Source organism: Schistocerca cancellata, chromosome 3 (assembly GCF_023864275.1).
Source record: "Schistocerca cancellata isolate TAMUIC-IGC-003103 chromosome 3, iqSchCanc2.1, whole genome shotgun sequence".
Taxonomy (NCBI): domain Eukaryota; kingdom Metazoa; phylum Arthropoda; class Insecta; order Orthoptera; family Acrididae; genus Schistocerca; species Schistocerca cancellata.
In genome coordinates, this window is record NC_064628.1 from 74,102,321 (window position 1) to 74,174,409 (window position 72,089).

Sequence of the window (72,089 nt, forward strand, 5' to 3'; positions counted from 1 at the left end):
GAATCAACAGAAATCTGGACATGTAATGGAGACGGATTGAATATATAATTTCCTTCATAAATAAGGTTTGTGACCCCTTTTATTCTGGAGTGAATGAACGAATGAGTTCTTTGTCTGAATCATTGATGATCGCGTTGGCCCTGTAATTAGTGGGGAAGTTTCAGCTGTGTCGAAGAGAGCCTGCAATCGCCGAGTCTTTGTCAAATCGTCCAAAAAGGCTTCGTACACATCTGGAATTCGAAATCTTTCGTAAAAGGAACGAATTGTTCAAACGATTGATTTTCCCAACTGAATGCAGCGCTTAACAATAATAGTAAATGTAAAGATCTCTTACAGCAAGCCAGCCGCTGAATACTAAGACGAAGGGCTCCACCAGAGATTCTATTTGGCTGATTTCACGTAATGAAATATTATATCAAAAACTGTACATAGATAAAGGAGAGAGAGAGAGAGACAGCGAATGAAAATTAGAGAAAATACTAATAATCCTCCATTAGTCTAATTTTTCGCCTGTCTTATCACGGATCAGCCCAAAGACAAAACGGGAGGCCCTTACTTTACTGTATAGATTTATGAGTGAAAGTGAAGGGATCTTAAAGGCAACAGATACACGTCTATACAGACAAAACATTACACAAAGTTAGCGGCAAGCTGCATGCATTCATCATTCAGCATCTATTCTTCTTACATTAATACGTTATAAGCCCCTGCAGACATGCAGGGTCCATGGATTCGTGAGGTTGTCTCCATACCCGTACACGTCCATCGGCTCGACACAATTTGAAACGAGACTCTTCCGACCAAGCAACATGTTTTCAGTCATCAATAGTCCATTGCTGGTGTTGACGGGCCCAGGCGAGGCGTAAAGCTCTGTGTCATGATGCAGTCATCAAGGGTACACGAGTGCACCTTCGGCTCCGAAAGCCCATATCGATGCTGTTTTGTTGAATGGTCCGCACGCTGACACTTGCTGAACGCGCAGCATTGAATCTGCAGCAATTTGCGGAAGGATTGCACTTCTGTCACGTTGAATGATTCTCTTCAGTCGTCGTTGGACCCGTTCTTGCAGGGTCTTTTTCCGGCCGCCACGACGTCGGAGATTTGATGTTTTACCGGATTCCTGATATTCACGGTACACTCGTGAAACGGTCGTACGAGAAAATGCCTGCTACATCGCTACCTCAGAGATGGTGTCCCATCGCTCGTGCGTCGACTATAACATCACGGTCAAACTCACTTAAATCTTGGCAACCTGCCATTGCAGCAGCAGTAACCGATCTAACAACTCCGCCCTACACTTGTCTTATATAGACGTTGCCGACCGCAGCGCCATATTTCTCCTGTCCTCTGTATTTGAATACGCATGCCTGTAACAGTTTCTTTGGCGCTTCAGAGTAAATCCTCCCGATTTCGCTCTAAATTTGAACGCACTCTAACTGATTACTGTGAAACCCAGTCGCTACGCTCCGTGAAGTGAGGTTATTCATCGCGAAAATAATTTGAGTGTAACTCGCAAGCGGGCATTTAGCTAAAATAAACGTTTTTGCTGAAAGTAATGTACTTGCTAATGGACTCTGTCAGTAACATGGAAAATATGAATAAACACAACGAACTCATTCACTAACATACACACACACACACACACACACACACACACACACACACACACACATACACTCCTGGAAATGGAAAAAAAGAACACATTGACACCGGTGTGTCAGACCCACCATACTTGCTCCGGACACTGCGAGAGGGCTGTACAAGCAATGATCACACGCACGGCACAGCGGGCACACCAGGAAACGCGGTGTTGGCCGTCGAATGGCGCTAGCTGCGCAGCATTTGTGCATTGCCGCCGTCAGTGTCAGCCAGTTTGCCGTGGCATACGGAGCTCCATCGCAGTCTTTAACACTGGTAGCATGCCGCGACAGCGTGGACGTGAACCGTATGTGCAGTTGACGGACTTTGAGCGAGGGCGTATAGTGGGCATGCGGGAGGCCGGGTGGACGTACCGCCGAATTGCTCAACACGTGGGGCGTGAGGTCTCCACAGTACATCGATGTTGTCGCCAGTGGTCGGCGGAAGGTGCACGTGCCCGTCGACCTGGGACCGGACCGCAGCGACGCACGGATGCACGCCAAGACCGTAGGATCCTACGCAGTGCCGTAGGGGACCACACCGCCACTTCCCAGCAAATTAGGGACACTGTTGCTCCTGGGGTATCGGCGAGGACCATTCGCAACCGTCTCCATGAAGCTGGGCTACGGTCCCGCACAGCGTTAGGCCGTCTTCCGCTCACGCCCCAACATCGTGCAGCCCGCCTCCAGTGGTGTCGCGACAGGCGTGAATGGAGGGACGAATGGAGACGTGTCGTCTTCAGCGATGAGAGTCGCTTCTGCCTTGGTGCCAATGATGGTCGTATGCGTGTTTGGCGCCGTGCAGGTGAGCGTCACAATCAGGACTGCATACGACCGAGGCACACAGGGCCAACGCCCGGCTTCATGGTGTGGGGAGCGATCTCCTACACTGGCCGTACACCACTGGTGATCGTCGAGGGGACACTGAATAGTGCACGGTACATCCAAACCGTCATCGAAGCCATCGTTCTACCATTCCTAGACCGGCAAGGGAACTTGCTGTTCCAACAGGACAATGCACGTCCGCATGTATCCCGTGCCACCCAACGTGCTCTAGAAGGTGTAAGTCAACTACCCTGGCCAGCAAGATCTCCGGATCTGTCCCCCATTGAGCATGTTTGGGACTGGATGAAGCGTCGTCTCACGCGGTCTGCACGTCCAGCACGAACGCTGGTCCAACTGAGGCGCCAGGTGGAAATGGCATGGCAAGCCGTTCCACAGGACTACATCCAGCATCTCTACGATCGTCTCCATGGGAGAATAGCAGCCTGCATTGCTGCGAAAGGTGGATATACACTGTACTAGTGCCGACATTGTGCGTGCTCTGTTGCCTGTGTCTATGTGCGTGTGGTTCTGTCAGTGTGATCATGTGATGTATCTGACCCCAGGAATGTGTCAATAAAGTTTCCCCTTCCTGGGACAATGAATTCACGGTGTTCTTATTTCAATTTCCAGGAGTGTAGATACACACACCAGGTACTATAAATTAAGCGCTCTGAGCAAACAATTACGGAAATGAGCTAAAGGTCCATGAGTGGGATTAAAATACATGGTGAAAGTATACCAGTGACAAAATTCGCTGATGATATTTTTGTGCACCACGAAAGAGGGGAAGAAATGCAAGACCTGTTGAATCGGATGGACAGTTTAGCAAGGACGCACTTTGAATTGAGATAGCCCGAAGAATGAGGAGAGTAACTAAGAATGGCAAGTATGAAACTAGCCATAAACTTAATATCAAAATTGGTGAGAACAAAGTGGATGAAGTTAAGGAATTCAATTTGTCCACAAATCGTTATCGCTGGTCAATGTAACTGTCTGTGTTGGTCAGTATCATATATTTTCTTTTGTAAAAATACAGCTTAACGCATTTTGACCACAGTAACCATTAGAACCTGTCAGACAAATAGAACAAAAAGAAGTAATATTCCTACAATATCACTGTAATTCGATGTACAGAAACCAACCAAAGACATACCACATTTGAAAAGTCATTTTGTTTCTATACAATGCGTTACTGTAATTATTGTAGGGATATTACTTCTCATTTGTTCTGTATATGGAAGAGATTCTGATGGTAGCTGTGACTGAACCGCGTTGAGGCGTATTTTTAAAGAAATTTAGATACAACAGCGACAATTATATTCAGTTCCACTAACTTGGAAGCAAAATAATCGTGACGAATGGAGAAAAGACGACATAAAAATCAGACTAGCACAGGAAACCGCGGCACTCCGAGCTAAGAGAAGTCTGCTAGTATCGAACATTGTGGTTACTATGAGGATGACATTTCCGAGAATTTATACGTTTGGAGCACTGCGTTGTGTAGCAATAATATGGCGTAGTCTCTGAATGAAATTACCCGAAACCTTTGACAACGTGTCTGGCGGAATGGCTTCACATGCAGATGAGATGTACTGCTTCAGCTGTTCAATTGTTTCTGGATTCTGGCGGTAAACCTGGTCTTTCAAGTGTCCCCACAGAATGAAGTCACAGGGGTTCATGTCTGGCGAATAGGGAGGCCAATCCACGCCGCCTCCTGTATGTTTCGGATAGCCCAAAGCAATCACACGATCATCGAAATATTCATTCAGGAAATTAAAGACGTCGGCCGTGCGATGTGGCCGGGCACCATCTTGCGTAAACCACGAGGTGTTCGCAGTGTCGTCTAAGGCAGTTTGTACCGCCACAAATTCACGAAGAATGTCCAGATAGCGTGATGCAGTAATCGTTTCGGATCTGAAAAATGGGCCAATGATTTCTATGGAAGAAATGGCGGCCCTGACCAGTACTTTTTGAGGATGCAGGGACGATGGGACTGCAACATGGGGCTTTTCGGTTCCCCATATGCGCCAGTTCTGTTTATTGACGAAGCCGTCCAGGTAAAAATAAGCTTCGTCAGTAAACCAAATGCTGCCCACATGCATATCGCCGTCATCAATCCTGTGCACTATATCGTTAGCGAATGTCTCCCGTGCAGCAATGGTAGCGGCGCTGAGGGGTTGCTGCGTTTGAATTTTGTATGGATAGAGGTGTAAACTCTGGCGCATGAGACGATACGTGGACGTTGGCGTCATTTGGACCGCAGCTGCAACACGGCGAACGGAAACCCGAGGCCGCTGTTGGATCACCTGCTGCACTAGCTGCGCGTTGCCCTCTGCGGTTGCCGTACGCGGTCGCCCTACCTTTCCAGCACGTTCATCCATCACGTTCCCAGTCCGTTGAAATTTTTCAAACAGATCCTTTATTGTATCGCTTTTCGGTCCTTTGGTTACATTAAACCTCCGTTGAAAACTTCGTCTTGTTGCAACAACACTGTGTTCTAGGCGGTGGAATTCCAACACCAGAAAAATCCTCTGTTCTAAGGAATAAACCATGTTGTCTACAGCACACTTGCACGTTGTGAACAGCACACGCTTACAGCAGAAAGACGATGTACAGAATGGCGCACCCACAGACTGCGTTGTCTTCTATATCTTTCACATCACTTGCAGCGCCCTCTATTGTTGAAAATTGTAACTACTGTAATTTCGAAAGTTTGTCCGCCTGAAAATGTACTGTTGTCCCAAGCATATTGCAACAAACGGTGTATTTCTATCGCTGCTCGTTTAGTTTTTATTGCCGTTTCAAATATACCGGTCATTTTTGGAACACTCTGTATTAAGACTTCAGGAAAGGCTTCCATAACACTAGAGGGAGCTGTAGAAGGTAATAACTATACGAGAAGACAGGAACTAGGATATACAGGGTGGTCCATTGATCGTGACCGGGCCAAATATCTCACGAAATAAGCATCAAACGAGAAAACTTCAAAGAACGGAACTTGTCTAGCTTGAAGGGGGAAACCAGATGGCGCTGCCATAGGTCAAACGAATATCAACTGCGTTTATTTTTAAATAGGAACCCCAATTTCTATTACATATTCGTGTAGTACGTAAAGAAATATGAATGTTTTAGTTGGACCACTTTTTTCGCTTTGTGACAGATGGCGTTGCAATAATCGCAAACGTATAAGTACGTGGTATCACGTAACAATACATCAGTGCGGACGGTATTTGCTTCGTGATACATTACTCGTGTTAAAATGGACCGTTTACCAATTGTGGAAAAGGTGGATGTCGTGTTGATGTATGGATATTGTGATCAAAATGCCCAACGGACGTGTGCTATGTATGCTGCTCGGTATCCTGGACGACATCATCCAAGTGTCCGGACCGTTCGACGGATTGTTACGTTATTTAAGGAAACCGGCATTATATGCACTATTGGACAACGGAAAATTCAGGATGGCTGCGACAAGTGGAACATCAGAGACCTTGGCGGGTTAATGTATGATGCGGCATTATGGGAGGAAGGATAATTCGCCTCCCTTTTTATCGATGGCAATCTAAATGGTGCAATGTATGCTGATTTCCTATGTAATGTTCTACCGATGTTACTACAAGATGTTTCACTACATGACATAATGGCGATGTAATTCCAATATGATGGATGTCCGGCACATAGCTCGCGTGCGGATGAAGCAGTATTGAATAGCATATTTGATGACAGGTGGAATTGTCGTCGAAGCACCATGTCATGGCCCGCACTTTCACCGGATCTGACGTCCCACGATTTCTTTCTGTGGGGAAAGTTTAAGGATATTTGCTATCGTGATCCACCGACAACGCGTGACAACATGTGTCAGCGCATTGTCAATGCGTGTGCGAACATTACGGAAGGCGAACTACTCGCTGTTGAGAGGACTGTCGGTACACGTATTGCCAAATGAACTGAGGTTGGCGGACATCATTTTGAGCATTTATTGCATTAATGCGGTATTTACAGGTAATCACGCTGTAGCATCATGCGTTATCAGAAATGATGAGTTCACAAAGGTACATGTATCACATTGGAACAACCGAAATAAAATGCTCAAACGTAGCTACGTTCTGTATTTTAATTTAAAAAACCTACCTGACACCAACTGTGCGTCTAAAATTGTGAGCCATATGTTTATGGCTATTACTGCGGCATCTATCACAAAGCGAAAAAAGTGGTCCAGTTAAAAGATTCATATTTCTTTACGTACTACACGAATATGTATAAAATTGGGGTTTCCTATTTAAAGAATCGCAGTTGACATCCGTTTGACCTATGGCAGCGCTATGTAGCGGGCCAACCATAGAGCCATCTGGTCTCCCCCTTCAGGCTAGACAAGTTTCGTTGTTTGTAGTTTTTTCGTTTGACGCTTATTTCGTGCGATATTTGGGCCGGTCATGATCAATGGACCACCCTGTATACAACAGATGATTGAAGTATTGTGGAAGTGTTCCTTTGAGATGAAGGGTTTAGCACAGGAACTGAAGTCTGCATCAGAATCTACTCTGTAGGAATCAGCATGGGTTTCGAAAAAGACGGTCATGTGAAACCCTACTCGCACTATTCGTCCATGAGACTCAGAGGGCCATAGACACGGGTTCCCAGGTAGATGCCGTGTTTCTTGACTTCCGCAAGGCGTTCGATACAGTTCCCCACAGTCGTTTAATGAACAAAGTAAGAGCATATGGACTATCAGACCAATTGTGTGATTGGATTGAGGAGTTCCTAGATAACAGGACGCAGCATGTCATTCTCAATGGAGAGAAGTCTTCCGAAGTAAGAGTGATTCCAGGTGTGCCGCAGGGGAGTGTCATAGGACCGTTGCTATTCACAATATACATAAATGACCTGGTGGATGACATCGGAAGTTCACTGAGGCTTTTTGCAGATGATGCTGTGGTGTATCGAGACGTTGTAACAATGGAAAATTGTACTGAAATGCAGGAGGATCTGCAGCGAATTGGCGCATGGTGCAGGGAATGGCAACTGAATCTCAATGTAGACAAGTGTAATGTGCTGCGAATACACAGAAAGATAGATCCTTTATCATTTAGCTACAAAATAGCAGGTCAGCAACTGGAAGCAGTTAATACCATAAATTATCTGGGAGTACGCATTAGGAGTGATTTAAAATGGAATGATCATATAATGTTGATCGTCGTCTTCACTGGAAGAGTCCTAAGGAAATGCAATCCGAAAACAAAGGAAATAGGTTACAGTACGCTTGTTCGCCCACTGCTTGAATACTGCTCAGCAGTGTGGGATCCGTACCAGATAGGGTTGATAGAAGATATAGAGAAGATCCAACGGAGAGCAGCGCGCTTCGTTACAGGATCATTTAGTAATCGCGAAAGCGTTACGGAGATGATAGATAAACTCCAGTGGAAGACTCTGCAGGAGAGACGCTCAGTAGCTCGGTACGGGCTTTTGTCAAAGTTTCGAGAACATACCTTCTCCGAAGAGTCAAGCAGTATATTTCTCCCTCCTACGTATATCTCGCGAAGAGACCATGAGGATAAAATCAGAGAGATTAGAGCCCACACAGAGGCATACCGACAATCCTTCTTTCCACGAACAATACGAGACTGGAATAGAAGGGAGAACCGATAGAGGTACTCAAGGTACCCTCCGCCACACACCGTCAGGTGGCTTGCGGAATATTGATGTAGATGTAGATGTAGACCAGACAGAGAGAAGAAGAAGGAGGACAAAGATGTGGCGCAGTGGTACAAGACAGGAATGAGGAGACACAAGAGGGCAAAGAGAGGAAAACGTAAACGGAAGACAACCAATCTTAACAGAGTTACTATGGAATTACGATAATTGCGCTGCCCAGAATAGGATGTGTGTACGTACCTGACCTCGAGAACCTCGGGTAGGTGGCACTGCAGTTGCCGTGTGTGACGGCACGTTACGGAGTCGCTTGTGACGGGGAGGGGCGAGCGGCGGATGCGCGTCTAGTGTCGCCTATTTAAGCCCTCACTTCCCTCTGGGCGGACGCGGTGGGGCAAGGGACGAAACTGACACCGGCAGCGGCAAGCAGTCCGACAGCGGCCACAGCCACGGGCAGCCATGAAGACGCTGCTGGTGAGTAGGAGTCGCCACTCAGCTCTTCCATTGTTTCTGCCGCCCACCGGCGGTGTCAGCTTTCTCGGCTCAGCTCGCCTCTCAATACAGTCGACTCTAGCTAATTCGAACCTAGATAAATCGAACATCTCGATAAATCGGAAAAGTTACGTGGTCTCTTGTAAAAATCTCAACAGTAGGAATAAATCATACTCATTTTCGTATATACGATATAAATCGAAGCAATAGTCATAACCTTCCCTCCAATTTTAAGGGGCTCCGGAAAGGCTTAAAATCATGAAAAGTTCAATTTTTACTTTTTTTGCGTTTTCTGAATCTGCAGACTATTACCTTTTAATAGATATATAATTTATTCAATTCCGAAGACTACAACTATTTTTAAATTTTTTTTTGAAATGTGTTCTACATGGGCGTGACCCACTGTGGCGCTGTTAAACTGCTGTCAAATGGTGTTATTATTAACGTCCGTGTTCATCAGGTACATTTTAGTGATGTGAGATAAAGTATGTGTTGTGGCTAACTTGTGATGGTTCAATATATATCGCTGGTGTGATTGTCGATTGTTTCATGTTTATTTACTCTGTCGTTATCTCGAAAATATTCGTAATTAATTCTGTTTCTTGAGTCTCTGTTTTGTTGAAGTATAATAATGAGTAAAAGTAAAGTTGCTGTTGCGACTTTCAATGATGGCAACATTGTAAGCTGCAAGGTATTTAGAAATATGGGAATGAAGATAGGTTCTAGCATGGTACGAGCGATGCTTGCTTTAGACAAGGAACGCCTTCTGGCTGCAGACAGGGCTGTAAATAGTCTAGAAATACAAGCAAGAGTAAACAGGAGGAGGAACAAGAGGAAGCTGGAGGAGGAGTTTGCAGAGGATGAAGATAATCCATCCTATGGACCTGGAATGCACTAAAAAGTTAATTCAATCTTTGTCGCTCGATTCCCAAAACTTTTATTTTCTCATACTAATTACATGTTTTCTAAGGATCTTCCAAACATATTTGTTTCAAACTTTCAGTAAATGTTACACAGTACCTTCTGCATAATTTAACACAGCCTTTTTCCAAAAAACTGTATATTTTTGAATATATAAATAAAAAATTGTAAAAAAATGTTGTGAATTTTCATTACAATTGAAAAAAAAATCATCTTTAATAACTGAACTAAAATTTTGTAAAATCCCTGTGTTAAGTTGTAGCCCACATTCCAATAAATAATCTGTAAAAAGTTCAACTTAGTACCTCAAATACTTTGTGAGGAAAGATGTAATTTATGAGCGTTAACATTGCAAGTATAGGGCGTTCCGGAGCCCCTTAATGGCCAGTAGTGCACGTATAGTTTACGGTTATCACGAACCTATTGCAGTGTTTGATGTTGATTTTTCACTGCCCCAGATCCTACAGCTATGTGTGTTACCTTGGATTCTTGAAACCAAAGCACACAGCTAGAACGCTCGGGTCCATTGAAGTGTGCCGCGCGGCGTGGCCGCGTGGTTTGAGGCGCCATGTCACGGATTGCGCGGCCCCTCCCGCCGAAGGTTCGAGTCCTCTCTCGGGCATGGGTGTGTGTGTTGTTCTTAGCATAAGTTAAAGTAGTGTGTAAGTCTAGGCACCGATACCTCAGCAGTTTGGTCCCTAAGGAATGACACACAGTAAAGGCATCCATCGTTAACGCAACTGCTGCTAGCGCTCCTTACGGTGTGATTCGGCACTAGCGAAGTACGCGAACTAAGCATGATGTATATTCGTACAAATTGTCACAACAATCACCTCTGTAGGTACTATAAATTAATTTACATGAATTTTCAAAGTTGTAAAGTCCATTCTGAAACACCGTGTATAATGGGCTGAGAGTGCGAAAAAAGCCAGTAAAAATAATACCAAGAAGATTCATACCGAATGTAACTTTGTGTGTGAATTAAAGGCAAATTTGAAGCATCTAACTGAAATATACGTAGATAAGTGGCTAAAACTTGTTTATTAAATATATCTTGTGCAGCAAGCAGAAGTTAACATAGGTAAAGGACACACTTGGAAAACGTATTTGAGTATAGCAAACTTCAGCAAAAGCAGCAGAAAATACGTGATTACAACTGACTCATTACACGAAAATTGACGTTGACACTTTAAACATAGATTTAACGGGTATGTGCAAGTTACGAAGCCATGCTGAAAAGTAATGCCTCCGAATCTTTTATTTTGTTCTCATTATCGGTTGAGGTACTACATGTCACGCGTATGAGTCGGTTGGACTTCCCGCTTCGCTGAAGCAAGCTGCACCCTCGGTTAGAGGGCTCCGAATTGTAGCGTGTAATATGGCGATGTGTAACGTAACTGTGACGGTACGTAAAAAACAGAGTGCAGCAATTGAGTTTCGAATTCGGAGAGTTCGTCCATGCACGGAGCACCCATCCTTCAGCATGACAATGGCACAACGCACACGAGCGCTGCAACAATCCGACGCTTTGCGTTCACTGTCATCGATCATCCTCCGTACAGTCCCGACTTGGTCCCATGCGACTGTCACCTGTTTCCAAAACATGAACAACACCCTCGAGGACTTCACTTTGACAGCGATTAAGCCGGCCGATGTGGCCGAGCGGTTCTAGGCGCTACAGTCTGGAACCGCGCGACCGCTACGGTCAACGGAATCAAACGTTCTACAGTGATAGCATCAACAAACTGGCCTCTCATTGGGAGAAATTTCTTCATCGCCAGGATAAATATCTTGAGAAATAAATGTGTAAACATGAAAAATAAGGATGTGGAACGTAAATAAAGTTTTTTATTTAAGAACTTTAAGAGGATTCACATAAAAAAAATCCCTGGCACTTCCTTCCAGCACGACTTTGTACAAAAAATAATTTCTTCGACTATTTGAAAAATATGTAACAATAATAATTTCGAGATGATGGTATTACATAATTTAATTCAGTAAGTAGTAACAGAGTAATCGTATAAGGAACATACTAAGACTAAAGAAACTTATAGTTACTGAGACAGTGGTAATTATGCGCAAAACAAAGGAAATTTAAAACGGAGTGCTGCTAGGGAAAGCTGGTTTTGAATGGAAAGTTTATCTACACACTTTAAGTAGAAAAAGCAGCAGGGAGGCAGTTTCAAGTGATTTAGCGAGACAGAAATGGTGCTGTACCTCAGTAGAAGGAGAAACTAAACAAGTGGAGGAGAACACGCAACTGAAACCTTTTCAGAAAGTACGAGTGTGGTGAATTGGAAGTCTTACATGCTACTCCAGAAAAATATACGTAAAAATAGGTTCAAATGGCTCTAAGCACTATGGGACTTAACATCTGAGGTCATCAGTCGCGTAGACGTAGAACTACTTCAACCTAACTAACCTAAAGACATCACACACATCCATGGCCGAGGCAGGATTCGAACCTGCGACCGTAGCAGCAGCGCTGTTCCCGACTGAAGCGCCTAGAACCACTCGGCCATAACGGTCGGTTATATACGTTCTTACTGTAATAACACTGCAGTATATGACTGACGAAATGCCATGCAGAAGGGAATCAATATGAAACCAGTGACTGTAACAGTACGATGATGTGCGATGGGGCCTCAGACGTGTACGTACAGTTGGCTAGAATTTCAAGTTTGTGTCATCGAGAGTTCTATTTAAAAAAAGAAGTGTAACTGATCAAATATAAATCAAGGTGTCGAACTACAAGAATCCTTTCGCGAAATAGAGTTAAAAATGTTAGTGTAGTTTTAATATCATTCGTACTCTCTTACAAAGCAACAACTACCGTTTAAATTTAAGTTTACTTTTTCCGTTTCACGAAATTTAATGTATTTTAACACTGAACACAATGTCACATAAAGTTTGCGAAAATACTAAACAATATGTCAGTTTTATTTTACAAAGAAATCAGTGAACTATTCCTGCTTGAATAACTCCCAGCGTTCTTTTCCAAGCCCTTTTTCTGTTGTGACATTAGCCGAAAATAATGTCATCCTTTAATTGCGTTCTAAGGATGCACATGAACAGATTTTGCAATGACGACTTTTTGCTGTTTTACAGTCACAGATGGAATCAACTCTCACTTTTCATCATCTTAAAAGCGATCGAGCCGGATCCGTTTCCTCCCTTCCAATGATATGATTTAATCAGTCTGATATCTCTGCTTCAGTACTGCTAACAGCCGCGTGGCGAAATCATGAAAGTTTTCTCTACATCCTTTCATTTTCGCCTCACATTCCAGTGCGTCAACAGCGTGATTCTTTTCTGCGAGAGTCGAGAACGTGTATTTCTATGGAGGCATGTTTGCACCTGTTTCATGTACGTACCGTCGTAAATTATGCATTTTTGCGTAACCAAAGAAGTGTCGCGGCGTGAAGTGGCCGAGCGGTTTGAGGCACCATGTCACTGATTGCGCGGTCCCTCCCACCTCATGTTCTAGTCCTCTGTCGGGCAAGGGTGTGTGTGTCGTTCTTAGCATAAGTTACACTACTGGCCATTAAAACTGCTACATCAAGAATAAATGCAGATGATAAACGGGTATTCATTTGACAAATATATTATACTGGAACTGACATGTGATTACATTTTCACGCAGTGTGGGTGCATAGATGCTGAGAAATCAGTACCCAGAACAACCACCTCTGGCCGTAATAACGGCCTTGATATGCCTGGGCATTGAGTCAAACAGAGCTTGGATGCCGTGTTCAGGTATAGCTGTCCATGCAGCTTCAACACGATACCACAGTTAATCAAGAGTAGTGACTGGCGTATTATGACGAGCCAGTTGCTTGCCCACCATTGACCAATTGGTGAGAGATTTGTTGACTCAGGGATCGAGACGTGGCTGCACGATCCGTTACAGCCATGCGGATAAGATGCCTGTCATCTCGACTGCTAGTGACACGAGGCCGTTGGGATCCAGCACGGCGTTCCGTATTACCCTCCCGAACCCACCGATTCCATATTCTGCTAACAGTCATTGGATCTCGACCAACGCGAGCAGCAATGTCGCGATATGATAAAGCGCAATCGCGGTAGGCTACAATCCGACCTCTATCAAAGTCGGAAACGTGATGGTACGCATTTCTCCTCCTTACACGAGGCATCACAACAACGTTTCACCAGGCAACGCCGGTCAACTGCTGTTTGTGTGTGAGGAATCGGTTGGAAACTTTCGTCATGTCAGCACGTTGTAGGTGTCACCACCGGCGCCAACCTTGTGTGAATGCTCTGAAATGCTAATCATTTGCATATCACAGCATCTTCTTCCTGTCGGTTATATTTCGCGTCTGTAGCACGTCATTTTCGTGGTGTAGCAATTTTAATGGCCAATAGTGTATTTTATGCATTGAGCAAAAAGAAAGTTTATGCTTTCTTTTTCTTCTGTGAGAACAACAATTTGTGATACCACAGATCAACGAGGATGACAAAGAACGAAATGTTTACTTCATGCAATATAGTACACCACCCCACTACTTGGTTAACGTCCTGGATTTTCTCAGTGACCATTTTCCAGGTCATTGGATTGGCCGTGATGATCCAATTGCTTAGCCCCCATGTTCCCCAGAGATGACTCCACTCTATTTTTTTATGGGGATTCTTCAAGGGTATCGTGTTTATACCTCCTGTGCTGGCTCCTCTACCTGAACTTAGAGCACGAATTTACGCCTCCACTGAGCTAGTTACACTTGCAATGCTACAGCGAGTTTAGGAAGAAATTGGCTTTCGATGGAACGTGTGCAGGATAACCAACGGAAGCCACATAGAATATCCCCAATTTAAGGTAAAAGAAACCTTAATGTGTTTCACTACAAAATAACACTAAACCCAGCTCTATATCTTGTTTCAAAAAATGTGTATATAGTTTTAATCTCTTGAGTCCCGAAGATAAAATGAGGAAAATTGTTTTCAGTGTTATTCTTATTAGTCTTACACATAATTACATCCAGAATTACATTATTTGTATTTTTATGTTTTGTACAGTCCAAAATATTTTAGGTACACATATGTGGACGTCAGGTCTTAACTGGTAAATAAATAATACATTGAAAAACAGATTAAAGTTTTTCTTGATGGAATTTTACAAAACAGTTGTTTTTAGTCACACAAAGATAAACATTGCACTTCTTGCACAAGGTTCTTGTATGGAATTTGCAATCCTCAAAACGACATTTAGAAGCATTCTTGGCTCTACGTATCTGGGAAGATGATCGATCTGGTCATATCGAGTTGGGTTCCTTGGCATGGAAACAACTTTTATTCTTTTGGGTTTATTGTCTTCATCTTCTCCTGAGTTGTCAGTAACCTCCTGTTCATCGAAGGTTATTTCTTTGGAGAGTTGTGAGGACCCTCTAACATGAGAACCATTTATCAGTAAATTGGCCACATCAGTCTGCAGTTTATTAGGGACAGTTTGTTACACTTTGGTACTTCTTCTTTTGCACAGGTTCTTTTGTACATAATCCAGCAATTAATAATAGCTAAATCAATATAATGGTTAAATAGTCTGATTGTCCATTTTCTTGTTCTGGTATTTGACCTGTAGTAGGCCATGAATCAGTCACATAGGTCAATGCCAACCATGTTACAATTGTAACTCTTCACAATATCTGGTTGTGGTACATCAATACTTCTGTTCTGCGCCTTTGACCATCGCTTACAAGTAACTTGCGGCTCACTCCCAACACAAGATGATACCAAAATTACAGCCTTGTTATCTTTCCATTTAAGTCCACACACCTTCTTGTCTTCCCTCACACACTCATCCCATTCACCTTTGTTTAGATCAAAATCAGTTTTGAATTTTGAAGCCACATCAGAAATTCTGTTTTTCATTACAGTACCTGTTTGATATATGTTGTTGCTTAAGAGAAGCTCAATTGACTTAATGCCTGTAAAAAATCTACTACTATATATCACATGCTGCCCATTGTTTGGAACTGTCGCAGTCAACAGCTTAATTACACTTGCACCTAAACCTATTTCTTTTAATTCACTATCAGGCGCTGTTCCTTTGGCAGTATATATTATGAAGTCAAGAACTAAACCATCTGAAGATGCCAAAATAAAGTTTTTCAACCCAAGAGGATTGGGTTTCGATGGCACGTAAGTTCTCATTGCACATCTGCCAGAGAATGGAATCATCTGGTCATCAATTGATAGGTGCTTAGATCGTGGCAATGCGAGACACTCATTCCTGAAAACATTAGTCACAGGCCTCACTTTACAAAGTTTGTCACTGCTATCTTGGTCATGTAAATTATTTACAAAATGTAAATGATTGCGTAACTTGAAGTATCTGTCCCAAGTCAGAGTATCACTGATGAGAGGCAGATCAAGTAGCCCACTACAGTATATCTTGGCTTGTGGTAGCTTGAGCGTACCCATTAGAATTTCAATCCCAACACAGGAAAGAATTTCGTTCATATTTGTGTTCAAATTCTTACTATTACTATGCAACTGAAACAGATTGGTCTGTTCTGCAACAACATTCCAAAAGTTCTTATCATAATATTCGAAAAAGTATTCAGCAGGGTCCCTTAACACACCATCCGTCATATCTTCGAAATTATCTTCACATGGTTCCTTGTTTTCCATTTTTGAGCACTTCCATTTTAACTTACGTTTACGTCCACTGTCTTGCGACGAACCAGACTTAGGGTCTTCTATTTCGATGTCTGCTTGTTCGTAGTGACCGTAGATTCAGGGACAGCCTCCTCATCCGATAATTGTTGATTCTCATCATCTGAAAGTGGACTGAAGTCACTCTCCTCCAGCGTCCGAAGTACGTCTTCATCGTTGATTACTGAAAATAAGGCCATAAATTAAATTTTGATGTTTAAATAATCGAGATCGTAAACATTATATAACATTTTGCCACAAAAATTGGATAAATATGAGGATTTCGTCACACAGTATCATAACAACTAAAACTTCTCAATGAATAAGGTAAGCAGGAAAACTTTGAGGCTGAGACCTGAAGTACACATACGTGTAATTCACAATAAGAGATAATTTAAAAGAAAACATATATCAATCACATTTGTGACTATTTTTACATACGTAAAGTAGAAAATAAAGTAAAGTTAGTGTATAGAATAAGGCATTATTTTGAATTACCTTCAGAGCGTGTGCCTTGTGTAGCCATTTTGCCGACCCGTATCTTCAAAACATCACAGAGGGCATTGCAAGCAGATTGTGGTGCAATCTGGTGGCATGGACTGAAACTACGAAGCTTCCACAGACGTGTAGTAGAGGTATTTAGTCGATAGAAACTGTTCATAAGCTTTACGAAATAGAATCATGAAGTCCACGCATGTGAACCCGTGGACTGAGGAGGTTAAAGTTGTAAAGGGATCTTTCCGTCTGCGACACATGGGACATTTATCATGGCGATGCACAAGGCTATACGTATCAGACGGTCCTCTCTGCGAGTCGTCTTTATAGGATTTCCGTCTCCCGAGGGCTGGTCGATGCTATCCAAGATGCAGAATATTGACCCTTGGCATTCCCGGACCTCTGTCATGCGTCAGTACCATTCTCCTTCCACGGCAGCCAGTGTGGCGCAGTCGTGTGTCGCGGAAATTAAACATCACACATCTTACCAAAAATATGTTCAAATGTGTGTGAAATCTTATGGGAATTAATTGCTAAGGTTATCAGTCCCTAAGCTTACACAGTACTTAACCTAAATTATCCTAAGGACAAACACACACACCCATGCCCGAGGGAGGATTCGAACCTCCGCCGGGACCAGCAGCACAGTCCATGACTGCAGCGCCTTTGACCGCTCGGCTAATCCCGCGCGGCTCACACACCTTACCAATCCAGTCAGTGGTGTGTAGCGGACGTTTGGGCAGTGTGCGAACATGAGCGTCTAGCATATGTGACGACGATAACTTGGCGGCTGTAATGCGCCAAGCCTGCAATATGGCGAGTGTTGATGCAGTTTGGCTGGGAACTGTCTGCATGGAACCACCATACAAAGGAGTTCTACTTCAGTTGCTTCGTGAACTTGATGGATCGCAGCAAGATCAAGACTCACATATTTGCCATCATTTCTCACAGATTCCGGGGAGTGGTAGTGAGGACTCGCCGTCACGATATGGCGTGGCAGGAAGACCCCTCACTTCACCACATCGGGACTGACAGGAAGCACTGTGGGCAAAAACTGGTCTCGGAGCTCGTTAGTTGTGGATGGCATGGAGCCACCTGCCAGGCACATGTGCTCGCTGGCTTTGTGGAAGATTTTCGCCACATCTGTCAGTACAAGCAACGTGAAATTCATGATTTGGAGCCAGTGTTGTTCCACATCATTCGCACCATTTAGGGCATCGAAGTTCAAATCCTGATGGAGGATGCGATGACTTCAAGACAGCGAAACGTGCCTGGTATGGATGGTCTCCCTGTGGAAATTTATCGGGCATTCAAGGATTTGGTGGCGCCAGAGGTGACTGCAATTTTCCATGAACTGTTGAGTACAGCACCACGGTTCCGCCATCATTTGTCGAAGGCGTTATCATCCAAGTTCACAAGTCACCACAGTGGAATCTAGTTGCCCACTACTGCCCTCTTACCTTGCTCAATACCGACTATAAGATATTTGCTCGTTTTTGGCAACGCTATGTTGTCGGATCCTCCCGAGTATACTATCCACGGAACAAAAGACTTCAGGTGGACTCGTCAGTCCCAAGACAGCCACTGGTGAATGTCGAGGTGTCATTGTTATAGAATCTAGGTAAAATCTTCATGCAGCTTTAGCGGCCGTCGATTTTGACAACGCTTTTGATCGGATGCGACATGGTTACCTCTTTGATGTCATGGAGCGGATGGACTTCCCGACACCCCATCATTGGCACCACGCGACATCTCTGTGACAGCACACACTCCTTTGACCAGGTTAATGGTCGTATCCCCGGACCGGTGCCGATCTGCTTTTCCTTGAGTCAGGGACGTCCGCTATCATTGCACCTTTACTTACTCGCCCTGGAGCCACTTACTGGGAGTCTCGTGACATACTTGTCAGGACTGACCCTGCAGCAATACACATTCTACTGTCATGCCTATGCAGACGACCTGTTGCTGCTGGTACAGTCACGGGCAGAGACCACAAGTGTACCAGATCTGATATCTATGTACGGGATGTCATAGACAGTACTTTGGGTGTTGCCAAATCTACAGTGATGCCAATTGGCCGAAGACTCACTCCAGAAGAACTGACGCCTCTACCCTTGCGTACAGAGATTGCAATACCTTGGCACTGTATTTATGTCCATCAGCTGTCACACCACAGCAGTCAACTTCCTGTGCGCCCTCAATGTCACCAACATGACCGTTCGGCAACATCGCCTCTTTGCCTTTACTTTGCAGTGTGTGGAATATCTGAATGTTTCCAAGCTGGTGCATAACAGACCAGGTCCTCTCGTGGTCGCCGGCAATTGGTCGCAGTCTGCAGACCGCGTTGGGTACTTCCTGATGCCTGGTAATTTTTTCAATGTAAAATATGAAACACTCACGCCGGCTGGAGTGGCCAAGCGGTTCTAGGCGCTACAGTCTGGAAGCGCTAGGCTTTTGTGATGTCCTTAGGTTAGTTAGGTTTAACTAGTTCTGAGTTCTAGGGGACTGATGACCTCAGAAGTTAAGTCCCATTGTGATCAGAACCATTTTTGAAACACTCACCTTCCCCCAGAAAGCGGGGGGACTTGGAGTCACCAACGTCCGGTGTCGTGCAGCGGCCTTCTATCTGAACAGCATGAACAAAGAGTGGTCTGGCTCAGGGAACTAACTCACGTGACAACTCTTGGATATTTACACGCCGGCCTCCATCTCACTACCCGTGTTAGTAGAATATGTTGCGCCTCTATTTGCGCATCTGTCTGTCCCTTTCGTGGACGTTAGCAATGTCTACACTGGCCTCCCGTTCCTCCCCTCCTCCCCACCCCCGCCAATGTCCAAAGGACTTCTACATGCAGTTACTACGTGGTGTACCTTGCAACGTTGAGATTAAGTATCTATTAAAGAGGTGGACGGCTGTGTGGCGCAACTTTCATCAGCCACGCCTCGCACCACAGCCAGAGCGACATGGTATCTCGTCGTCTGTGGAAAATTCGTTTAAATGCGATTGGTTTAAAGGACAGTCCTTCATGCTCAACCTGTCATTTCCTGGATGATGACACCAATCGTCTGACCTGCGCTAGTGTTCGTGAAGACTGGACACTAGGACGGTAAATGGTCGCCTATTTCATTCACGTCCCTCCATCCATGTTCAAACTGTACGCTTTCATTCACCTGGGGGACGTGTGTTCCCGTGCAGCCAAGACTCATGCGGTAGTTTGGGACAAAAGATGGACAGTCACCCACCTTCATGGAGTCGGGGACAAATCGTGGCTTGGTCTTTGGGCGGTCCCACAGAATGAGCATACATTGATTGAACGAGGCCCACACTACCGCTGCTATCTCGTCAGATACCTTCGTGGTGTATTGCGCTACCCCACGCTCATGTTATTTGAAGCCCCCAGCGGACGCCTCACCTGATATTCTACTGTCCTTTTTTTTTCCAGTCCCGTCTCCCCTGCCTACCACTAGTCTGTCACATAATGAAATTTTATGGCTATGGCTGGCGGTCTCTTCTTGTCTTTTCTGGTTGGTCGGTGGTCCTGGGGACGCTGTGGCCAGACCTTGTGAGGTCGACCACTACCCACTCCATGCCCCTGCCCTGCCATTGATGATGATGATGATGATGATGATTACGTTTGGTTTGTAGGGTGCTCAACTGCGCGGTTAGCAGCGCCTGTACAAATTCCCAACCTTTGCTCTGTCCAATCTCGACACTTACATGAATGATGAATGTTGATGAAATGATGAGGACAACACAAACACCCAGTCATCTCGAGGCAGGTGAAAATCCCTGACCCCACTAGGAATAGAACCCGAGACCCCCTGCTCAGGAAGCGAGAACGCGACCGCGAGGCCACGAGCTGCGAACCCCTGCCATTGAGCCAAAGGTGACGTCCACATATTCATATCCCGTCATCCCTACCTTCTGTATCCTTAACAGGAACTGTCAGTTTTCCTCAATGCATTTTCTGATGTTATGCTGATTTGGTGTATTGTTTGTTTGTAAATAAAGTTGGTATTACCTTCTCATTTTTCAAAAAAATAACTAAATAAGTAAACATAAAAGAATAAAAAGTGATCAGAGAAAGTAAATGAGAGCAGGAGACCTGGGCTGTAATCATGGTGTAGGTAGAAATTTTTGTTCGCCACTTTAGTTTGCATGTACACATCACGTTCTCTGGAAACTAATGTAGTGACCTGTTCTTGTGCAGGTGCTCCTGAGCGCAGTCATCACAGCGGCAGTGGCCAGGCCTGGCTCGCTGGAGCCTGTCCAATCGACCATTCCAGACGCTGCATCCTCAAAGGCGCCAACAGCGAAGACAAACAACAATCCCAACCAAGAGGCAAATGTTGATGGCAAAAACATGGTTCGAATCATCAGAAGTCTCCATAAGACTTTAACATGCACTTTCAAAAAGTCTAGGCTCGCCAACCCCATACTGCCTAACACTTCTCCCATCAGTGACAGTAGCAATGACTCTACCGGCACTCGGTTTGTTGACAATCCCCACATCGGTCTTCCGTTTGGAACCGTGTTGCCTCTACCTGATCCTCCAAGTCAATCTCAAGTCTCACCAACTACTAACACTGCAGTTGCTTCAACTGCTTTTAAAGTACGAATAGACAGTCCTCATGTTGGCCTTCCTGCTGACAGTCCCATTTCTGCTTCACCTGCCAGTACCACTATTGTCAGCAGTCCTATAACTAATTTCAAAACTGATACCTCTTCTGAAGGAGCCTTTGGCAGTTCCCTTTACAATATTCTTACTGAGGTTTCTTCGAAGGATGATGGTACTAACAAACGTTCGACTGGTATTTCTCCTGCCAGCTTAACTGTCAACAGCGGTGCTGTCCATTCCAGCAGCCAGCCCAAAAGTCAGTCTGTTAACGTCAGTCCAGATCTCCCAGACGCTTTTATTCCCAACAGTTTCCCCACTCATAGTACCCTTGTTTTCTTCCCTGTCAGCATCCCCACTTCAAATGCTCCTAGCACTGCTGGTTTACCTTTGAAAAACGGCTTTGCTAATTTTCCCACCAACAATGGCAATATTGATTTTCTTGTAAGTAATCCCTTCAGCGAATTCCTCGCCAAAACTGTGAATCCCAAATTCTTCTCTGAAAACTCATTTTCGATTTTGCCCTCCACTAGTAGCCAAGTAAAATTTTTTCACAGTCTCCCAGTCAACAGTGTTACAGGCAATCCTCGAAGCCATATTCCCATTAACACTGCCTCGTTTGGTTTCCCCAACAGTAGCCCCAAAACTTGTCCTCTGAAGAATATTGCTTTCCTTATGAACAACCCTCCTCACAGCGTACCTGGAAACATTCCCTCTTCTGTAGCTCCAGTAACTAGCCGCTCCAACAGTGTTCTTGTCAAAAGTGCCAGTGTACTCCTGTATAGCGATACTGTGCCACTTGGAAATGTCGTCAACACGGCTCAGGGTCCTGTCCTCGTTGGAGGACCCTCGAATTTCGCCATTTTTCCACAACAGCCGTCACTGGATGACATCAGTCAGGTATTGCACTAACCTCTCACCTACCATAGTCAAATTGTAATTGCTTTGTCTTCTGCAGAGAATACATACATAGTCTATTTTAGAAAATAGTCAAAGAAGTTAACTTGTGATCTTAATTAGTCAATCGATAACGTACTTAACATTTAAAAGACGTCTTTCTCTCTTAGAAGTCGCTGTATATGATGACGTGCTATTATTGTACTTCATCATTACGCAATTTTCAAGCGCTTTAAAAACTGATATCGTAGCTACCATATGATTTTACTTTGTTCAGCAACATTTTAATTCTGTATGCATACGAGCGACCAAGAGAAGAGAAGTTATCTGCTTGGTTAGTTGTATCATTTGCTACTTCTTCAGAAAGCGTTCTGTCCCTCACTTTAAATGACAGTCGTTGTTCTGAGCTGCTGTATGAATTGATGGAATGTAACGTATTTACTTAGATCTATTTAACAGGATTTCTTTAAAGTGGAACATAATATACCGGGTGACTCTGAAACAAAAGAACAGATTTCAGTTGTTTTTTACAGACAAACTATAAAAGACAGAAAGACACTGCGCATGTCGCTAGATAGAGAAAGGTTCAAAGTTTTGTCATAGCTGCGCTGTTGCTTGTCTATGGTAGAGTGTTTGTGCGTACATAAAACTTGGATCCTTCCTCTGTGCAGTGACATGTGCAGTGTGTTTCTATCTTTAATTGTCTGCCTGTAATAAACAACTGAAATCTGTTCTTTCTTTCTGAATCATCCCGTACTTTCGTTCCTATCAATAACAAATTGATTTATAAAGTGTGATGATGGGAAACGATTAAAAGTACCTGCATGTTAACGCAGTTTTAGTTTCTGAGCTGCTGTTGTTTCGTCCTTTGCTTTTTCATGTATTCCGTATACGTTTGTACATTCCTAACTGCTTAAGTATTGAAGACTGCCAAAATTTTAATTACACATAGACCATGGTAAACGGGAATATCGTCTTTCAAGCAATTTATTCAAGCTACAGACTCATTTCGATAAACTTGATTGCTTTGATATTTCTGAATTGGTTATTGCGGACCAGCTCTCAGTTGTGTTTACAGCAGTCAGGAATTTGCAGACACAGTCTTTCAAGAAATTATCTTAATTGGAGACTACCGATGGAAATGAACACATAAAAGTAACGTAGAGGGCAGTGGCTTCAAACATAAAGTAAGTAACGGACAGTGGGACAGACAAAGCGTTTCTGAGGATCAGCGAGAAGTGAAGTGGAAAACCACAGATATGATTGGCTATGACAAAGGGTAGTTACTTCTTAGGCCATGAATTTTTTAAGAAACTTATGATTCTTCTTATCTGTCTCTTCAGTATTATTTTTTGTAGTGATGTCGGAGGTTCTGAAGTATACACACTTTTAGTCAGGGTCATAGACAGGTAATATCTTAGATTGTTCTTAATTCAAATTGCTTTTGCATTAAAGTGTTCCTCATTAGGTCGAATTTAAGCCCCATTTTCCTCACTCTTCTAGAGTTCCCTCTTCTGTTTAGTTTGGTTTATGAAGATGTTGAGGTTCTAAATAAATAAATAAATAAAATAAATAAGAAGAAAACAAAAACTATGGTAGTAGGGAAGACAAAAGAAAATGGTAAAGTTAATATTAAACTAGAAACTGATGTTCTAGAGAAGGTTAAGAACTTCTGTTATTTGGGGAGCACAGTCACTGACGACAATAAATGTATCATAGATATAAAGAGAAGAACAGCCTTGGCAAAGCAAGCTTTCCAAAATAAAAGGAATTTACTAACAGAATCATATAAGCCTAGAAAGTAGGAAAAAGTTTGCCAAAACTTCTGTCTGGAGTGTCTTAACATACGGATGTGAAGCGTGTACTCTGGGAAAGGCAGAGAAAGAGAGACTGGAAGCAATGGAAATGTGGATATCGAGAAGAATGACGAAAACAGGCTGGGCAAATAGAAAAAGTAATGAACAGGTCTTAAGAGAAGTGAATGAGAACATAACGCTGCTAAATTGTATAGGTAGAAGAAAATCAAAAATGATAGGGCACACAATGAGACTCAATCAGTTCCTAAAGGATGTTTTTGAAGGAAACGTTTTAGGGAAAAAACCAAGAGGCAGGCCAAGGGAAACATATTTTAATAACATCGAAGAATATGTGGGGATAAAATCGTATAAAGAATTGAAGAGGATGACAATGGAGAGAGGGACGTGGCTAAATCGACAATGCATAGCCTTTAGTTTATGATGATTATGATGATGATGATGATGATGATGATGTTGATAATGATGATGATGATGATGATAATGAAGTTCTTCAGCTGACCATACATGTCTTTGCTATCATTTTTTCTGAGAATTAATATGGGATTTTCACGCAATTCCGTTGATGCACTTTGTTGACTAAACGGTACTTGCAGACCGAACTCTGAATCATCCGGGATGACAGTTTGTGCGATTGCCCAGTCACTGTCGCTGCGTGATATCAGATAATCACAGAGAGCTTAACGCATGAGAGTAATGTTCTCTTTATAGTAGATTTCTTCAGTTTCGTGTTTTAAAAACTAGTTCAAGAAATGGTTTTTCCCATTCTTTGTTGGTTTTGGCCGCAACCTAGCTGAGATGTGAAGATTTGATAGGGCTCTATTGTAACAATTATTAATTTATAGCCTGGTAACACGACATTACAATGGCAGTTCTTTCTTCATCGTAAGGTACTGTGTTACTGTCATCTTGAAATGTTCCTTCTCGTGTGTCACCTGGGAGCCAACATAGAATGGGTCTGTGTCCTGTACTTGGCCATGGCCAAATCCTATGCAGTCTTAGCACCTTGTAGGGTGTGAGAGAAATATCGGTAGGCAGAATGGCTGACTGGGCAGCAGGTACAAAGAAACAGTTCCTTGGCTGTTGTGGATTCATAAACGCAGTGGTAACTGCAACGTACTCAGTCAGCAGAATACATGCAGTCGAAGCAGGCAGTGCCCCTGAAGTGCTGACCCTGAATGGCGGTGTTTGGCCAGCTCATCATGTGACAGTGGGTGACAGCCACCAGTGCAAGGACGCCAGACTGGAGTAATGTGGTCTCAGCACATCTGGAGCCACAGAAAAAGAACCAACGATAAATACAGGGCCCGGAACGAAATTGTGACGTCACACTAGTCGCCTTGCCCGCCATACATCGCGATCGCTAGGCTCCACGCACGGCCCACTAAATTTATTACCTTTGTATTGTGTCATCGAATGCATGCTTGTAATGCACAATTAAAAATTATTAAATCCATCCGAAATAGTAACTCACTCCCAGCCAGAGACGGCCGCTTGCACTCATAAGACCTGTAGGGTCACATACTGTGACACAAGCCACATTCGCCATATACACTCCTGGAAATTGAAATAAGAACACCGTGAATTCATTGTCCCAGGAAGGGGAAACTTTATTGACACATTCCTGGGGTCAGATACATCACATGATCACACTGACAGAACCACAGGCACATAGCCACAGGCAACAGAGCATGCACAATGTCGGCACTAGTACAGTGTATATCCACCTTTCGCAGCAATGCAGGCTGCTATTCTCCCATGGAGACGATCGTAGAGATCCTGGATGTAGTCCTGTGGAACGGCTTGCCATGCCATTTCCACCTGGCGCCTCCGTTGGACCAGCGTTCGTGCTGGACGTGCAGACCGCGTGAGACGACGCTTCATCCAGTCCCAAACATGCTCAATGGGGGACAGATCCGGAGATCTTGCTGGCCAGGGTAGTTGACTTACACCTTCTAGAGCACGTTGGGTGGCACGGGATACATGCGGATGTGCATTGTCCTGTTGGAACAGCAATTTCCCTTGCCGGTCTAGGAATGGTAGAACGATGGGTTCGATGACGGTTTGGATGTACTGTGCACTATTCAGTGTCCCCTCGACGATCACCAGTGGTGTACGGCCAGTGTAGGAGATCGCTCCCCACACCATGATGCCGGGTGTTGGCCCTGTGTGCCTCGGTCGTATGCAGTCCTGATTGTGGCGCTCACCTGCACGGCGCCAAACACGCACACGACCATCACTGGCACCAAGGCAGAAGCGACTCTCATCGCTGAAGACGACAAGTCTCCATTCGTCCCTCCATTCACGCCTGTCGCGACTCCACTGGAGGCGGGCTGCACGATGTTGGGGCGTGAGCGGAAGACGGCCTAACGGTGTGCGGAACCGTAGCCCAGCTTCATGGAGACGGTTGCGAATGGTCCTCGCCGATACCCCAGGAGCAACAGTGTCCCTAATTTGCTGGGAAGTGGCGGTGCGGTCCCCTACGGCACTGCGTAGGATCCTACGGTCTTGGCGTGCATCCATGCGTCGCTGCGGTCCGGTCCCAGGTCGACGGGCACGTGCACCTTCCGCCGACCACTGGCGACAACATCGATGTACTGTGGAGACCTCACGCCCCACGTGTTGAGCAATTCGGCGGTACGCCCACCCGGCCTCCCGCATGCCCACTATACGCCCTCACTCAAAGTCCGTCAACTGCACATACGGTTCACGTCCACGCTGTCGCGGCATGCTACCGGTGTTAAAGACTGCGATGGAGCTCCGTATGCCACGGCAAACTGGCTGACACTGACGGCGGCGGTGCACAAATGCTGCGCAGCTAGCGCCATTCGATGGCCAACACCGCGGTTCCTGGTGTGTCCGCTGTGCCGTGCGTGTGATCATTGCTTGTACAGCCCTCTCGCAGTGTCCGGAGCAAGTATGGTGGGTCTGACACACCGGTGTCAATGTGTTCTTGTTTCCATTTCCAGGAGTGTATCTCGTTGGCCTCATGCAGAAAACAGGAGCGCAGTTCCAAAAGTCAAGCAGGTAGACCGACTACGCTGTTAGGCGTAAGTGTAGCGGCCATCCAGCAACTGACAGTGGGGTAGATGCAAGGGGAACACCAGTGCAGGATGCACACCAAAGACACCCTTTACAGGAATGGATTCCAGGCGGTAAGGATCGGCTTCTGGCGTGAGGTAACCACGCTCGCTGTAGTTCCAGTCCAGAGGCTTTTGCTACGCTGGCTCAGCTCTTCACTGTCTCAAGAATCAGAATTAGACAGACAGGACACGGATTGTGAAGTCCACTAGACAACAGTCCTCCTCCTTTCAGTAGATCCAGTCCATTGTATTGCAGACTATTATTAACTCTGTTAATTACTTAAACATTGAATTTTATATTTTTACATTTATGTACTCTTTTCGTCCCAGCGGATCTTACACTAATCCAGCCCAGTTTCCCATGTCTGATGGCTAGTTTCCTCAATGAGTAGTTGCTTTCTAGGGTGACCCACTCTTTCAATATTCGTTGGACAGGTAGCCTAAAAGGGTGGGAGGTTTTGTGTGATAGACAGGTATAAGCCGCACAAATCAGAATCAGAACCAAGATGATACTTGAAGTGGATGTGCTTGTTACTGTGATTTTATGCTTGAAGCTGCTGTGACACTGGTGTGGTGTATGTGTAGGAACATTTTCTGCGCACTATTATGCCCCTACAACTCTGCTACGGACTTGTTCAGAGAACTGTATAAAGTCGGCATCCATGATATTCAGAAAGCTCAGGTTTCTAACAGAATGTGACTCCAAGCGTTTGTCAGGCAACTGCACTAGCTGATATGCCAGGTTCAGAAATGTAGTCTTGATACGGTTGCTGGCACCTGAAATTTGACCGCGAAATATCACACGTACCATTTATATACCGCTGTTTTCTAGCCCTAACCATTCTGCTCCCTTAGGTGACCTCTGCTCGTATGTTCCATGGCCATCCTTCTGCTCTTGTCCCTTCTAAAATTACTTTCAGTTGACTCGTCCGTATGGCTGTGTGGATCGCCTGGGACGAGCGTATAGTGACTTTTACTTAGTGGCAGCGTTGCAGATCATAGGTAGACCAACCGGGTATCCAGTAGCTCGAGCCAGCCCTGTATTGAACTAAAATTTTGAGTTCACAGAACTGGAGGTTGTTGTTACGAAACTTGACAGCTCTACTGTTAACCCCTGCAGCATTACGGTATTATTCAACATTCCCTGTTCCTGGTGGTCTAGCTGAGTCGTGTGCCATTCCATCAGGGTTCTGGTACCTTTCGCCTCTATCTGCATCTGTATTAACGTGTCGTTGGGTCCCATTCACGTCATCATCATCTAATGTTCTGAATAACGGCCTCAACAATCTACCCCCAGCAACCATCTACCTCTGCTTCGTCGTTTTAATGTCTGTGGCACCAAATTAATGGCTTGCTGTAATTGGTCCTGGTGGCATTCACAAGAGAGACGCTGCAACAGGTACTAATTGTGTACCTCGCTTGACACTCCATTCTTGGCGGATGTCAGGTACAGTTCCAAGGAAACCTTCATACAAGTTTCGCATCTCGTTTCTTACTTCCCAAGCATTCTACGTTAATGCCAACATCTACTGGTGATTGGTGAAATCAGTGTCATCCTGCCTGGATAAAAGAACCTCTCCCTTCGTAGGTCGTTTCTGCAAGATGTTCACATCCTCGCCTGAAGAGGTGCAGCACTGCCTTGTGAAGTTCAAAACTGGCTCACTATTTTCTCCCACCAAAAGTTTCACTATCTGAAAACGCAATGGCATTGTGCGTCACGCACTACTTTGTATAGCAGTTGGCCTTTAATCTCACACATTTTTGAATTGTAAGGTACAACAACGAATTACAGTAAAGCTTTCCAATCACTGTGGTGACTATTTGATTAGTAGTTTATCAATTTTCCTATCGTTCAGAATACCTGTTCACTGCGTTGATGGCTGGTGTGGAGGAGTTCCAATGTAAGCAGCAATCGATAACAGGTACTGCACGGACGAAGCGGCAATTATTTATAAGGGCTCTCTCCAGTGTAACTATCAAAAGACGCCGCGTCTATTCACGTAGGGAGACAAGGCACCAAGCGCGAGGGCCCGTCATGTGGTAACCACTCTCGCTTAGTGCTGATGCGAAGGCTTCTGCCATACCGGCTCATCACGTTCCTTCCCCTTGCATTAGAATCATGCTGGCAGCAAGCTGGCCCGACTGCCTACAAATTGTTAGGTCAGCCCGGAAAGTCATGGCGTAACACAGATCACATGAGATGTTGCTCTGCTGACTTATTCCAAAGAGTCTATTGAAGGTGCGAGATAATTTCCAAGAAAGGTTTGGCATAACACAGCTCACATGAGGTATTACTCTGCTGACTTGTTCCAAAAAGTCTGTTGTTGGAGCGAGATAATTTCCAGGAACGTGTTGGCGTAACGCAGATCACATGATGTATTGCTCTGCTGACTTGTTCCAAAAAGTCTGTTGATGGAGCGAGATAATCTCCAGAAAACATGAGTAACGGAGAATTAAATATCCTCAGAGTAGTGAAGCGACTTAAATCACTTAATAAAAGCAAGTCTTCTGGCCCAGACTGTATACCAATTACGTGCCTTTCTGAGTATGCTGATGCATTATTCATACTTAACAATCATATACAACCGTTCGCTCGACGAAAGATCCGTACCCAAAGACTGGAAAGGTCACACCAATATTCAAGAAAGGTAGTAGGAGTAATCCACTATATTACAGGCCCATATCGTTAACTTCGATATGCAGCAGGATTATGGAACATATATTGTGTTCGAACATTATGAATTAGATCGAAGAAAAAGGTCTGGTTCAAATGGCTCTGAGCACTATGGGACTTAACATCTGAGGTCATCAGTCCCCTAGAACTTAGAACTACTTAAACCTAACTAACCTAAGGACATCACACACATCCATGCCCGAGGCAGGATTCGAACGTGCGACCGTATCGGTCGCGCGGTTCCAGACTGAAGCGCCTAGAACCGCTCGGCCATAGCGGCTGGCCGAAAAAGGTCTATTGACACACAGTCAACATGGGTTTAGAAAACATCGTTCCTGTGAAACACATCTAACTCTTTATTCTCATGAAGTGTTGAGTGCTATTGACAAGGGATTTCAGATCGATTCCATATTTCTGGATTTCCGGCAGGATTTTGACACTGTACCACACAAGCGGCTCGTAGTGAAATTGCGTGCTTATGGAATATCGTCTCAGTTATGTGACTGGATTTGTGATTTCCTGTCAGAGAGGTCACAGTTCGTTGAAAGTCATCGTGTAAAACAGAAGTGATTTCTGCCATTCCCCAAGGTAGTGTTATAGGCCTTTTGCTGTTCCTTATCTATATAAACGATTTAGGAGACAATCTGAGCAGCCGTCTTCGGTTGTTTGCAGATGACGCTGTCGTTTATCGACTAATAAAGTCATCAGAATACCAAAACAAACTGCAAAACGATTTAGAAGAAATATCGAAACGGTGCGTAAAGTGGCAGTTGATCTTAAATAACGAAAAGTGTGAGGTCATCCACATGAGAGCTAAAAAGAACGCGTTAAATTTCGGTTACACGATAAATCAGTCTAATCTAAAAGTCGTAAATTCAACTAAATACCTAGGAATTACAATTACGAACAACTTAAATTGGAAGGACCACATAGAAAATGTTGTGGGGAAGGCTAACCAAATACTGCGTTTCATTGGCAGGACACTTAGAAAATGTAACAAACCTACTAAGGAGACTGCCTAAATTACGCTTGTCCGTCCTCTTTTAGAATTCTGTTGCGCGGTGTGGCATCCTTTCCAGATAGGAGTGACGGAGTACATCCAAAAAGTTCAAGGAAAGGCAGCACTTTTGTACTATCGCGAAATGTGGTAGAGAGTGTCACAGAAATGATACAGGATTTGGGATGGACATAATTAAAAGAAAGGCGTTTTTCGTTGCGACGGAATCTTCTCACGAAATTCCAATCACCAACTTTCTCCTCCGAATGCGAAAATATTTTGTTGACACCGACTTACATAGGGATGAACGTTCACAAAGATAAAATAGGGAAATCAGAGCTCGTACGGAAAGATATAGGCGTTTGTTCTTTCCGCGCGCTATACGAGATTGGAATAATAGAGATTTGTGAAGGTGGTTCGATGAACCCTCTGCCAGGCACTTAAATGTGATTTGCAGAGTATCCATGTAGATGTAGATGTAGATGTAGATGTAGATGTAGATGTAGATGTAGATGAAAGTGTAGGCGTAACATAGATCACATGAGGTATTGCTCTGCTGACTTATTCTAACAAGTCTGTTGGTGGAGCGAGATAATTTCCATGAACTGCTGCAGCATCATGCAATGTAATGGTTGCGAAACTTACTCTGGCCATAAAGACAGAGGTAAGGTCTTCGCTTCTTCTAAATCACTAACCAGTGCCCTGTACCAATTGAACTGTTTTCAAAAAGACCCAGATCCAACGACTGAATTGCAAAACGAGCACTCCAAACTGTCACTACACCGTCTACAACTGATTTATAGCATCTCTTCGGTAAACAAAGTTTAATAAGTCTATAGTTAAAAGGGGGACACCCACAGAAATAAAGGAATTTTTTGTATAAGAGATCTTGCCAACACCCCTCATTGTTATAAAACGCCAATTTCAGCTGAGCTGATATCTCCGTCTTTTAATTAGAGATCTCTATCCACCTAAATAATTCTTGTTTAGTCAGTGACTCACATTCTCGCAAACACTGGTGATGGACTATCTGACCATTGAGAAGCCTACACTCATGGCTTCCTATACGCAAAGCCCGCCGCTGTGGCCGAGAGGTTCTAGGCGCTTCAGTCCGGAACCGCGCTGCTGCTACGGTTGCGGGTTCGAATCCTGCCTCGGGCATGGATGTGTGTGATGTCCTTAGGTTAGTTAGGTTTAAGTAGTTCTAAGTTCTAGGGGACTGATGACCTCAGATGTTAAGTCCCATAGTGCTTGGAGACATTTGAACCTATTCGCAATTTCTTTTATAATCTCGTCTCCGACCCCAGGAACCCTTCCTAGGAAATACTAACCCTGAATGTCTTTCTGGTATATAACCCTCAGGTGTTCCAGGCAAGACGGAGAAAGACAAATACTTGTTACCTAGGCAATGAAACCCGAAATCACCTGACAGTAATCTTAAGTGATGGTCTCGCACTTCTCATACGACAACGGCATAGTTACTGTTTTGCGTTTTCCAACGCCGCACTCTGTAGAGGAGCACGCTCCGTCTTGAACTTCCTGGCAGAGATTAAATCTGTAAGATGTACCAGATCGTTGTTGGTGAAAGACAGGAAGGAGGGTTCCGATACCGGTCTGCCACACAGTTTTAAAGTACCCAAGATACTTCTTAGATCGTCGGAGCAACAACATATTTGGCATTTCCTGGTCCTGTTTACGTTCCGTTGCCTTAAACAGTTTCGAATACGACTTATTGGGACATATTGCTTCTAATAACACTTCATTGTCTACTTTACATGCTCGATGTGTGGTGTCTGACACAATACGATGCTATCATTGCAGATTATAAGAATGAATAGTGGTCTGTCCAGTGTGTTGCGTTTTCCCTGTTCTCTTCGCGTACAATGTAATCGAGATGTTCTTTGAGTACTACAGTCACCAACTCGTCGACGTGCGATTAGCGTTAGTGACTATTCCGAGGCCCCTGGCTCATTTCCGGCCGGGCCGGGAATTCTCTCCGCTTGGGACTGCGTGTGTGTGTGGTGGTTACATCATCAAGTTGCGGAAGCGGGGTGAAACAAAAAAAAAAGTGCACCAGACAGTCGAACTCCCAGAAAAGGGACTCCAGGCGCAAAACGACATACGCACTTCTTTTGTGTACTGCACTACCACAAAACCCCAAACCGATTGCGTAAGATGTTACAAATGGTTTTTAGTTGCACTGATCAGTAATAGTATCAGCCACGGAAGTAGCAAGTTCTCTGTTTTGTCTACTCAGTACGCGATAGTTGACTATGACTGATTGCAAGTGTTTTCACGGAGAAAATTATTTGTCAGCCTCGTGCTCACTATGCAGTCCTTTCTGGTTCCAAGGCCTTGAAGATAATGTAGCCATTATCCAATCACAGCTCATTGTCGGACTCGCTGTGCCTGCGCTGTTGCCGTCGTGTTCTCATAATGTGCGCCGGTGACAACGCCGCTCTCTTCCTGTCACACTTGTCGACCATTAAATAATTATTTTAACCACACTGCAGCCAGATGCACCCGGATAATCGTGCGTGACAAGGCGCTGCTTCTCGGAGGCACAGTCGCGCCGGCCCCGTATTGAATCCGGCGACAGGAAAGCATACGCCCGCAAATCTGTATTTAATAAAACAGACTCTGTAAGAGCGTTGTGTCTGTCTGTATGTTGGAACACGCTGATCTCCAAAACTACTAGGCAAATTTTCGTTGGCCTTTCCTAGGTTACTTGAGCTTAGCTTGTGGCATCCTATACGTTTTAGTCATCAAAATCGCGGTGTCTGTCTGTTTGTTTGAAGAAACTAATCTCAAAAACTAGTAGACGAATTTTCATGATGTTATGAAAGGTAACTTCCGCGTATCTTGAGGCAACATGATGCCTTTATTTCATTCGACTCACGGAAAAAAATAACATCGAATTTAAAAGTTTTACCTTGTTAAAGTGAGACGATGATGACGATGAAGTCCCATACTCCGTAACAGAACGTAGGGGACGATGTGGGAGACCCACACCGCCGTACTAGGCAAGGTCCTGGTGGAGGTGGTTTGCCATTGCCTTCCTCCGTCCGTAATGGGGATGAATGATGATGCTGAAGACGACACAACAAGACCCAGTCATCTCGAGGCAGGTGGAAATCCATGCCCCGCCGGGAATCGAACCCGGGAAGCGAGAACGCAACCGCAAGACCACGAGCTGTGGACTAAAGTCTATTTACTATGTGGAAAAGCTGTTTGCTCTTTGACTTTGTGAAACTTCCCCTTTGTATGTAAAGAATGACAGTGCTGGAAAAACTCTTACGTTATTTGATACAGAAACAGCCGAGTAAAACTCAACGTACTCAGACAGTTTTCTCTTTACTTATTTCGATCATCGCTAAACTGATACACAATATTTTAGCGCAACGCAATCTGACTTTCAATAATCCCTACAAAAGAATGGCCCTGACTAACAATAACCTATACCTTTCATGAACCACTTACCTCACAAAAATCTTCGTTACTCGAACTACTGCAATACAGCGAGCGCCAATACTGCCAGCTAAATAAAAGACTCCAACTACTGAAGGCACTGACTACTTACAGGCATAGTTAGCAAATGAAAGATTTTGTCAGAGAACAATCAATGTATTTACCTTAATAGTGTCCAAAAGTCATAACATATATCAATTCATGACATCCAGTCTTAGAAATTTCCTTTTTCTGACGGATACATGTGCAGATCGTCCACTCATAGTAACCTCTCAAAACTCTGGCATCTCTATCCCCACATCCACCACAGCTGGCGGCTCACCTCCAACCGCCGAACGCTAAGCGCTGTTCACATCCAACTGCCCAACGCTACACTAGCGAATATTGCAACAATGAGTCCAACCAGCCACAGACTGCACACAGCGCATTCAGCGATTTTCATACACAGCACTACGTGGCATTACCAACATAAAAAACTAAACAGCCCACTTGCAGTTGCAACAGTATCATATCCGTGAAAATACTTTTGCTGATTGATATGTTCTACTTAATACGATTCTGCGTAATTAATACGATGTTTATGCACGACCCAGTAACATTAAGCCAGAATAACCAGAGTTCGCAGTTTGGACCTGCACGAAGAGAGTCAGTCAGGTTCTGAAAAGTTCGGACAGGGAGGTGGAGCAACGCCGATTATAATGCTGCGGCCAGCTGCGTCAGGTTTCTCGGTTGAGGAACCATGGCCCGGTCGAGGTGGTTCCACAGATTCACGATCGGGTTTTAATGCAGAGAGTTTGATAGGCAGGGAAGTACGATAAACTTACCGTGGTGCTCTTCAAACCACGCACGTATACTGCGTGCAGCGTGACACGTTGCATTGTCAGAATGTAGCGGTGGACAAAGTACTTAAGTGTAGATGTTTACATGTATCGATTCATTGAACCTTCCAGAACGACGAGATCACCCAGGGACTGCCATGAAAACATTCCCAAGGCCATAAAGCTCCTTCTTCCGACCTGGACCATACCGACAGTTGCTGCAGGCCGTACACACCAACGTCCTTCTGTCCGATGCAGCAGAAAACGTTATTAATCTGAAAAGGCACCTGTTGCCACTCAGTTGACGTCCAATATAGGTATTGGCGTGCAAAACCCAGCCTTCATCGCCAATTAAAGCAGTGAGCATGTGTGCATGAATGAGGCCCCTGGTGTAGAGGCACATAAACAGCAACATTCGCTGAACTTTCGTTGAGGAGTCACTGTTGGTAGCCTCTTAGTTCATCTGGGTTGTCAGTTGCTGAAACGTTGGACGTCTATTTGCGCGTACACATCTCCACACGCCGTTATTTACCCCTGTCGCCGTCGGCGGCATGTTTGGATTTCGCAGTTTCGCCGTGCACGGTACATTGTAACCACGGCGGCACGCGAATAGCTTACGAGCTTAACCGTCGCGGAAACGCTTTCACCTTTTTCCCGAAAGCCAACGATCATGTCCTTTTCGACTTCAGGTAAAGCGCTCTGTTTCCGCATTACGACGACGGCTGCACTGTTTTCCGCGTCCCCCGACAGGCTTTGTATACCCTTCTGGTTAGCGAATGTAACTCCATCTTCTGGTGGAGTATGGGACTACGGCTGTTCAATGTTCAATAAAAACAATACCAGTCGCCGTTATATAGGTTTATTTCTAGGCAACCAGTTTCGACTTTGCACTACGTCATCTTCTGGCCAAAACTGCTCCAATCCAGTAACCCTCGTGTTAGAAACATAGTATTACCTTTAACTGGTCTCGTAATAGCTATTACTGGCACACGTGCTCGTTGGACAACAGTCAGTAACTGGACTGGAACAGTTTAGGCCTGAAGATCACGTAGTGTAACGTCGAAACTGGCTGCCGAGAAATAAACCTATATAACGGTCATTTGTATTGTTTTTATTGAACGTTCTTGTTAGTATTGCCCACTTCCGTCTGTAAGTGGTTATTGCATGTTGTCGTCCAAGATTGTCAGTGGTCACATTAATGTTACTGCACTGTCTGCAATGCAAAAGTATTTAGTCCACACTTCCATACCAAAGTTACTAGTATTAATTGTGGAAGTAACTCATTCAGTGAAGCGTTTTCTATGAAATTAAGTATAGAGATAGCTTGAATCATGAGGAAACGCATAGGTTACATGTTAAAGAAAAAGAAAGAAAGGAATGGTGTGCATTCAATTGCGTCTTGCATTGGGGCAGTGGGGTAGGAGGGGTATTGGTGGTGCACATGACTAGCTATGCTTACCGGAACAGGCAGACACATGAGGGCAGCTGACGTTATCACAAGTACACCAGCTTTCTTACTCACCATCACTCATCATAAACTAGTGATATGAAAGTGCCGTCGTCAGTAACAGCTGGTCTAGTAGTAAGACTTGAAACACAGTAATGAGGTGGTACATTATAATAACTGCCAATGGCGAGACTGGATGCTGCCTCGTGGCTATGCAGGCATGTGACATGGTGAGGGAAGTACAAAGGCGAAACGGAACTCTACTGACTAACTTTCAGTGGTTGTTTTGTCGCGCGGGGTAGCCGCGCGGTCTCAGGCGTTTTGCCAAGGTTTGTGCGGCTGCCCCCGTCGGAAGTTCGAGTTCTCCCTCGGACACGGGTGTTGTTCTGCCCTTAGCGAAAGTTGGTCTAATTATTTTAAGTAGCGTGTAAGACCAGGGACTGATGACATTAGCAGTTTGTTCCCTTAGCAATTCACACACATTTGAACAGTGGTTGTTGAGGGCTAACTTCTGAGTATTTTGCTATAATGGAACCACAGTCTCCGGCGGCTGTTTACAAGGTTATTGTATTTCGTTTGTGTTCTTGCCTGAATTAGCTATGTGTCTGTATTGTACTGAAAATACTGCACTACAGCAAATGTCGAGTGTATAAACTGTGTATCTCTTTTGGGACCAACCTCGTTCCATCCTGTCACAATATTTGCTGTTGAAAAAAATAATGGCCACTTTACTCTTCTCTCTCGAGATTGCCTTGACTTCTCCTCGGTTCTGTCTCGGTTTGTTTATCTGTCAGCGTATTTTTCTTTTTTTAAATTTGTGGTAAGGTCTTATGGGACCAAACTTACGCACTACTTAATCTAACTTACACTAAGGACAACACACATACCGATGCCCGAGGGAGGACTCGAACCTCCGAAGGACCGTGACAAGACGCCCCAGACCGCGCGGCTACCGAGCTCGGCTGTCAGTGTTAGCTATGCGTTAAAAAAATGGTTCAAATGGCTCTGAGCACTATGGGACTTAACATCTATGGTCATCAGTCCCCGAGAACTAAGAACTACTTAAACCTAACTAACCTAAGGACAGCACACAACACCCAGCCATCACGAGGCAGAGAAAATTCCTGACCCCGCCGGGAATCGAACCCGGGAACCCGTGTGTGGGAAGCGAGAACGCTACCGCACGACCACGAGATGCGGAGAGCTATGCGTTAACAGTGGTACATAACAGTGTGGTGGTTCACTGATGAAGAATTGGTTAATGACTGCAATAGAAGAGTGACCCAACGACACTGTGCTAGTTACCAAGTTGACATCTGTCTGAGGGTTGTTATATTACTCTTTGTTTTGTATTGTATGTTTGGTGATTGCTTGTTATAGGATTTTTCACTGTTTTGAACGTTTTTTTTTTTACATAAATAAGCGTAACTGGGGTAACAAGTTACACCAAAGACGGTGTCTCTGTACAACATCTGAAAGTTTGTCAGTGGAGTTTTGGTTCACCTTGTATAAGTGGAGCAGAGAAAAATGTACAGTCATTCTAGCGACGATACGAGCATTATATGGGAAAATCCGGTGATATAAGCGACTTTGACGAAGGGCTGATTTTTATGTTGGATTACCTGAAAGCGAGAATGTCGAAAGCGGCGAAGCTATTCACATATTGCTGTGAGCCTCTACGGAAAGTCGTTTTAGAGTTGTGAAGTCACGAGTAGGCGAGTAGGTGCAAGCTTCATCACGGAACGTGGAGTTCAGAGGCTTTCCCACTCTGAAAAAGTGGTATAGTTGCTGATCTCTGTCAGATCTGAACACAGAGTACATCGTTGGTACAGGAACAAGAGTTCGGAGCACAGCGTTCAGCCGTCATTGTTGAACATGATGATCTGCAGCAGATGACCCCTAAATGTTACCACGTTTACCCAACTACGTCGTCAGTTACGATTGTAGTGAGCACGGAACCATCGAGACTGGACCGTGGATCAAGGTAAACGTGCGGTCTGGCCCGGTGAATCACGTTTCTTGTTACACCAGACCGATGGACACGTCCAGTTACGCCTTCATCCAGTCAAAGGGCTGCTTGAAACACGCACCACACCACTAACGGAGACAGGTGGGGAGAATTTTGCTATGAAGAACATTCACCAGAGTGTCAGTTACAACTACGGCAGTCATCGAAGGTACCATGATCTGCGGACTGCAAAGATACCTTCTCCGACGACGATGTATCTTCCAGCTGGATAGCTATCCGCGTCACAAGGTCAGACGAGAGCTACAGTGCTTTTAGGAGCACGATAGTTGCTAAATTCGCCTCATTTGATCTCTGCGGAACACATCTGGAACACTATTGAAGACCAGTCCGCTCCTCATAGCACCGGCACGTAATTTCCGGGAGTTGCGTGACCTCGAGTAACCACCTGGTGCCTCATGTCTGCGAAAACGTACCAAGAGCTTCATGCCAGAATGAATAGGTGCTGCATTGAGTGCCAACACGCTACTGAGCAGGTGGTCATACTTTCAGCTCATGAGTGTGAGTAAGCATTGATCAGGTACTTTAGTATCTGGCACATGTTTCTTCTTATCTGTGTTGTTGTAACGGCCACATATATCCGTACCCGAGGTCTCCAAACGGGAGGAACGCGAGGCCAGTGCAGGTGATGGAAGAAATATTCATTAGACGTATTACGGTTTTGAAGGTAAGAGACGTTGTTGTGTACAGCGTTACTGTGTACAGTTGGTGTGTAGTAAACTATACGACAATTCAGATTTGTCTCTTGAATTTTTGTTTTTATTGATTGGTATGACTAGCTCAGCTAAGAACACACACTGCGTTTCTAAGCCTTTCAAGTCGTGGGTAGATATTTATTTACGAACGAGAATTGCATCTTCGACTAGAACCCGTTACTGTCTATCTTATCTATCTATCTATCGCTTGAGCCTTGTCCCGCAGTTATGCAGGGTCAGGCATCGTTATTCGGATTTGGATGTTCAAGGGGTGGCCAGATGCCCTTCCTGCCGTCACACCGCACCCCCCGGGACGGAATTACTGTACCCCAGCTGTCTGCACCGAGTGTAATCCATGGAATAGTGCAAAAGTGACTAGAACCCGTTACTATGGAGTCTAAAATGGTTCAAATGGCTCTGAGCACTATGGGACTTAACACCTGTGGTCATCAGTCCCCTAGAACGTAGAACTACTTAAACTTAACTAACTTAAGGACAGCTCACACATCCACGCCCGAGGCAGGATTCGAACCTGCGACCGCAGCAGCAGTGCGGTTCCGGACTGAAGCGCCTAGAACCGCTCGAGCACATTGGAAAGCACTATGGAGTCTGACTGATCACTAATGCTACAATGACTGGAAGTCCATAGGACTACTACTTACGTTCGAGTATAATGACTTTTCGGGAGACTAGAAATCTACTCTGTAGGAATCAGCATGGGTTTCGAAAAAGACTGTCATGTGAAACCCAGCTCGCGCTATTCGTCCACGAGACTCAGAGGGCCATAGACACGGGTTCACAGGTAGATGCCGTGTTTCTTGACTTCCGCAAGGCGTTCGATACAGTTCCCCACAGTCGTTTAATGAACAAAGTAAGAGCATATGGACTATCAGACCAATTGTGTGGTTCGATTGAGGAGTTCCTAGATAACAGGACGCAGCATGTTATTCTCAATGGAGAGAAGTCTTCCGAAGTAAGAGTGATTTCAGGTGTGCCGCAGGGGAGTGTCATAGGACCGTTGCTGTTCACAATATACATAAATGAACTGGTGGATGACATCGGAAATTCACTGAGGCTTTTTGCAGATGATGCTGTGTTGTATCGAGAGGTTGTAACAATGGAAAATTGTACTGAAATGCAGGAAGATATGCAGCGAATTGACGCATGGTGCAGGGAATGGCAATTGAATCTCAATGTAGACAAGTGTAATGTGCTGCGAATACACAGAAAGATAGATCCTTTATCATTTAGCTACAAAATAGCAGGTCAGCAACTGGAAGCAGATAATACCATAAATTATCTGGGAGTACGCATTAGGAGTGATTTAAAATGGAATGATCATATAATGTTGATCGTCGGTAAAGCCGATGCCAGACTGAGATTCATTGGAAGAATCCTAAGGAAATGCAATTCGAAAACAAAGGAAGTAGGTTACAGTACGCTTGTTCGCCCACTGCTTGAATACTGCTCAGCATTGTGTGATCCGTACCAGATAGGTTTGATACAAGACATAGAGAAGATCCAACGGAGAGCAGCGCGCTTCGTTACAGGATCATTTAGTAATCGCGAAAGCGTTACGGAGATGATAGATAAACTCCAGCGGAACTCTCTGCAGGAGAGACGCTCAGTAGCTCGGTACGGGCTTTTGTCAAAGTTTCGAGAACATACCTTCACCGAAGAGTCAAGCAGTATATTGCACCCTCCTACATATATCTCGCGAAGAGACCATGAGGATAAAATCAGAGAGATTAGAGCCCACACAGAGGCATACCGACTATCCTTCTTTCCACGAACAATACGAGACTGGAATAGAAGGGAGAACCGATAGAGGTACTCAAGGAACACACCGTCAGGTGGCTTGCGGAGTATGGATGTAGATGTAGATGTAGATACTTATTAGTTGCTGCTCTACTACGTACAATAAAACTAAAAAGACGCCGAAAGGATTATAGGTTACACGGGGCACTACATCTTGAAAGGGACAAACTGCTATCATCAAGCCATTTTATCTTTTATGTCTAGCATAGTCATTAGATCAAAGCATGCTCCAAAGTTGTGTGTTTCGTTGTTAGTACTACCAATAAGTAAGACTCCAGAATAGCGGATTAAAGTAGAGGATGCAATTATCGTTTGTAAGTTCCTTCTGACATGCATGCAAATCAGTTGGAGTATTGCATCATAAAGTGGGGACTCTTGAGTTCGAGTCCCAGTCTGACACTAATTTTCACTGTCGTCATTCCGCTGTACAGATGTTGGTAGTCCGTATTTGCAACTGCGAATTCATTTTATGTAATTCATCAATCTCACTTCGATGCGGACGGGGTTAACAGTGCACTCTGTGACGGCAGTGAGTGCGCCAACAGCAGTTGTTCCAAACGCTGAGCCGTCCGCTGTGGCCGAGAGGTTCTAGGCGTTCCAGTCCGGAACCGCGCTGCTGCTGCGGTCGGAGGTTCTTACCCTGCCTCGGTATGGATGTGTGTGTTGTAGTAGTTCTAAGACTAGGGGACTGATGGCCTCAGATGTTAACTCCCAAAGTGCTTAGAGCCATTTGAACAATTTTTCCAAAGGCTGTATACAGGAACGAGCTTTCGCTCTTACCCTTTTGTCTTAAAAGCTTTCAGCAACAGAAAGAAGACACTACACAGTAAGTGCACTACTCACAGACAGTTGGAGTGAACAGTGTCTCTACAGACAAAATTCGAAAGAGAAAGGATGGAAAAAAGGGATCATTTACAATTACGCCCCAGAACGTACTGTCCCGGGGTTACCCAGCCTGCAGTGCCAAGTGACGTTACTGATTCCCTGTTTCTTTGTGCAGATACTGGCAGCGCACAAAGCTCCGGGAGCAAACGCCGCCACTGCAGCCGCGGGACCTACCCTCAGCAGCGTCTTCGTCGCTGGACAGCCAGTGAGGCTCGATAACTCTCGTTCCCACTAGCAAGCACCTCTGTGGCTCTCCCCAGCTCTGCACACGCCAACGATGGGGCAATAGTGTTCGCCTGCGACCAACGATCGAAGGCACTCTGCGGAATACGGAATGCACGCCCGATGCCGTCATAGTAAGGACGACGAAGACGTGAAAGAACGACGTGGAAAACATTTCTGTTATAATCATGATGAACAAAATGTATTGTACCCTTACTGTAATGTCTAATTTATATGTGACTGACTTATATTTATTCTGACACCTACACAGAAGCTTCTGTTGCCTGACCTTCACACGTTTTCTTCCATAAATCTAGTTTTTCTGCAACAATTTGGGCACTCATTTATTAGTTGAAGACACAAAATGTCAAAAACTAGCGTAAATACATTGAGAGCACCAATGAGCAAAAGAAAAAAAGCGCAACATTTAGCAGCCTCTGTCAGTTTAATGATGGCGGTAACTCGACAATACAAAGAAAGGAAATGAGTAGCCATGATCATGTATCACGAAGAAATAGCTGTACGCTACTACCAGTGTCCAAAAGTATCCACCTTGGCTTTGGAGATACGTTTAGTAGTACAGACTAGGTGACTGAAAAACACGCATCTATCTATGCTACTTCGCTAATGACTACAGGTGTGGAGTCCATGCTGGTTAAAACCTTTAGCTCATTGTGGGAAGTGAGACAACTGAAGTAGAGAGTATCGAGTGCACTTACACAGGGTAAACTCGAACTTCACCAAAAAAATTCAGGGTTTAGAGATAATATGTACAACTTTTCTTATAGTGATGCATCATCCCATCATCTTTCGTGAAAGCTGTCGGAGCACTTATATATTTGTAACTCGGTAAAATAAAGTTCTAAACACAGTGTGACTTACATGGCGACGCTATTACTCCTTCCGCCGACATATCTTCACTGAGAACGACCACCAGTGTCAGACATCAAATTTTCAGTCGAATCACTTTGCCTGCATAATGAATCAAAAGCATCACCTACGTGATCAACAGACAGTTTCCACTGCCAGTCCACGTGACATTTTCCCACACTCTGAATTTACAATGGCGACTCTACAGCTCCAATTTTTAAAACTGACACACGATTGAGAGTGCAGTGGTCTCCATGGTAGAACCTATATACATTCTTCGTATGCAGTAGTGAATTAAATTTCACGTTTATGAATTTTAACCGACCGAAAGCGTCCTCATCTGTCGAATTTCATTGTCCACGGCAATTCACTTAAACTGATGTACTTCGAGAAAGAGCGATATTGTGGGGCGAACAAAAAAAACCAAGTGTATGTAAATATTCATGAAGATGGCCGCCATTAAGACAGGTGAAATCTCGCCTGCTCGACTGTCACTCAGGCAGTCGTTAGAAGCGGTGACAGCCTCACAGTCACCTGGAAGGACTACTGAATCACAACTTTTTCAACATGACGATTGTAATTCTTCATTAGTAGGTTAAAACAGCAATAACAAAATCCAAGACTGTTGAGTTGTGTACACAGTAAGAGTGACAATAGAAAAAAAGAGAGGTATCAACAGTCCGTGTCGATCGATTCGTAAAGCTTGTAGAAGATTCTCAGACACCACACTTTCTCTCAAAAACTTCCATTTTCTTAGAGATACTCATACGCTCGCTAGCTTCTTTGACAAAATCCACATCGCATGCAGTTAGCTAGGTTTTGTACGATTCACAGTCAATAGACTTCTCGTTTGCAAAATCTGCAAAAAGCGGAAAAGAATCAAAACATTTGCGATAGTTTATTACAGAAGAATGCAGAAAATTAAGTGGACTGATAAGTGAGGTTCTCCGTAGAATCGCAGACAAAAGATATACAGGGTGTGAGGGGTATGGGTATTGGTTTCTTAATATGTACTCAGTTCATTGTGTCAGTTGTTTTTTCTCTGCGACTGTCAGCAATGTGGACTATGACTGCCGGTATAGCTTTTCCATTTTGCCTCCACACACACACAGTTCCATATCTGACCTGCTGCCCAGGGAAAAACAAACGTTAATGGCTTGCTTGTGTCACACATACTTCGAGGTTGTGACGTAACTAATTAGTCACATGTCACTAAGTGACCACATATACAGTTATTGCTATTGTATTATGTCAAAATTTCTGGATGGAGGAACAGGGCTTGTGAATCTTGAGTATTTAGCTGAAACATGGTGAAAAAAGCTAAGGATTTTGGGTCGCTGGGGAGCGGATGTTCGGGACGTTTCTCTAATTCCCCCTGAGCCACATGAGAAGACTGTGGGAGGAAAGTCCGCAGCTCGTGGTCGTTAGGTAGCGTTCTCGCTTCCCACGCCCGGGTTCCCGGGTTCGATTCCCGGCGGGGTCAGGGATTTTCTCTGCCTTGTGATGACTGGGTGTTGTGTGATGTCCGTAGGTTAGTTAGGTTTAGGTAGTTCTAAGTTCTAGGGGACTGATGACCATTGATGTGTAGTCCCATAGTGCTCAGAGCCATTTTTTTGTCGGAGGTAAAAGTGCTCTCAGGCCAGAGTACCGTAAGGCACCTTCTCAGACCTATGAGATAGTCAAGTGGTCCCAGGAGGAGGGCTGGGGGAGAGGATGTAGTCAGAAACGCCATTGGCCTTTCCTAGAAGCATACGCAGAGGAGCGACCGCCATGTTACCGTGCGTAGGACGGTGTTTGTCAGGATACAGGTCAGGAGCGGTGGGCGTTGTGAAAATAAAAAGTAATGAAGCTGGAATGGACCCTGTTTATTCATGTAACGATGGTACACACGTAGGGCTGAGCAGCCCCAAGAGGGGTTGCCGCCTGTTCATCAGGAGGTTTGAGGAGAGAGGCAGAGGCTAGAGGAGCGACTCCTCGGGCCGAGGTCTGAAGCTAGGTGAGCGCGGAGATGTTTCCAAGCCGCCCTCGCCGCTCCCGGCCGCGTCCCCACGTGATACACGACTAGTCTCTGATTGGAGGGTCCATTCCGCCAACGCGCCTTGCTAGTAGCGTGCCCTCGTCAGCGCAACCAACCCGTGGGACTAGATAGAGCCTGACAGAGGAGCACGTGGCAGGAATATGCCGACCACGGTCTTACGGTCTTCTGGCCAGCACCTTCCACCACAATACGCCCAAGCCGGCTACGGCCGTGCATTATGAATGGAAAAAAAATTATTTAATAAAATTTTATCATCAATGATTCCTCTTGGGGGTCTCCTCCCTGCATAATGGGAACTAGCTGCATTGTGCGCCCAGACGAATTTTCAACCGATCAGGATGAAAGTCTTTCCAGTACCAACTTGTAGTCAGTTTATGAAACTGCAACAAGCGTTCTCGACGTAAATTATGCGGGCTTATCCTGCAGTGTTGAGTATGAGAAGACATTCTCGGCCTTCACCATGGCAGAACTCGGGATTCCTTCCCTCCCCCGGTAGCATAGAGGTGCAGTGAGGAACACAGGAGAGGACAGTCGGATGGAGTCGGGTTCAAGAACGTGGTGCTCACGTCTCGTCACAGAGATATCACTCGGCGCCTGACCCAGCCTGGCGCCACCTTCACCGTTCCTTTTGAGTAAGTGTCGCGATAAGCATTTGCACTGATTTTCCTCTGAGTAACTCACAATTTGCGTCTTTATTTCACGACCGGAATTTCCTATTTACAGTGATTTTCTTGTGTATACATTCAGAGCACCAATGAGCAAAAGAAAACAGCGCAACTTTTAGCAGCCTCTGTGAGTTTAATGATGGCAGTAACTCGACAATACAAAGAAAGGAAATCAGTAGCCATGATCACATTGTGGGTCGATCTTCTCCAGTGTTATTGCATTTGAAACATGATAGCAATTTGAACGGTCATTGGCTTCTTGAGAAGCAGTCTCCCACAGAGCATTGAGATGCCTTCAGCTTTTATTCAGTGCAAGAAATATACACAGGAACGGTATCTCATGACTGGGTAGTTTCTTTCCGTTCGTAAATCCTAGCGCAGTAATTAAATTATCTATGTTGTTGTAGTCTTCAGTCCTGAGACTGGTTTGATGCAGCTCTCCATGCTACTCTATCCTGTGCAAGCTTCTTCATCTCCCAGTACTTACTGCAACCTACATCCTTCTGAATCTGCTTAGTGTATTCATCTCTTGGTCTCCCTCTACGATTTTTACCCTCCACGCTGCCCTCCAATGCTTAATTTGTGATCCCTTGATGCCTCAGAACGTGTCCTACCAACCGGTCCCTTCTTCTTGTCAAGTTGTGCCACAAACTCCTCTTCTCCCCAATTCAATTCATTACCTCCTCATTAGTTATGTGATCTACCCATCTAATCTTCAGCATTTTTCTGTAGCACCACATTTCGAAAGCTTCTATTCTCTTCTTGTCCAAACTATTTATCGTCCATGTTTCACTTCATTACATGGCTACACTCCATAAAATACTTTCAGAAATGACTTCCTGACACTTAAATCTATACTCGATGTTAACATATTTCTCTTCTTCAGAAACGCTTTCCTTGCCATAGACAGTCTCCTTTTCATATCCTCTCTACTTCGACAATCATCAGTTATTTTGCTCCCCAAATAGCAAAACTCCTTTACTACTTTAAGTGTCTCATTTCCTAATCTAATTCCCTCAGCATCACCCGACTTAATTCGACTACATTCCATTATCCTCGTTTTGCTTTCGTTGATGTTCATCTCGTATCCTCCTTTCAAGACACTGTCCATTCCGTTCAACTGCTCTTCCAAGTCCTTTGCTGTCTCTGACAGAATTACAATGTCATCGGCGAACCTCAACGTTTTTATTTCTTCCCCATGGACTTTAATACCTACTCCGAATTTTTCTTGTGTTTCCTTTAGTGCTTGCTCAATATAGAGATTGAATAACATCGGGGAGAGGCTACAACCCTGTCTCACTCCCTTCCCAACCACTGCTTCCCTTTCATGTCCCTCGACTCTTACAACTGCCATCTGGTTTCTGTACAAATTGTAAATAGCCTTTCGCTCCCTGTATTTTACCCCTGCCACCTTTAGAATTTGAAAGAGAGTATTCCAGTGAACATTGTCAAAAGCTTTCTCTAAGTCTACAAATGCTAGAAATGTCGGTTTTACTTTCCTTAATCTATTTTCTAAGAGAAGTCGTAGAGTTAGTATTGCCTCACGTGTTCCAACATTTCTGCGGAATCCAAACTGATCTTCTCAGAGGTCGGCTTCTACCAGTTTTTCCTTTCATCTGTAAAGAATTCGCGTTAGCATTTTGCAGCTGTGACTTTACTGACAGTTCGGTAATTTTCACATCTTTCAACACCTGCTTTCTTTGGGACTGGAATTATTATATTCTTCTTGAAGTCTGAGGGTATTTCGCCTGTCTCATCCATCTTGCCCACCAGATGGTAGAGTTTTGTCAGGACTGGCTCTCCCAAGGCCTTCAGTAGTTCTAATGGAATGTTGTCTACTCCTGGGGCTTTGTTTCGACTCAGGTCTTTCAGTGCTCTGTCAAACTCTTCACGCAGTATCGTATCTCCCATTTCATCTTCATCTACATCCTCTTCCATTTCCATAATATTGTCCTCAAGAACATCGCCCTTGTATAGACCCTCTATATACTCCTTCCACCTTTCTGCTTTCCCTTCTTTGCTTAGTAGTGGGTTTCCATCTGAGCTCTTGATATTCATACAAGTGGCTCTCTTTTCTCCAAAGGTCTCTTTAATTTTCCTGTAGGCAGTATCTATCTTACCCCTAGTGAGATAAGCCTCTACATCCTTACATTTGTCCTCTAGGCCGCCGGAGTGGCCGAGCGGTTCTAGGCGCTGCAGTCGGGAACCGCGCGACCGATACGGTCGCAGGTTCGAATCCTGCCTCGGGCATGGTTGTGTGTGATGTCCTTAGGTTAGTTAGGTTTAAGTAGTTCTAAGTTCTAGGGGACAGATGACCTCAGCAGTTAAGTCCCATAGTGCTCAGAGCCATTTGAACCAGTTTGTCCTCTAGCCATCCCTGCTTAGCCATTTTGCACTTCCTGTCGATCTCATTTTTGAGACGTTTGTATTCCTTTTTGCCTGCTTCATTTACTGCATTTTTATATTTTCTCCTTTCATCAATTAAATTCAATATTTCTTCTGTTACCCAATGATTTCTACTAGCCCTCGTCTTTTTACCTAGTTGATCCTCTGCTGCCTTCACTACTTCATCCCTCAGAGCTACCCATTCTTCTTCTACTGTATTTCTTTCCCCCATTGCTGTCAATTGTTCCCTTATGCTCTCCCTGAAACTCTGTACAACCTCTTGTTCTTTCAGTTTATCCAGGTCCCATCTCCTCAAATTCCCACCTTTTTGCAGTTTCTTCAGTTTTAATCTACAGGTCATAACCAATAGATTGTGGTCAGAGTCCACATCTGCCCCTGGAAATGTCTTACAATTTAAAACCTGGTTCCTAAATCTCTGTCTTACCATTATATAATCTATCTGATACCTTCTAGTATCTCCAGGGTTCTTCCATGTATACAACCTTCTTTTATGATTCTTGAACCAAGTGTTAGCTATGATTAATTTATGCTCTGTGCAAAATTCTACCAGACGGCTTCCTCTTTCATTTCTCTCCCCCAATCCATATTCACCCATTATGTTTCCTTCTGTCCCTTTTCCTACTCTCGAATTCCAGTTACCCATGACTATTAAATTTTCGTCTCCCTTCACTACCTGAATAATTTCTTTTATCTCATCATACATTTCATCAATTTCTTCATCATCTGTAGAGCTAGTTGGCATATAAACTTGTACTACTGTAGTAGGCATGGGCTACGTGTCTGTCTTGGCCACAATAATGCGGCCACTATGCTGTAGTAGATTACCCGCACTCCTATATTTTTATTCATTATTAAACCTATTCCTGCATTACCCCTATTTGAATTTGTATTTATAACCCTGTATTCACCTGACCAAAAGTCTTGTTCCTCCTGCCACCGAACTTCACTAATTCCCACTATATCTAACCTCAACCTATCCATTTCCCTTTTTAAATTATCCATGACATGATGAATTGTCTCGATAGTTTCCATTGATTTGTAAATAGTATTTTTTTTTAATCAGTGTCGTAAAGATTAAGTTCAATGAATATAATTTTTTTCTGTCCTACAACCATTTGATGAGGCAGTGCTTTTTTCTAAATAAATGTCTTCATCCGGTTCTATATGCCTAAAGTGAGTATTTGCTGTGTCGGTATTCCGGTGTAAAACAAGTGCCATTAGCTGGAACATTTTTTCATTATTTTTTTTTCATTATCCAGGTTGGTTCAAATGGCTCTGAGCACTACGCTACGGTCGCAGGTTCGAATCCTACCTCGGGCATGGATGTGTGTGATGTCCTTACGTTAGTTAGGTTTAACTGGCTCTGAGCACTATGGGACTTAACTTCTGAGGTCACCAGTCCCCTAGAACTTAGAACTACTTAAACCTAACTAACCTAAGGACATCACACACATCCATGCCCGAGGCAGGATACGAACCTGCGACCGTAGCGGTCGCGCGGGTTCAGACTGTAGCGCCCAGAACCGTCCGGCCACCCTGGCCGGCGATTATCCAGGGAAGTTAAATTTTTTATACCCTTTGTTTATGAGTTTCTGGGGGTTTATTCATTGCTAATTATTCTTCACCTGCATATGCACTAAGCGGAGTGAGTGGTTTTCATCGACAGTATCGTTCCGTGGTGATGTAAACCCGCAAGGTGTCGAATAGCTGGCAGAGTTAATCGTGTTTTCAGTCGGCATGTGTAGCAGGCAGCTAGATCTCATTACTGCCAAATGCCAGTCAGCTCGGTCTCACTACTGCCGGACACCAGGCAACTCACACGATCCTTGGAGCTCAACACACTCTCTCACACACACAAAGACCATGACATTACAAGGCACTATCCAAATCAAAAACCTGCTACTCATAATAGCTATAACTATTAGTCTGTAGATGAAGTAAGAATGGTGTAAAGTTTGAGGCGCAGCGCCTTGCATCTAGCCTATGTAAGTAAAAGAAGGAAACGAGCAGATAGATACAATGAGTCATGGTTATTGCTTGACAGATGCGTTAATCCAGTAGCTAGGTACAAGTAGTTACGACTGTTGTCGAAAGGTATCAGCTCCTAAGGGGCTACGAAATTATCAATACTTAAAATATATTTTGGTAACAAAACTGTGCTAATTCTGACTATTACGATTATCATCAATTATTGCTAATTTTTTTATTAATGTGAATGTAAAGTAAGATAATAAATGGATATTGTTATGTCTGTTAACCGAGTACGCATTAGGGTGAGAAATGTGCACAGAGAGGCCGGCCGCGGTGGCCGTGCTGTTCTAGGCGCTCCAGTCCGGAGCCGCGCTGCTGCTGCGGTCGCAGGTTCGAATCCTGCCTCGGGCATGGACGTGTGTGTGATGTCCTTAGGTTAGTTAGGTTTAAGTAGTTCTAAGTTCTAGGGGACTGATGACCACAGCAGTTGAGTCCCATAGTGCTCAGAGCCATTTGAACCATTTTTGTGCACAGAGAAAGACAATCATACTCTGCAGAAATTGTAATGTGCAGGTTATGGGACTGAGGAAACAAGAAACATTTTACGGTGATTCATTTATTTGAAGAGAGAGTTATTTAGATATTTGTGGAGTTTCTAAATTTTTTCAGCTAGTACATTGATCGTAAAAGCTATAAAGCTGCGATTGGTTAAATGTAAAAACACAGGATAGCGCGGTCTAATACTAACATCGAATTGGCTCTTATGTGTATTACCCAATCAGAGGGCGGTACGTTCGCGAGTAAAGTACCTAGCGACTGGAAGAAAGCGCAGGTCGTTCCCATTTTCAAGAAGGGTCATAAATAAGATGCGAATAATTATAGGCCTATTTCGCTTACGTCAATCTGTTGTAGAATAATGGAACATGTTTTGTGTTCTCGTATTATGACGTTCTTAGATAATACAAATCTCCTTCATCATAACCAACATGGATTCCGCAAACAGAGATCATGTGAAACTCAGCTCGCCCTATTTGCCCAAGAAATTCACAGTGCCGTAGACACTGGCGAGCAGATTGATGCCGTATTCCTGGACTTCAGGAAGGCATTTGATACGGTTCCGCACTTACGTTTAGTGAAAAAAATACGAGCTTACGGAATATCGGACCAGGTTTGTGATTGGATTCAGGATTTCCTAGAAGAAAGAACATAACATGCCATTCTTAACGGTTCAAAATCTGCAGATGTAGAGGTAATTTCGGGAGTACCGCAAGGAAGCGTGATAGGACCTTTATTGTTTACAATATACATAAATGACTTAGTTGACAACATCAGTAGCTCCGTGAGGCTATTTGCAGATGACACGGTTGTCTACAAGAAAGTAGCAACATCAGAAGACTCGTACGTACTCCAGGAAGACCTGCAGAGGATTAATGCATGGTGCGACAGCTGGCAGCTTTCCCTAAACGTAGATAAATGTAATATAATGCGCATACATAGGGGCAGAAATCCATTCCAGTACGATTATGCCATAGGTGGTAAATCATTGGAAGCGGTAACGACCGTAAAATACTTAGGAGTTACTATCCGGAGCGATCTGAAGTGGAATGATCACATAAAACAAATAGTGGGAAAAGCAGGCGCCAGGTTGAGATTCAAAGGAAGAATTCTAAGAAAATGTGACTCATCGACGAAAGAAGTAGCTTACAAAACGCTTGTTCGTCCGATTCTTGAGTATTGCTCATCAGTATGGGACCCTTACCAGGTTGGATTAATAGAATAGATAGACATGATCCAGCGAAAAGCAGCGCGATTCGTCATGGGGACATTTAGTCAGCGCGAGAGCGTTACGGAGATGCTGAACAAGCTCCAGTGGCGGACACTTCAAGAAAGGCGTTACGCAATACGGAGAGGTTTATTATCGAAATTACGAGAGAGCACATTCCGGGAAGAGATGGGCAACATATTACTACCGCCCACATATATCTCGCGTAATGATCACAACGAAAAGATCCGAGAAATTAGAGCAAATACGGAGACTTACAAGCAGTCGTTCTTCCCACGCACAATTCGTGAATGGAACAGGGAAGGGGGGATCAGATAGTGGTACAATAAGTACCCTCCGCCACACACCGTAAGGTGGCTCGCGGAGTATAGATGTAGATGTAGATGTAGATGTATATTGTGGGCTAAAGAATTGCTTTGTGACGTCTAAACAGGGGTTCGAAGATCAGCCATCAACATGCTGGAATGCGAATATAATGAACTCTGAAGAAGTGTGATAATTTTGCAGAATAATGATTGAAACTTACCGTGGAGCGCCGGCCGTTGTGGCCGAGAGGTTCTAGGCGCTTCAGTCTGGAACCGCGTGACAGCTATGGTCGCAGGTTCGAATCCTGCCTCGGGCATGGATGTGTTTGATGCCCTTAGGTTAGTTACGTTTAAGTAGTTTAAGTTCTAGAGGACTGAAGACCTCAGACGTTAAGTCCCATCGTGCTCAGAGAGCCCTTTGAACCTTTTTACCGTGGAGCACCGCAAATTGGATGCGAACGTATGATAATAAATATCACGAGAAATTTTTATCTTTGAATAACCAAAATCCGAGTGCCATGTTATACAAGCAGTGACCACAAAATGAACATGCGTAGTGGACGGCTTGTACAATACTTCAGCGAGCATTCTGTCACAGATAATCCGTTTTGAAATCATTTCTGGTATTAGGTTTGGTTCGATACCGCAAGCTGCCTATTACGAGTCACTATGATTCCGCCTGTATACTTAAAGGAGCTTGGCAGTGGTTTTGTATCAAGCAAGCGCCAATATATCGAAGTTTTCACTCTCAAACCTTTCAGTTAATCGATCAGTTAACCTGGTACTGAAAAACATTTGTTGTAGCCGCTGGATTGGTACAGTGTTACTGGTTCTACTAAAGATTGTCTAATAGAAGAACATTATTCGTTTTCAACAGGAAAGGCGTGTGGAGTGGACTGCAGAGAAAGAAATTCACCACAAGGTAAGTGGACACTTGCTGTAGGAGGAGGAAAAACTGTAGGATAAGATTGAAATATCGAACAAATAAGCGAGCACGCTGGGTGTAAATGGTGACATCAGGAAACTGTTGACCCCCAAAAACAAAATAAAAAAAAACTTAGTCAAATTAAGAAAAGAATACGTAACTATACCTATTCGAATTCGCAGTCATAACTTAAACCGCCCATCTGCCAAGTGGTCTGTAAGAAATCCATAGAGGATTCAGTTACTAGATAACTATCTGTAAGTGTTCAGTTTTTGTCTATATATTTTCTCGAATGTTAACGTTCTCCGCACTTGCCCGTCTATTGAGGTAAGGAGGTAGAAATGAGCCATTGTGACACTGACAACAGATATATCACGACATAAACCTTGGACATGTCTCACTGAACACGCTCCCGGATGAAATGAAACACTGTTCGGCATGGACAGACATAAACAACTACCTGTGGCTAGTGCCAGGTGTTTGTGTGAGCTGGTGGACCTATTTACTACGGCGCGGCTGACGTGCGCCATGCATCGTTTTGATGCGGGTCGTTCGGCGATTGTTTACGGCCCGGCCAGGGGCCGCACGGCCGTGTCCGGCGTGGCTCACGTTTCAGTGGGGTTGCGTGCGGCGGATTAACGAGCGTGAAAATCACAGCCCGACACGGCGGGCGTGGCGCGCGCTGCGTGTCTAAGGGCCGATATCGGGCGCATTAATCACGGCGTCTGGGCGGGACCGCATCCACACGCAACGGCGGCTATTGGCGCGTGTAGCTGTTGTGTCTGCTAAACGGATATGTAATTGAGACCGATTGACTGCTCGGTATTTATAGTCGCCTCCTTCGCGAATCTGCCCTGTGCTCCACATGTGGAATAAGTCTCCAAAAAGCTCTGACAAAGTTAAAGTTCAACTCTTAACGTGCTACGTGAGTAATTCTTATGTCCCCAGTTTACTTACTGTCATTCGATCTGTATCACACCACTTTATGGTAACAATAATACGGTGTTAAACTGATTTAATTTCATGTTCTTTTCCTTTGTAATTCGTCCCTGCAGTCGATGTAACCAAAGCACACATATGCACCAGAGGTGGCGACAAGTCCGTATCACAATTTGGTGAAAGACAGTTTAAAATGACGTTATTTTGATGTTGTTTTATTAGGCAATCTGTCGACATTCCAATCACGTCATCTTCTATCTATATATCTATCTATCTACATCCATACTCCGCAAGCCACCTGACGGTGTGTTGCGGAGGGTACCTTGAGTACCTCTATCGGTTCTCCCTTCTATTCCAGTCTCGTATTGTTCGTGGAAAGAAGGATTGTCGGTATGCCTCTGTGTGGGCTATAATCTCTCTGATTTTATCCTCATGGTCTCTTCGCGAGATATACGTAGGAGGGAGCAATATACTGCTTGACTCTTCGGTGAAGGTATGTTCTCGAAACTTTGACAAAAGCCCGTACCGAGCTACTGAGCGTCTCTCCTGCAGAGTCTTCCACTGGAGTTTATCAATCATCTCCGTAACGCTTTCGCGATTACTAAATGATCCTGTAACGAAGCGCGCTGTTCTCCGTTGGATCTTCTCTGTATCTTCTATCAACCCTATGTCCGCCCCAGTAGCTGAGTGGTCAGCGTGACGGATTGCCGTCCTCCGGGCCCGGGTTCGATTCCCGGCTGGGTCGGAGATTTTCTCCGCTCAGGGACTGGGTGTTGTGTTGTGTTCATCATCATTTCATCCCCATCCGGCGTGCGGGTCGCCCAATGTGGCGCCGAATGTAATAAGACCTGCGCCAAGGCGGCCGGACCTGCCCCGCGAGGGGCCTCCCGGCCAATGACGCCAAACGCTCATTTCCATTCATTTCCATCAACCCTATCTGGTACGGATCCCACACTGCTGAGCAGTATTCAAGCAGTGGGCGAACAAGCGTACTGTAAGCTACTTCCTTTGCTTTCGGACTGCATTTCCTTAGGATTCTTCCAATGAATCTCAGTCTGGCATCTGCTTTACCGACAATCAACATTATATGATCATTCCATTTTAAATCACTCGTAATGCGTACTTCCAGATAATTTATGGTATTAACTGCTTCCAGTTGCTGACCTGCTATTTCGTAGCTAAATGATAAAGGATCTATCTTTCTGTGTATTCGCAGCACATTACACTTGTCTACATTGAGATTCAATTGCCATTCAATTGCCCATGCAATAAAGTTACAAGACAGTAGATAAAAACATAATGGGTTGCCACACAGTATTGCATAAACAAGACAAAGGGTATGGCTCTGAGCATTATGGGACTTAACATCGTAGGTCATCAGTCCCCTAGAACTTAGAACTACTTAAACCTAACTAACCTAAGGACATCACACACATCCATGCCCGAGGCAGGATTCGAACCTGCGACCGTAGCAGTCCCGCGGTTCCGGACTGCAGCGCCTAGAACCGCACGGCCACCGCGGCCGGCCAAGACAAAGGGTACATATGAACTGTCATGTGCCACTGACGAGTCCTAAAGGGGAGTAGAAGGACTGCAAGAATGTGCGTCAAAGAACTTACTTGACAGGAGGTCTCGTGGTCGCGGGCTGCCTTCTGTGCACCTGCTCCACTGAAAAGAGGGCTGTAGGGTGTGGTAGAATACGGAACTCGGGTGGGATCTCAAGGTGCACTGGATGCTATCATAAATCAGTGCATGAGGATATATACACTGGAAGCACCCCGGGCACATCCGTTTTATAAACAGTTCTATGTACAAAGTCTACTGACTCCCTTCTTCGTAGTGTAACTTCTCATAGTTCCCTGAGTTTACGTCCCAATACAGCAGAGGCGGGTTCTGGCGCTGCAGTCCGGAACCGCGGGACTGCTACGGTCGCAGGTTCGAATCCTGCCTCGGGCATGGGTGTGTGTGATGTCCTTAGGTTAGTTAGGTTTAAGTAGTTCTAAGTTCTAGGGGACTTATGACCTGAGATGTTGAGTCCCATAGTGCTCAGAGCCACAGCAAAAGGCGGACGCACCGGACTAAGTGATGACTACATGGAAATAATTCTAAGCCTCCTCGTAGTTACGTAACACTGCACTGCGATCTCACAGCAGCAGAACTCCTGCTGAACCATATCTGACCTATCGACCTGCTGCCTTATCACTGTCATCACTCCCATCACACTCCCAACAATATGGGGGCTAGCCTTTTTATAGCGTTAATGCACCCGGCACCACCTGTTCTAGAAGTTTCCAGCACTCCTGTGCACTGCGTTTGTGTCACGAGATAGCACGTGATACCTACGTGACGAGCAGGCTGTACTCCGTCCAGGTCGTGTTGTCGGCGGGGCCGGGAGGTGCTTGCGCCTGATGTACTCTACTAGGAGCCTTGTAGGCTCAACACAAACCGTTAGCGTCATTACCTTATTACTTTTACTACGAGTACCCTTTCATTAGCAACTTTGAGCCAAGCACAAAATCAGTTACCTCTCTATTGTATATCGTAAATAGTTTAGTAGGCTGGACATGGAGGTCTTAGTCTTAGTTTCTAGCTTTAACGTACCCTAATCTCTTCTAGTTAAGGTAGTTTTTAGGATGGTAGATGTTAAAGGCATGGTGAGCAACGGCCAGCGTCTTGAGGTTCATTCCAAGACCCGGGCCGCCGCCCACAACCAGGTGACGGGCAATATTATACCTATAGCTTCTCTATTCAGTTCTCTTCCTTCCTTCTTTCTAAATATTTAATTTCGTTTTGTTTATTAATATCTTACTTGATTTTGTATTAATTATACGTTTTTCTAATGCTGCACAAAAAAGATATCAAATGGATCTAAACAGAGCCCGCCTGCACGTGGCGGGACACGGGCAACGGTGTGAGTGGGGACGGGAGCCGGTGTGGTGTTACTTTCAGTCACTGCGGACCCCGGACCCAGTCACAGCGGCTAAGTGGCAATATACGACCCACCATAAGAAATTATACGGTGGGTCATAAAATATAAGCAGCTAGTGATTAAAAAAAAAGTGTATTCCGCTATGTTCGCTGTGTCCAAGGGTTGCGTCTTGCGACGGCTCTCGAGCCTCGTGATGCGGCATAGTCCGCTCTTGTTGGCGGAGCAAACACTACACGTAAGCTACGTCCGGTCACGCCCGCCTCGCTGGTAACAAGAATTTCCAAGCCTACATCTCACTTGAGTTTTAACTCTATTTTCTATCGTTCGCGACAGAATGCCTATAAGCAGAAGAAACAAGTAACGAAGTGAAATATTCAGGTTACAATGCAAGAGGTGCTAAGAACTTACAACGCGATGTGCGTCCTTAAAACAAACACATCGGTCACTTAACAGAAAGCGGTTCGAGGCGCTTTAGTCCGAAGGCGCACAGCTGCTACGGTCGCAAGTTCGAATCCTGCCTCTGGCGTGGATGTGTGTGATGTCCTTAGGTTGTTAGGTCTAAGTAGTTCTAAGTCTAGGTGACTGATGACCTTAGATGTTAAGTCCCATAGTGCTTAGAGCCATTTCACTTAAGAGAAATCTGCTTGTTTTAAGGATACATATCGTATTGTAAGTTCACAGTATACCTTTCGTTACAACCTGAATACTTTACTCGTTTACTGGTTTCTTTTACTTACATATTTATATTTATATGTATCATTTGTCTTGCTTATGTAATACTATTGTGAGAGCCCATTATCTGTTTATCTGCTGTCCAGTAACTTTCTTGTATAGGCCCTAAGATGAAGAGATTGGAATGTCGAAACTGGTTGACTAATAAAACATTGGTAGAGTATTATTACACTTCATTGGCCAACCGCCATTCCACATTCCTTAACCAGAGATGGAGTTACATTTTCCATTATAAGTATTTTTGTGGTAAGTCTACTTGGAGGAGGGCGGATAGGGGTTTTTACCGTCTGATCGCCAAACAGAATGTCCCAAAGGTGTTGGGTCTTTTGTCGCATATCTGCGTCTCCCACGAACAATAGCCCGCATCTCGTGGTCGTGCGGTAGCGTTCTCGCTTCCCACGCCCGGGTTCGATTCCTGGCGGAGTCAGGGATTTTCTCTGCCTCGTGATGGCTGGGTGTTGTGTGCTGTCCTTAGGTTAGTTAGGTTTAAGTAGTTCTAAGTTCTAGGGGACTTATGACCACAGCAGTTGAGTCCCATAGTGCTCAGAGCCATTTGAACCATTTTTGAACCATGGACAATACTTTGGCCACGTGACTCCTTGTCTTCAGCATTTTTTTGTTTTGTTTTAAAAGAGGTGGAGCCCCTCCACGCCCACATCGGCATGATGGCGAACTCAAAAGGTCTACTGCCAACTCTGCATAAGGGTTAGTTTTCACTAAAGTGAGGTGTAGCAGGATGTGGGCACTGCGATGTTTACGTACGTCTGGTTAAGGTTAATCATTAATACGCGCTCATCTGGAGATAGATTGGGTCTACAGTCGAACGAAGGGTAGCGGTTTGAGGGGCAGAGGAAAAAAGTGCCAAGGCAAGAGCCAAGGGAAAAAAAACCTCAGCGATACTTAGGTCGGGTGGTAAGAGCAGTAGTGGTAGTCTTGCCGCCTGCGATAAGTCATGCAAGGGTAGGCTTTGTTACTCGTGGGTATCACGCATGTAGATACCTTTGACATTGTGCGGTGCTTTGCTAGGTGGCTCCCGCTGGGTGCCGCGACCTGCAACAGTTAGGTTTTATCATCCTTTTGTGTCCGATAGGTCATATATCGGATGCACAGTATAGGGTGACGTTGACGATTTGTTTGTGCGTCAGTGGGCGAGCTCGTCGGTTTCCGCCGGCCGGTGTGGCCGAGCGGTTCTAGGTGCTTCAGTCTGGAACCGCGCGACCGCTACGGTCGCAGGTTCGATTCCTGCCTCGGGGATGGATGTAAGTGATGTCCTGAGGTTACTTAGGTTCAAGTAGTTCTAAGTTCTAGGGGACTGAAGGCCTCAGATGTTAAGTCCCATAGTGCTGAGAGCCATTTCAACCATTTTGGTCGGTTTCACTGCTGTAGCCTGTTGGTCGGCTCTTACAGCAGCTGGTATTTCCAGCCTACGATGCTGCTATGCAGCGGCTAGCCGATGTTTGTCGCGCTTGTTGGTGTATTTTTGGTTGCCACAGCTGGTTATGCCCCAGCTACAAGTGTCTTTGGCCGCTCATGCTTCCACCTATGGTTCTGATCGTAGTTTCCCCGAGTAAGGATGAAAGGATTGTTCGAGTGTCTCGAGTTCCTGTATAGTCGTGTGGCGTGTTTTTTGAATACTTCCTTGAGGGTTTCAAGGCGGTATTCATTGTGAAGATGCACAGTGCGTGTGTAGCATGGAGCGTTGCTAATGATTCGTAGCACTTTGTTCTGTATGATCTGCAGACGACGCAGTCGTGTTGGAGCTGTCTTCAGCAGGAAATGGTTCAGTATATATGTCTACGGCCGCCCTCCTTCATGGTCGGTTCTGGGCATTCCGTCTCCGCTCCGTACATATTAGAATCCTCTTGATACCTTCTGTCTTCGGTGAGGAGCGCCTGACATGGATCCGGGGTTCTGTTAGCTCTACAGTGCACTTGGTGCTCTGTTTGGGGTTCGTTCCGCATGTCCACAATCTCTCCCTTTCGTTCAGTCTAGCTCCTGCCACTGCTGCACTTTAAGCAGCTGCACTGTTCGATTCCGTGCTTTGCTGAGTTCGTACGCACGATTAAGGTTATGAGGTTTTCCGCCAGATTTATCTCTACCCTCTTGCAGCGCTGTCCCGGTGTCTGAGGGCCTGAAACAGACCATCGTTTCTTTAAATAGATAATGGACGGTCCTGGTGGGAACGGACCACAGCCGTAACGTCTAGAACGGACCCTCGAGGCGCAGCGGACCGAAAACGGAACGTCTCAGGACTCTTATAGCGGGTACGGACCACAGACGGAACGCCCACAACCATATATGGAGGGAGGGGCAATAAACATAAATACCATACCCGTCCCACTCAACTGGACGTCTCAGGTAGCTACCGCTGAAGGCAACAAGTCATATCGCCGAAAAATTTGTAAGGTGTCAGGCAAATCCAACACCTTCCATGAACACCCTGACATGATAGCAAATCTGGCAGTATTTCACATAGCTCCGAATAAATCCTGACATTAAATTAACCAAAGTAATACAATCAACGAGTGAGCAAATGGAATACCACAGACTAACACAAGAACGCCAAAATGCATGTCACACCTTCCCACCGTGAAACAGACGCAGTTCCGAGGGAGAAACGAGAACAGAAGCCGAGAGCAGAGTCGTGTAGGCTAGGAGGCCCTACGATAAGGGACGGACCCCCACGTCGCCAGCCGACCGCCAAGACCACCCCCAGCCCATGTTAAAAGATAGAGCCCTCCAGAAGGACAGTATAGATCTTACGATAACACCCTTTTAGGGCCACACCAGCTGCAAGTTTTAGCGTGAGACAATACGCGTCTCTGTTACGTAGCAAACATTAAAAACATTGCCCCACCATGAAAAGTACAACGTTTCTCATTGGATAGACAGAATTTTTGTCGGCGGAGCTTAAGGTTAACATTGAGACCCTTATTGGTCAGTTGAAAACACAGCCAGATAGCTTTTCTTAAACCAACTTCGGTAAATTGTAGTATAGAGAAGTTAGAGAGAGTTGCTTCCGAGGCGGCGAGGTGTGTGGAGTTGTGCCGCCCGCCGCCCCCTGACGATGCCTAACCAATGACAAGGTAATGAACGCACGCGGTGCCGCATAAGAGCGCACAAGGCTTCACTCAGAACTGCAGAAGTCTCATCTGTTACACCCCCTTTTTACGTAATACTAGATCGATCGTCAATTAAACTTTGTGGTATTCACATTTGCTATTAGAAGTTAAAATATGAAACGTGATGATTTTTCTGTTATATAATTATTGAGAAGCCACATCAGCCACTGTAATTTGCGGCAAGTTAAATAAGTAATTAAAGATAATTGAGGGTCACTGTACACGATTTTGATAGTTTTCTCTTTTATGAAACTTAACTTAAACCTAGATTATAGATGTGATATGGCGTAGGTCATCCTTCGATCCATTGTAGAACTTGGAAACCCATTCAGGGAATATTCGTTCACATTTTTGTTGAATGCAGTTGGTTTTTACCATCCTGAATTAAAATATTTCCTTTTATCAATAGTGCAATTTATAAACAATGTTTTGTGAGTAGAATAAAAATTCCAATGGTAAACTTAACTGCTTTCTCGACGTTATTTTACCAGTTAACTAAAAATAGGAAAGCCTTGAACCCCTTCCACTAAATTTAGTTAGTATTAAGATTCTTTTACAGGGAGTGCAGTGGAGCTGAAGCTAATGATATTATCATCGCTAGTCTCACTGAACTCTTCTGAACTCTAAATGTCATGTGTGGTCTGGCGTCTCCTTACCGATAACAGGTCCCAGGTTCAAACTAGTCAATTCCCTAAAAAAAAAAACGCGCTCAGAGGGTCGTTGCGCGAAAGTGGTAGGGAGACACGACTTAGAATAAACAGACACCACGCAGAATGTTAGAAATTATTCACGGACGACGCAGATGTTCGGCAGAACACCGAACTTCTCAAGATGTCAACAGGTCGGCCGGAAAGCCCAAAGAATCACAAAATGCCAAATGTCAAAATTCTCCGTACAGCTGTCCGCGTGCCCTTAGGAGCTATCACGCAGTTCGAGAATATGGACACCGACGGAAATTGGAAATGTTACACAATGAATCCCTCCACAGCCTTTTTGCTGTTGTAACAGTCGTAGGTCAGTCTTCAACGCTTTTCATTGGTGGTCACGTTGTTGCGACACGTTGTACCGCCGCGCGGTCATCGGCGCCTTGCCACGGTTCTCAAGGCTCCCTCCGTCGGAGGTTCGAGTCCTCCCTAGGGCATGGGTTTGTGTGTTGTCCTTAGCATAAATAAATTTTAGATGAAGTAGTGTGTAAGCCTAGGGATCAATGACCTCAGCAGTGTGGTCCTATAGGAACTTACCACCACCACAGTGTAGTATGGATACGTATGATCTCCTACTACTCAGCACTTCAAGCTATACCATTCTTCTCAGTACTCATCATGATTGCCGCAGTACAATCAGATAAGTAACACACTTTGAAAACTGACGACCAGTGCGGTAGAAGTTGAGTCAGGCCAATGTTCGACACTGCGGTGTGGCCACCTTATGATGCTCCTCATCGCCGTTGCTGTGACAGCTCAGAGTGGCTGTGCTCTTTGGAGATTTTCTCGTCACACTGTCGGCACTTGCTTTCCTTGGAACTGGAACTGTGACAGTATCCGAAGTCTGAGGATGTTTCGCCTGAAGGACGCCAGATATAATTTTCTCATGGCTGATTCTGAAACGGACATTTCTGTTACTGAGGGAACTGTAACAAGGACGGTATGTTGTCTACTGCAGGTTCCCTGTTTAGGCTTTCACCTTTTAATTATTGTCATATTCTTCTCGCAGTGTCATATCTCCCGTTTTATTTTCTTCTTCCCTTTCCATAACAATGTCTTTTAGTGTCATTCCTTCATATACTCTTTCTGTATATTTCTTTCATTTTCGAGTCTTTCTTTCTTTATTTAGCACTGTTTTGTCATTCAGCTCTACAGATCCCTATAGCTACTTTTATTTTCTCCGAAGCTTTCTTTTATTTTCCTATACTCATCACATATTTTACCATTGTCTTGCAACTTTCTACAGATTTGCAATTCTCCTCTAGACAGTCATACTTTGTCATTTTGCCTTTTCAGTCAATCACATCTTTTAGAAGTCTATACTACATTTTTTAAGTTTGCTCCCTTTGTCAAGTGAATTTAATATCTCGTTTGTTGATTGAGGTATTTATTACACTTTACCTTTTGCCCTGCTGTTTGTTAATTTCACTATTTTATCTCTCAAAACTACCCATCCAAGCAGGGTTTGGGGAAATATGTGAAAATGCATACGTGATCGTAGATAGAGATGCTAATTCCGCTGTTGTATTTAAACGCGAAGGACTCATGTATCATGTCCTCAATACGTTGCAAGAGTCAGTCGTTGATAGAACATTATTACATGCTGTTGTGAGTGTATTATGTCGAAATTCGGAAAATTGGTGGTAATGTCTAATGGGACCAAACTGCCGACGTCATCGGTCCCTAAGCCTACATGCTACTTAATCTAACTTAAACTTACTTACGGTATGGACAGCCGGCCGCGGTGGTCTAGCGGTTCTAGGCGCGCAGTCCGGAACCGCGCGACTGCTACGGTCGCAGGTTCGAATCCTGCCTCGGGCATGGATGTGTGTGATGTCCTTCGTTTAGTTAGGTTTAAGTAGTTCTAAGTTCTAGGGGACTGATGACCACAGTAGTTAAGTCCCATAGTGCTCAGAGCCATTTGAACCGTTTTTACGGTATGGACAACACATACAGACAACCTTGCCCGAGGGAGGACTCGAACCTCCTACGAAGGCAGCCGCACGGACCGTGACAAGGCGCCCGAGACGGCGCGGCTACCACGCAGCTTATTATGTCGAAACTAAGTGAATTTGAACGTGGGCAAAGTTTTGGTGCTCGTATAGTGGGGGCTTCCGTGACCAAGGTAGCGGAAGTGTTTGGTGTTTCAAGAGGCACTACGTTGAAGAGTTAGACCGCGTACAGGGAAAGAGGGAAAACATCAACCGCGAAGTTGCAATGCAGGCGGAAGTATGTGTTGATTTATAGTGACAGACCATCATTGAAGAGGGTTGTAACGGAAGATAAAGTGGACTACGGCTGCAAAAGGCACTGGGGAAATGAATGTTGCACTCACGAAACCTCTCATCACTAAAACAACATGAAGGGAACTCTATGAACAGAGAACAGCAGTGTTAACTGGAAATCACTCATCAGTGATAGAAATGCTCTTAATAGAAAACATCTACTGGAGCCATCAAATTTGGACTATGGAACGATGGAAGGAAGTCATTTGGTTCAAAATGGTTCAAATGGCTTTGAGCACTATGGGACTTAACATCTGAGGTCATGAGTCCCCTAGAACTTAGAACTACTTAAACCTAACTAACCTAAGGACATCACACACATCCATGCCCGAGGCAGGATTCGAACCTGCGACCGTTGCGGTCGCGCGGTTCCAGACTGAAGCGCCTTTAACCGCGTGGCCACACTGGCCGGCTAAGTCATTTGGTCCGATGAGTTTGTTGCACACTGCCTCAAACATCTGGTCGCATTTACGTCCCAACAGTGAAACATGCAGATGGTCCGGTGACTTATTTGGGCAGCCATATCCTGGTATTCCATTGGCCCCATCAGTACTCTGCAATAGAGATGGGGGATCCGCTCTTGAACTAATTCATAGAGTTCAATCGTTCAAAGGAGTGAACAATCAGTGATTCAGAAAAAAAGAACGGTAGCTCCAAACGTTTCCTCCTACGGCAGAGAGAGAGAGAGAGAGAGAGAGAGAGAGAGACGGAGCATATCAGCAGCGCCTCTGCTGGTCAGAGCACAGTGCACGCCACACAACACAGCCAGCGCCGGTCTCTGCCCTGCTTCTACCTTGGCTGCCTGCATTGTGCAGTGCCCCATTGGATTTTGTGTTTCACATATGCCGTGCCGTCTCTGTGCGTCGTCTGCCGCGCAGTGTCTGGCGCAGCGTAACTTCGCATCGCACTCTGTCGTCGATCGTTTCAGTCGCACGTCCTGCCCTCTGGGCAGTTGATGCGAGCAACAGGACAGAGAGCCACCTAGCGGATAACATAGGAACTACTTGCAACAACCTGCTCGCAAGGGAACGGACGATTTGTCTTGGAGCGGGTGAGTTCACCGCTCCCCCCACCCTCGGAACTCGCCCGCTCAACGCTCACCCCACTGTCTCGACTCTAGCCAGAGCGTTGAGCAAAGCGACTCAGGTGTCACTGTGGTCTCTGCGGTCTCAGCTCACGCAGTAATACAGCTCGCGGCTCGACCTGCTCGACTCAGTGCTTCTGCATCGGAGTTCGTCCCTACTGGATATTGTTCTTCGTAGTAATACCGCTATGTATATTACATTATTATGTTATGTATACATCAATGGTTTTTATTTTATTTTTATTTGTTTAAACTGATTAGATTAGGTTCCTGATGACTCCTCTTACTATAGGATTTTTATTATGGACACACGAATTTACGCTTTAATTATGAGCGAACCGATAAACGTATCGCAAAATGTGATACACCAATATTTTCCTTGTTTTATTCTGCGTAAGGCTATATGCAGCACTTTCGTTTTACAGTCAAATTTATATTTTTTTTTCTTATTCTGGCACGGATTTTGCGATTTTAGGCGTCTTCGGAAGGAAACGTTCACTTTAAAAATATATGGCTTGCGATGTATTTGTATGAGGTTAATGAAATTTTAATACATTATAGCCAAATATATTGTTAATGTAAATCTCAAGTTACAACATTTTCCGATCACCCAAAAAACCACGATAGTGCAAAATAAATCAATAATCAAAAACTTTGTCATATCGTGGAAATTTCAATAAACAATACAAAATTCTTACTCATTATCTGTGTTACTTCAAAATAGGATCAAATAAGATCAAAATACAGGTATAGTACTGGAATAAACCAAGTTTAAAGGGCAATGTGCCTTCCATTTATTTTCTATTGTAAATGAGTGGTGAGTCATGAAAAGGAGCTAATTCATTTCAGGGAGTGAACAGTTCAGATCCAATCTTTGAAAAGAACAGTTTTGCCCATCTCTACTCTGCAAGGTCGAATTAGTGTCAAGGGTTAGGTGAGCATTTTGGTTGATCACGTTCATCACATGCTACAATGTTTTCTTCCCCAGTGATGAAGAACTGTTGACGGATCACTTTTGCGTGTCATCCACGATTGGCTTTCAGCATGTCTTCTGGTCACCTCACTTACCACGTCTCAATATTGTTGAGTCTTAATGGTCTACATTGGAGAGAAAATGCGTTTCGCTATCCATCTCCATCATCGTTACCTAAACTTGCCCCGATTTAGCACGAAGGTCAGTACGAGTTCTCCTTGAGAACTATAATGGACCTACATTTACGCATTCCGAGACGTCTTAAAACTGTTTTGACTTCCAACGGTTCTCCAATGGTAATGAGCTGTGATTTTTGTGTTTCCATATTTTACCCATACATGACACGAGAAAGAGCAGCATCGATCGTAATTTTTAATGTGTTTATTACAGACAGATTTCAGCTACTGTGTAGCCATCTTCAGCTTTATCCCTATCATGTGCACTTAACCACCGCAAAACGTGACTGAAACACCAACCTGCTGACACAACGGAATTTCATACCTGATAAGTGCGTTGGTATCCTGCAGCCTACACACGCCACCTCGTCGATCAACAAGCGTCAGTAAAATCCACTGTTGTGAGGAGAACTGACGTTATTGTCCACATTCCATTGCAAGTTTCCATTTACCAACTTTCTTCGAGTGCGTCTGTGCGCTGTCTAGATCAACATTTCACTTCCAGTTGCCACGACGAACGGAGAGCACAGTTCTGTCCCGTTCTCCACGGTGTGCCTCAGTAGCGGTTATCAGCCTTTGTTGTTTACCACTAGCGGCCACAATGAGGCACCACTTCACATGTTTGTCTCACGATAGCACCCAAATGTTTGAGCGATGTCTGAGTTGTGTACGCCACATTCGCGGACAGCTTCCTGTGCTGACAAACCATCTTAGTGTAAAGTTATGAGTGGCGTTCACTAAGTAACACAACGCACTTTTTTCGTCGGCCAGTTTCGGTTAAAAAAGCGTGGAATTTTAGTGGGACGTTGTGGAATATTCCGGGTTCAGCTGCTATAACTTCATGAAGTTGCAGTAGATGACGGCGCTATAGGTAGCGTTCAAAATGGCGTCTTACCTTTATATGACGGAAGTATCTGTTCCCGAAAGAACAGTTACCGTGGATGACCATGCAGCTTTGCTAGAAATGAAATGATAATTAAATGAACACCCTAGCTGCAAACAGGCGTTGATGTACTTCATTGGGGACATGTTGAAAATGTGTGCCCCGACCGGGACTCGAACCGAGGATCTCCTGCTTACATGGCATACGCTCTATCCATCTGAGCCACCGCGGGCACAGACGATAGTGCGTCTGCAGGGACTTATCCCTTGCACGCTCCCCGTGAGATCCACATTCCCAATATGTCCACACCACTACATTCGTAGTGCGCCTAATAGATGTTTGCCCATCATACTCATTACTCGTGGAAGTCCCGTACGAGTTCGGGCATAGCGTGTGCGTTCGCACAAGAAGGTCAATGGCCGGGAAGCCATATTTTAACTATATATGACGGTAGTATCCGTTCCCGAAAGAACAGTTACCGTGGATGACCATGCAGCTTTGCTAGAAATGAAATGATAATTAAATGGACACCCTAGCTGCAAACAGGCGTTGATGTACTCGATTGGGGACATGTTGAAAATGTTCGAGTCCCGGTGGGGGCACACATTTTCAACATGTCCCCAATGAAGTACATCAACGCCTGTTTGCAGCTAGGGTGTCCATTTAATTATCATTTCACGTCTTACCTTTCGCAGAAAATCAGGCCAACTCAGATACTTCAGCGCTTCCAGGATGTCTACGGACACGTGACGGTGAACAAAAGAGCAGTGAGTCTTTGAGCGAGGCGTCTGCCTTCATCGCAAGAGGAACGCTCAGAAACGTTCGAGTTCCAGTGTGCTGGATGGGCGGCCGCGCACAGCTATGACGCCTGCAATGTTGGAACGTGCGGACACTCTCACTCGAGGTGATAGACGGAACACAACCATACAGCTCGCTTCTCAACTGGCCATGACTGTTCGTAGTGCCGACACACTCGTCCATCAGTCAGGGTATAAAAACCCGTCAAACTGTAAGACCATAAATAGCAACAAAGGACCATCTGTGCGGAATTGCTTGCGCGTTACGAGGCTGACCGTGACAATTTTTTGTCGAACATCATCACACGCGATGATATGTGGGTTCATCAGTTAGAACTAAACTCCTCCCGAACAGGCCATGAAACCCCAAAGGTACTGACCGGCCACCGTGTTATCCTCAGTCCGCAGGCGTCAGTAGGTGCGGATATGGAGGGGCATGGGGTCATCACACCGCGGGTCTGCTCTGTGATGACCTACCTACCAGTATTCTTCAAAACTTCGACTGACTCTGCTGTGGGTTTGCTATGTTGTGGCCCATTACCTGTCTGCATGTCAAGAGTCAACACTGTCTTTCCGTTGGAAGGACAACACTACTTCTTCAAGACTGCATGGAAATCCACTACTTTCGTGTGCATTTTCTTTTACTGCTCAGACTTTGAGAAAAACACTGCTATTTTACTGTGATGAACGATCAGGACTGTCTTTATGGACTGTGAGAAAATTTTAGCTTTTGACCAACATTGTATCAATAAGTGTGTGCATTTGATATCTTTGTTATTGTAATTATGAAAAATTTTATCAAATCATTATTGGCCACTGTCCAAAACAATTTGTAAAATTTTTTATGGGGAGCATTGGCGCTATGTAAGTAGGCTGTTACTGTTTTCTTATTGGCAACGTTACGTAGCGCTCTGTATGAAAATCACTGGCTGTGCTGTGTGCAGTCTGTGGCTAGCTTGCATTGTTGTCTGCCATTGTAGTGTTGGGCAGTTGGATGTTAACAGTGCGTAGCGCTGTGCAGTTGGAGGTGAGCCGCCAGCAGTGGTGGATGTGGGGAGAGAGATGGCGGAGTTTTGAAATTTGTAAGACTGGACGTCATGAACTGCTATATACATTATGACTTTTGAACACTATTGAGGTAAATGCATTGTTTGTTCTGTATCAAAATCTTTCATTTGCTAACTATGCCTATTAGTAGTTAGTGCCTTCAGTAGCTTGAATCTTTTATTTAGATGGCAGTAGTGGCGCTCGCTGTATTGCAGTAGTTCGAGTAACGAAGATTTTTGGTGAGGTAAGTGATTTGTGAAAGGTATAGGTTAATGTTAGTCAGGGCCATTCTTTTGTAGGGATATTCGAAAGTCAGACTGCGTTGCGCTAAAAAATATTGTGTGTCAGTTTAAACACAGTAATGTATAATTGTTCAAAGGGGACGTTTCATATGGCGACCCTGCCAGGATTCGAACCTGGAATCTTGAAATGACCCCTTAGAACAATTATACATTACTGTGTTTAAACTGACACACAATATTTTTTAGCGCAACGCAATCTGACTTTCGAAAATCCCTACAAAAGAATGGCCCTGACTAACATTAACCTATACCTTTCACAAATCACTTACCTCACCAAAAATCTTAGTTACTCGAACTACTGCAATACAGCGAGCGCCACTACTGCCAGCTAAATAAAAGATTCAAACTACTGAAGGCACTAACTACTAATAGGCATAGTTAGCAAATGAAAGATTTTGATAGAGAACAAACAATGTATTTACCTCAATAGTGTTCAAAAGTCATAATGTACATAGCAGTTCATGACATCCAGTCTTACAAATTTCAAAACTCCGCCATCTCTCTCCCCACATCCACCACTGCTGGCGGTTCACCTCCAACTGCACAGCGCTACGCACTGTTAACATCCAACTGCCCAACACTACAATGGCAGACAACAATGCAAACTAGCCATAGACTGCACACAGCACAGCCAGTGATTTTCATACAGAGCGCTACGTAACGTGGCCAATAAGAAAACATAAACAGCCTACTTACAAGTAGATGCGGATATGGAGGGGCATGGGGTCAGCACACCGCTCTCCCGGCCGTATGTCAGTTTCCGAGACCGGAGCCTCTACTTCTCAGTCAAGTAGCTCTTCAGTTTGTCTCACATGGGCTGAGTGCACCCCGGTTGCAAACAGGGCTCGGCGGACCGTATGGCCACCCATCCAAAAATCGTTCAAATGGCTCTAAGCTCTATGGGACTTAACATCTGAGGTCATCAGTCCCCCAGACATAGAACTACTTAAGCCTAACTAACCTAAGGACATCACACACATCCATGCCCGAGGCAGTATTCGAACCTGCGACCGCAGCAGCAGCTCGGTTCCGGATTGAAGCACTTAGAACCGCTCGGCCACAGCGGCCGGCACCCATCTAAGTGTAAACCCAGCCAGACAGCGCCTAACGTCGGTGATGTCACGGGAACCCGTTTTACCATGGTGGCAAGGCGGTTGACTTCATAGCTTCGAACCGGAAACAAAACGGTAAGCCATGGAGTGGGATCACACTACATTTCCTAATAAATCGTTCAAAGCTGCATTATTTGCCGGCAAAGTCGTGGCGACGGTCTTCTAGGAATCTGAAGGGCTTGTTCTGTTTGATGTCCTCCATCATGGTGCATCTCTGAAGTGCATTGTACAACCCCCAGGAAATTAAAGAAACCACTTCAGCGTTTTCGTCGCCACAAAAATGCAAATGAACTTTTCCTTCTCCATGACAAAGCAAGACTGTGTAAGCGAGAGGAGCTAAGCAAACTTCATTGGAATGTTCATCATTATCCGTCCTACAGCCCGTATCTCACACCTTCAGTCTTCCCCCCATTAGCTCAATGAAGGATGCAATAAGCGTGAAGCAGTACTGGATGGCGGCAAGGTTACTGATTCAGCAAGACGTTGGCTCCAGCGTCAACTGGTAGAGTGGTACCATACAGGCAGACAGGCCCTACCGGCAAGGTTGCGTAAGGACGTCGCATTGAATGGGGATTCTGTTTTAAAAAATCTTGTTTTTTAGACAGAATCGTGGGGAGTAATATGGTGTACTGGAATCCTGACTAAAACCAGCTTGCTCTCAGGAAAAAATGTGTTACATTCCTTATTGAACGAAACCCGTAGATTGCCCATACCGATTACGCTTGAAATGACTGTTCGGAGCGTGAACACAGAATGAACAGTGCACGCCAGCTTCCAGATCGGAGACGCAGTGCGCCCTACTAAACTGCCATCAGAACGCAGGTTTACTTTTATTTCCAATTCGCAGCCAGCTGTACATATCGATTTGCTACGATGAAAGCCGGCCACTGTGCCGAGTAATTCTAGGCTTCAGTCCGGAACCGCGTTGCTGCTACGGTCACAGGTTCGAATCCTTCCACGGGCATCGATGTATGTGATGTCCCTAGGTTAGTTAGGTTTAAGTAGTTCTAAGTCTATCGGACTGATGACCTCAGATGTTAAGGCCCATAGTGCTTAGAGCCAATTTCAGCTACGATGAAAAGTACACAAACTATGCAAGATGATGGAAGATTTTTTAGAAGCTTATTAGTGTGAAGCACACTCATATGAAACCTGAGAGTTTCTCCTGAAACTCTGCTAAGGATAAGTATCATGGAGCTTGTGCGCTCATGTTTCAAAAATAAGTTGACGAATCATGTAATTGTTCAAAGCACACTAGTGGTGTCCCTTTCCGGAAAACACCGACTGCCGGATACATCCCGTGGTCGAGGTTATACCTAGTAAATGAAAATCTTTAGTAGGATGGTGTATCTGGAGTGCTGAAATCTTCAAGATGACAATAAATCTTATAATCCTCCCACCAGAGAAAGAGGGTCTTGGGCTAAAATATGTCCAAAACATTGCAGGGCACTTGTGAAAGATGCAGCGGTGCCACAATTTCTCGGAAGTGCACTAAATGGAGCTATAAAGTCTGACAGTATCCAAGTACTAACAAATATGGAGAAAATAGAGCATAATGGGAACCACACCAGGATACTTCTACTGGAAATTAGTTATGTCCTGACCTTAACAAGCACACTGTAAGATCGAACCGTCACCCAGCTGCACCCGTTAACCGTAACCTTTCCTGAACCGGAACGTAATTCGGAAGAAGGTCCACAACAATATACTAGGAACCGATATGAAACAAGTCTGGTACAAAATAGTTAATGAAACAATATCAACGAAAGAAAAGACACCATACATCTATCGAAATTTAACAAATGCGGATAGTTTAATCTTATCGGCATGCTGGGAGATATATACAGCTGTTGAGAAAGGAATTTCATATGGAAATAGTACAGAAAGACTCTG

At 44.7% G+C, this 72,089-nt stretch overlaps 1 protein-coding gene across 1 annotated transcript; it reads left to right on the plus strand.

The window, feature by feature from the left end:
• Positions 1-8,462: 8,462 nt before the first annotated feature.
• Positions 8,463-42,161, plus strand: LOC126176106 (uncharacterized). The gene is made up of 3 exons (XM_049923244.1): positions 8,463-8,585; positions 20,900-22,204; positions 42,042-42,161. Exons 1-3 carry the CDS (start codon positions 8,571-8,573, stop codon positions 42,159-42,161), a joined length of 1,440 nt encoding a protein of 479 aa, XP_049779201.1. The 5' UTR covers positions 8,463-8,570.
• The last annotated feature ends 29,928 nt before the right edge of the window (positions 42,162-72,089 follow it).

Excerpts from the sequence above, each read along its gene's own strand:
- LOC126176106 (XM_049923244.1), top strand. Across the intron at positions 22,205-42,041 it reads CACTGGATGACATCAGTCAG|ATACTGGCAGCGCACAAAGC; the intron begins GTATTGCACTAA and ends TTCTTTGTGCAG.